Consider the following 72089-nt stretch of genomic DNA (forward strand, 5'->3'; position numbering starts at 1 on the left):
AGACCAGTCTGTAGAAATTTGTATACTTCGTATACTTATGGTACCTCAAAAATTCTGAAAAATTACGACTGCCTGGGAAAAAAGCATATCAACTAGAAGCAAAAAGAATCAACTCAAAATATCTTTCTGAATAAAAATGAAAAATCATCTCGTGAGCAAAAAGTTTGTCTTTTCCAGCAGGATCAAACAACAATCACCAAGACTAGTCATAAAGGTTTTGCTTGGCTCAAACACAAAAAGAAACACAAAAGACACAATCATAACAGAATTATGATGGTGTGGACGCAACACAACAAAAAATAAATAAATTCATTGGGTTGCCTCCCAACAAGCGCTATTGTTTAACGCCCTTAGCTAGGCATTGATAATTCAATGATGCTCACACAAAAGACAAGAATTGAAGCACAATGAGAGCATCATAAAGCACGTGACAAACATATCTAAGTCTAACATACTTCCTATGAATAGGCATTTTATAGGAAAACAAATTGGCAAGACAACCAATAGTTACCAAATGCAAGGAAGAAGAAAGAGACAATAGTAATCTCAACACAATGAGAGGTGGTTTAGTAACATGAAAGTTTCTACCACAATCTTTTCCTCTCTCATAATAATTACATGTGGGGTCATATTCAAATTCAACAATATAGCTATCCCATAGGATATTCTTTTCATGATCCACGTGCATGCAAAGTTGACGCTCTTCAAAAATAGTGGGATTATCATCAAATAAAGTCATGGCTTCTCCAATCCCACTTTCAATATTGTTGCAAATATCATACTCATCATGAGGCTTAAACAAATTTTCAAGATCATAAGAAAGATCATCACCCCAGTCATGATCATTGCAACAAGTAGGGGACATAGCAAAACTAGCGTCCCCAAGCCTAGGGTTTTGCATATTTTTAGCACGATTGACACTAATAGGATTTATAGTGAAACCATTGCAATCATGCTTTTGATTCAAGGAGGCCTCGTGAATCACTTCATAAATTTCTTCATCACGATTTTCAGATTCACGCATCTCAAGCAAAACTCCATAGAGAAAGTCAAGTGCACTCAACTCACTAGCAATTGGTTCAACATAGTTGGACCTCTTGAAAAGATTGGCAAGTGGATGAGGATCCATATCAATAGATTTTCAGCAAGCGAAGATGCAAGCATATTGAAGGCACATAGCACACAAGCAAAGGAAAGCAAGCGAGAGAAAAGGGCGAACGAAAAGGCAAACGAAAAAGGCAAATTGGTGAAGTGGGGGAGAGGAAAACGAGAGGCAACTGGCAAACAAAGTAAATGCAAGAGATGGGTTTGCGACACTTACTTGGATGAGTTCTTGACTTGATCCTGTTGGAATTATGCCCTAGAGGCAAAAATAATATAGTTATTATTATAATTCCTGTATCAAGATAATCGTTTATTATCCATGCTATAATTGTATTGAATGAAGACTTATATACATGTGTGGATACATAGACAGAACACTGTCCCTAGCAAGCCTCTAGTTGGCTAGCCAGTTGATCAAAGATAGTCAGTGTCTTCTGATTATAAACAAGGTGTTGTTGCTTGATAACTGGATCACGTCATTAGGAGAATCACGTGATGGACTAGACCCAAACTAATAGACGTAGCATGTTGATCGTGTCATTTTGTTGCTACTGTTTTCTGCGTGTCAAGTATTTGTTCCTATGACCTTGAGATCATATAACTCACTAACACCGGAGGAATACTTTGTGTGTATCAAACGTCGCAACGTAACTGGGTGACTATAAATATGCTCTACAGGTATCTCCGAAGGTGTTCGTTGAGTTAGTATGGATCGAGACTGGGATTTGTCACTCCGTGTGACAGAGAGGTATCTCGGGGCCCACTCGGTAATACAACATCACACACAAGCCTTGCAAGCAATGTGACTTAGTGTAAGTTGCGGGATCTTGTATTACGGAACGAGTAAAGACACTTGCCGGTAAACGAGATTGAAATAGGTATGCGGATACTGACGATCGAATCTCGGGCAAGTAACATACCGAAGGACGAAGGGAATGACATACGGGATTATATGAATCCTTGGCACTGAGGTTCAAACGATAAGATCTTCATAGAATATGTAGGATCCAATATGGGCATCCAGGTCCCGCTATTGGACATTGACCGAGGAGTCTCTCGGGTCATGTCTACATAGTTCTCGAACCCGCAGGGTCTGCACACTTAAGGTTCGACGTTGTTTTATGCGTATTTGAGTTATATGGTTGGTTACCGAATGTTGTTCGGAGTCCCGGATGAGATCACGGACGTCACGAGGGTTTCCGGAATGGTCCGGAAATGAAGATTGATATATAGGATGACCTCATTTGATTACCGGAAGGTTTTCGGAGTTACCGGGAATGTACCGGGAATGACGAATGGGTTCCGGGAGTTCACCGGGGGGGCAACCCACCCCGGGGAAGCCCATAGGCATTGGGGGTGGCGCACCAGCCCTTAGTGGGCTGGTGGGACAGCCCAAAAGAGCCCTATGCACCATAGGAAGAAAAATCAAAGAGAAAAGAAAAAAAAGAGGAGGTGGGAAAAAGGGGAAGGACTCCTCCTTCCAAACCTAGTTGGACTCGGTTTGGAAGGGGAGGGCTGCCCCCCTTGGCTCGGCCGAAACCCTTAGGGGTCCTTGGACCCCAAGGCAAGGCTCCCCTCTTCCCCCTATATATACGGAGGTATTAGGGCTGATTTGAGACGACTTTTCCACGGCAGCCCGACCACATACCTCCACGGTTTTTCCTCCAGATCGCGTTTCTGCGGAGCTCAGGCGGAGCCCTGCTGAGATAAGATCACCACCAACCTCCGGAGCGCCGTCACGCTGCCGGAGAACTCTTCTACCTCTCCGACTCTCTTGCTGGATCAAGAAGGCCGAGATCATCGTCGAGTTGTACGTGTGCTGAATGCGGAGGTGCCTTCCGTTCGGCACTAGATCGTGGGACTGATCGCGGGACGGTTCGTGGGGCGGATCGAGGGACATGAGGACGTTCCACTACATCAACCGCGTTCACTAACGCTTCTGTTGTACGGTCTACAAGGGTACGTAGATCACACATCCCCTCTCGTAGATGGACATCACCATGATAGGTCTTCGTGCACGTAGGAAATTTTTTGTTTCCCATGCGACGTTCCCCAACAGTGGCATCATGAGCTAGGTTCATGCGTAGATGTCTTCTCGAGTAGAACACAAAAGTTTTTGTGGGCGGTGATGTGCATTTTGCTGCCCTCCTTAGTCTTTTCTTGATTCCGCGGTATTGTTGGATCGAAGCGGCTCGGACCAACATTACTCGTACGCTTACGAGAGACTGGTTTCATCGCTACGAGTAACTCCGTTGCTGAAAGATGACTGGCGGGTGTCAGTTTATCCAACTTTAGTTGAATCGGATTTGACCGAGGAGGTCCTTGGATGAGGTTAAATAGCAACTCATATATCTCCGTTGTGGTGTTTGCGTAAGTAAGATGCGATCCTACTAGATACCCATGGTCACCACGTAAAACATGCAACAACAAAATTAGAGGACGTCTAACTTGTTTTTGCAGGGTATGCTTGTGATGTGATATGGCCAATGATGTGATGTGATATATTGGATGTATGAGATGATCATGTTGTAATAGATAATATCGACTTGCACGTCGATGGTACGGCAACCGGCAGGAGCCATAGGGTTGTCTTTATACTAACGTTTGTGCTTGCAGATGTGTTTACTATTTTGCTAGGATGTAACTTTAGTAGTAATAGCATGAATAGCACGACAACCCCGATGGCGACACGTTGATAGAGATCATGGTGTGGCGCCGGTGACAAGAAGATCGTGTCGGTGCTTGGTGATGGAGATCAAGGAGCACGTGATGATGGCCATATCATGTCACTTATGAATTGCATGTGATGTTAATCCTTTTATGCACCTTATTTTGCCTAGAACGACGGTAGCATTATGAGGTGATCTCTCACTAAAATTTCAAGACGAAATTGTGTTCTCCCCGACTGTGCACCGTTGCTACAGTTCGTCGTTTCGAGACACCACGTGATGATCGGGTGTGATAGACTCAACGTTCACATACAACGGGTGCAAAACAGTTGCGCACGCGGAACACTCGGGTTAAGCTTGACGAGCCTAGCATGTGCAGACATGGCCTCAGAACACATGAGACCGAAAGGTCGATCATGAATCATATAGATGATATGATTAGCATGGGGATGCTTACCACTGAAACTATGCTCAACTCACGTGATGATCGGACTTGAGCTAGTGTAAGTGGATCATGAACCACTCAAATGACTAGAGAGATGTACTTTTTGAGTGGGAGTTTAGCGAGTAATTTGATTAAGTTAAACTCTAATTATCTTGAACATAGTCTAAGTCCACTTTGAATATATTTGTGTTGTAGATCATGGCTCACGCGACAGTCACCCTGAATTTTAATACGTTCCTAGAGAAAGCTAAGTTGAAAGATGATGGAAGCAACTTTGTAGACTGGGCTCGTGATCTTAAGCTAATCTTACAAGCTGGGAAGAAGGATTATGTCCTTAATGCTGCGCTAGGAGATGAACCACCCGCTACGGCTGATCAGGATGTTAAAAACGCTTGGTTAGCACGTAAGGAGGACTACTCAGTAGTTCAATGTGCAGTCTTGTATGGCTTAGAACTGGGACTTCAACGTCGCTTTGAGCGTCATGGAGCATTTGAGATGTTCCAAGAGTTGAAGTTTATCTTTCAGAAGAACGCCCGGATTGAGAGGTATGAGACCTCCGATAAATTCTATGCTTGCAAGATGGAGGAGAACTCGTTTGTCAGTGAACATGTGCTCAAAATGTCTGGGTACTCAAACCGTCTAGCTGAGCTGGGGATTGAACTCCCGCAAGAGGCTATCACTGACAGAATCTTTCAATCATTGCCGCCAAGCTATAAAGGCTTTGTGTTGAACTATAACATGCAAGGGATGAACAAGTCACCCGGCGAGTTGTTTGCGATGCTGAAAGTCGCAGAGTCTGAACTCCGTAAATAACATCAAGTGTTGATGGTGAATAAGACCACCAGTTTCAAGAGAAACGGCAAAGGCAAGAAGGGTAAATTAAATAAGATCGGCAAGCCTGTTGCCAATCTGACAAAGAAACCCAAAGCTGGACCTAAGCCTGAAACAGAGTGTTACTATTGCAAGGGTATGGGTCACTGGAAGCGCAATTGCCCCAAGTATTTGGCTGGTTAGAAGGCGGCCAAAGAAAAATCAGGTATATTTGATATACATGTTATTGATGTGTACTTAACCGGCTCTCGTAGTAGTGCCTGGGTATTCGATACCGGTTTTGTTGCTCATATTTGCAACTCGAAACAGGAACTGCGGAATAGACGAAGGCTGGCGAAAGATGAAGTGACGATGCGCGTAGGAAATGGTTCCAAGGTTGATGCAATCGCCGTCGGCACAGTTTCACTTCAGTTACCATCAGGATTAGTTATGAACTTGAATCATTGTTATTTAGTGCCTGCGTTGAGCATGAACATTATATCTGGATCTTGTTTATTGCGAGACGGTTACTCTTTTAAGTCAGAGAATAATGGTTGTTCTATTTCTATGAGTAACATCTTTTATGGTCATGCACCCAATGTGAGAGGATTGTTCATATTGAATCTTGATAGCGATACACACATACATAACATTGAGACCAAAAGAGTTAGAGTTAACAATGATAGCGCCATATTTTTGTGGCACTCCCGCTTAGGTCATATTGGTGTAAAGCGCATGAAGAAACTCCATGCTGATGGACTTTTGGAGTCACTTGACTTTGATTCACTTGACACGGACGAACCATGCCTCATGGGCAAGATGACTAAAACTCCGTTCTCCGGAACAATGGAGCGTGCAAGTGACTTGTTGGAAATCATACATACCGATGTGTGTGGTCCGATGAGTGTAGAGGCACGCGGCGGATATCGTTATTTTCTCACCTTCAATGACGATTTGAGTAGATATGGTTATGTCTACTTAATGAAGCACAAGTCTGAAACATTTGAAAAGTTCAAGCAATTTCAGAGTGAAGTTGAAAATCATCGTAACAAGAAGATCAAGTTCCTACGGTCTGATCGTGGGGGTGAATATCTGAGTTTCGAGTTTGGTGCTCACTTAAGACAATGTGGAATTGTTTCACAGTTGACACCGCCTGGATCACCATAGCGTAATGGTGTGTCCGAACGTCGTAATCGTACTTTATTAGAGATGGTGCGATCTATGATGTCTCTTACCGATTTGCCGTTATCGTTTTGGGGTTATGCATTAGAAACAGTTGCATTCACTTTAAATAGGGCACCATCAAAATCCGTTGAGACGACACCATACGAACTGTGGTATGGCAAAAGGCCAAAGTTGTCGTTTCTTAAAGTTTGGGGATGTGATGCTTATGTCAGAAAGCTTCAGCCTGAAAAGCTGGAACCCAAAGCGGAAAAGTGCATCTTCATAGGTTACCCAAAAGAGACAGTTGGGTACACCTTCTATCTCAAATCCGAGGGCAAAGTGTTTGTTGCTAAAAATGGAGCTTTTCTCGAGAAGGAGTTTCTCTCGAGAGAATTGAGTGGGAGGAAGATAGAACTTGATGAGGTTGTTGAACCTCTCATCCCTCTGGATGGTGGCGCAGGGCAAGGGGAAACCTCTGTCGTTGCGACGCCGGTTGAGGAGGAAGTTAATGATGATGATCATGAAACTCCGGTTCAAGTTTCTGTCGAACCACGCAGGTCGACGAGACCACGTGCTGCTCCAGAGTGGTACGGTAATCCTGTCTTATCAATCATGTTGTTAGACAACAATGAACCTGCAAATTATGAAGAAGCAATGGTGGGCCCAGATTCCAACAAATGGCTAGAAGCCATGAAGTCCGAGATAGGATCCATGTATGCGAACAAAGTGTGGACTTTGGAAGTACTGTCTAAGGGTCGTAAGGCTATTCAGAACAAATGGATCTTTAAGAGGAAGACGGACGCTGACGGCAATGTGACCGTTTATAAAGCTCGACTTGTGGCAAAGGGTTTTTCACAAGTTCAAGGAGTTGACTACGATGAGACATTCTCACCCGTAGCAATGCTTAAGTCCGTCAGAATCATGTTAGCAATAGCTGCATTTTTCGATTATGAAATCTGGCAGATGGATGTCAAAACGGCGTTCCTTAACGGTTTCCTTAAGGAAGAGTTGTATATGATGCAACCCGAAGGTTTTGTCGATCCTAAGAATGCTAACAAGGTGTGCAAGCTCCAGCGATCCATTTATGGACTGGTGCAAGCATCTCGGAGTTGGAACAAACGCTTTGATGAGGTGATCAAAGCATTTGGGTTTATACAAGTGGTTGGAGAATCTTGTATTTACAAGAAAGTGAGTGGGAGCTCTGTGGCATTTCTAATATTATATGTGGATGACATATTGCTGATTGGAAACAACGTAGAGTTTTTGGAGAGCATAAAGGATTACTTGAATAAAAGTTTCTCTATGAAGGACCTAGGAGAAGTTGCTTACATTCTAGGCATTAAGATCTACAAGGATAGATCAAAACGCCTGATAGGACTTTCACAAAGCACATACCTTGATAAAGTTTTGAAGAGGTTCAAAATGGAACAGTCCAAGAAAGGGTTCTTGCCAGTTTTACAAGGTACGAGATTGAGTAAGACTCAGTGCCCAGCAACTGATGAGGATAGAGAGCATATGCGCACCGTCCCCTATGCTTCAGCCATAGGTTCTATCATGTATGCAATGTTGTGCACTAGACCGGACGTTAGCCTGGCCATAAGTATGGCAGGTAGGTTCCAGAGTAATCCAGGAGTGGATCACTGGACGGCGGTCAAGAATATCCTGAAGTACCTGAAAAGGACTAAGGAGATGTTTCTCGTGTATGGAGGTGACGAAGAGCTCGCCGTAAAAGGTTACGTCGATGCAAGCTTCGACACAGATCCGGACGACTCTAAGTCGCAGACCGGATACGTATTTATTCTTAATGGGGGTGCGGTAAGCTGGTGCAGTTCCAAGCAAAGCATCGTAGCAGATTCTACATGTGAAGCGGAGTACATGGCTGCCTCGGAGGCAGCTAAGGAGGGTGTCTGGATGAAGCAGTTCATGACGGATCTTGGAGTGGTGCCAAGTGCACTGAATCCAATAACCTTGTTCTATGACAACACGGGTGCCATTGCCTTAGCAAAGGAACCACGGTTTCACAAGAAGTCCAGACACATCAAACGACGCTTCAACCTCATCCACGACTACGTCGAAGGGGAGGACGTGAATATATGCAAAGTGCACACGGATCTGAATGTAGCAGACCCGCTGACTAAACCTCTTCCACGGGCAAAGCATGATCAACACCAGAACTGTATGGGTGTTAGATTTATTACAATGTAATTCACATGATGATGTGAGGGCTAGATTATTGACTCTAGTGCAAGTGGGAGACTGTTGGAATTATGCCCTAGAGGCAATAATAATATAGTTATTATTATAATTCCTGTATCAAGATAATCATTTATTATCCATGCTATAATTGTATTGAATGAAGACTTATATACATGTGTGGATACATAGACAAAACACTGTCACTAGCAAGCCTCTAGTTGGCTAGCCAGTTGATCAAAGATAGTTAGTGTCTTCTGATTATAAACAAGGTGTTGTTGCTTGATAACTGGATCACGTCATTAGGAGAATCACGTGATGGACTAGACCCAAACTAATAGACGTAGCATGTTGATCGTGTCATTTTGTTGCTACTGTTTTCTGCGTGTCAAGTATTTATTCCTATGACCATGAGATCATATAACTCACTAACGCTGGAGGAATACTTTGTGTGTATCAAACGTCGCAACGTAACTGGGTGACTATAAATATGCTCTACAGGTATCTCCGAAGGTGTTCGTTGAGTTAGTATGGATCGAGACTGGGATTTGTCACTCCGTGTGACGGAGAGGTATCTCGGGGCCCACTCGGTAATACAACATCACACACAAGCCTTGCAAGCAATGTGACTTAGTGTAAGTTGCGGGATCTTGTATTACGGAACAAGTAAAGAGACTTGCCGGTAAACGAGATTGAAATAGGTATGCGGATACTGACGATCGAATCTCGGGCAAGTAACATACCGAAGGACGAAGGGAATGACATACGGGATTATATGAATCCTTGGCACTGAGGTTCAAACGATAAGATCTTCGTAGAATATGTAGGATCCAATATGGGCATCCGGGTCCCACTATTGGATATTGACCGAGGAGTCTCTCGGGTCATGTCTACATAGTTCTCGAACCCGCAGGGTCTGCACACTTAAGGTTTGACGTTGTTTTATGCGTATTTGAGTTATATGGTTGGTTACCGAATGTTGTTCGGAGTCCCGGATGAGATCACGGACGTCACGAGGGTTTCCGGAATGGTCCGGAAATGAAGATTGATATATAGGATGACCTCATTTGATTACCAGAAGGTTTTCGGAGTTACCGGGAATGTACCGGGAATGACGAATGGGTTCCGGGAGTTCACCGGGGGGGGGGGCAACCCACCCTGGGGAAGCCCATAGGCATTGGGGGTGGCGCACCAGCCCTTAGTGGGCTGGTGGGACAGCCCAAAAGAGCCCTATGCGCCATTGGAAGAAAAATCAAAGAGAAAAAAAAGAGGAGGTGGGAAAAAGGGGAAGGACTCCTCCTTCCAAACCTAGTTGGACTCGGTTTGGAAGGGGAGGACTGCCCCCCTTGGCTCGGCCGAAACCCTTAGGGGTCCTTGGACCCCAAGGCAAGGCTCCCCCTCTTCCCCCTATATATACGGAGGTTTTAGGTCTGATTTGAGACGACTTTTCCACGGCAGCCCGACCACATACCTCCACGTTTTCCCTCTAGATCGCGTTTCTGCGGAGCTCGGGCGGAGCCCTGCTGAGATAAGATCACCACCAACCTCCGGAGCGCCGTCACGTTGCCGGAGAACTCTTCTACCTCTCCGTCTCTCTTGCTGGATCAAGAAGGCCGAGATCATCGTCGAGCTGTACGTGTGCTGAACGCGGAGGTGCCGTCCGTTCGGCACTAGATCGTGGGACTGATCGCGGGACGGTTCGAAGGGCGGATCGAGGGACGTGAGGACGTTCCACTACATCAACCACATTCACTAACGCTTCTCCTGTACGGTCTACAAGGGACGTAGATCACACATCCCCTCTCGTAGATGGATATCACCATGAGCTTGCGTTGGTTTTCCCTTGAAGAGGAAAGGGTGATGCAGCACAGGAGCAGTAAGTATTTCCCTCAGTTTGAGAATCAAGGTATCAATCCAGTAGGAGAATCTCGTCAAGTCCAGAGTACCTGCACAAACACAAAAGAGCTTGCACCCAACGCTATAAAGGGGTTGTCAATCCCTTCAAGATTGATTGCATAGTGAGATCTGAAGGCGGAAAGTGAAACGAAGAAAAGAGTAAGGCTGAAAATATGGTGTGAAGTAGACCCGTGGGCCATAATGTTCACTGGAGGCTTCTCTCAAAATAGCAAATATCATGGTGGGTGAACAAATTACTGTCGAGCAATTGATAGAACCGCGCAAAGTCATGACGATATCTAAGGCAATGATCATACATATAGGCAGCACGTCCGAGACAAGTAGACCGATACTTTCTGCATCTACTACTATTACTCCACACATCGACCGCTATCCAGCATGCATCTAGTGTATTGAGTTCATGACGAATAGAGTAACGCCTTAAGAAAGATGACATGATGTAGATGGATAATCTCAAACCAATGATGAAAACTCCATCTTTTTACCCTTGATGGCAACAACACGATGCGTGCCTCACTACCCCTTCTGTCACTGGGTGAGGTCACCGCATGGTATGAACCCAAAACCAAGCATTTCTCCCATTGCAAGAATCATAGATCTAGTTGGCCAAACAAAACCCACAACTCGAAGAAAATTACAAGGATATGTAATCATGCATAAGAGAGATCAGAAGAAACTCAAATAAGATTCATAGATAATCTTATCATAAATCCACAATTCATCGGATCTCGACAAACACACCGCAAAAGAAGATTACATCGGATAGATCTCCATGAATATCATGGAGAACTTTGTATTGAAGATCCAAGAGAGAGAAGAAGCCATCTAGCTACTAGCTATGGACCCGTAGGTCTATGGTGAACTACTCACACATCATCGGAGAGGTCATGGTGTTGATGAAGAAGCCCTCCGTATTCGAATCCCCCCTCCGGCAGGGCACCAGAACGTGCCCCAGATGGGATCTTGCGGAGACAGAAGCTTGCGGCGGCGGAAAAGTACTTTCGATGATCTCTTGATTTTTTCTGGGATTTTAGGGAATTTATAGGCGAAAGACCTAGGGCATAGGTGGCCAGGGAGCCCACAAGCCTGGGAGGCGCGGGCCCCCTGGCCGCGGCTAGGGGGCTTGTGCGGTCCCTGCACGCCCCCTGCCCTGATTCTCAAGCTTCCCGATCTTTTTCTATTTCGGAAAAATTCTTTTTGACAGTTTCGTTCCGTTTGGACTCCGTTTAAAATCCTCCTATGAAAGGGGTCAAAAACATGGAAAAAACAGGAACTGACACTTGGCACTGAGTTAATAAGTTAGTCCCAAAAAATATATAAAAGGCATACAAAACATCCAAAGCTTGACAAGATAATAACATGAAACCATAAAAAATTATAGATACATTGGAGACGTATCAGTGCTCTGCATTTATGTTTTGCGGTCTCAAAAAGGGCTAGCGAGATACCATCTGTTCATATTGTATCATAATTGTTTTGATTGAAGTGTTGACGTTTGAAACTTATTATTATTGCTCGCTAGTTGATTATGCCATTGATATGAGTACATCATGAGACCTAAATGTTATTGCTTATGTGGTTAGCTTATGATCTTGCTGAAAATCCGAATATGAGTTAAACATAATTACAACAACAAGATCAAACAGAGTTCGTAAAAGTTTTTCTTTTGTCTCTTTCAGTTTGTCAACTGAATTGCTTGAGGACAAGCAAAGCTTTAAGCTTGGGGGAGTTGATACGCCTCCATCGTATCTACTTTTCCAAACTCTTTTGCCCTTGTCTTGGACTCTAATTTGCATGATTTGAATGGAACTAACCCGGACTAACGTTGTTTTCAGCAGAATTGCCATGGTGAGGTTTTTGTGCAAAAATACAAGTTCTCGGAATGACATGGAAACTTACGAGGATTTTTTGTGGAATATATAAAAAATAATGGCGCAAGAATTACCCGAAGACACGGAGCTAGGGGCCCACGAGCCCAAGAGGCGCGGCCCCCTAGGGCGCGCCTGGCAGGCTCGTGGGGCCCACGTGGCTCCGCAGCCTGCAACTCCAACTATATATAGTCTCTTTCGTCCGAGAAAAAAAATCAGAAGAGAGCTTTCGGGAAGAAACGCCGGTGTCACGAGGCGAAACTTGAGCAGAACCAATCTAGAGCTCCGGCAGGGCCGTCCTGCCGGGGAAACTTCCCTCCCGGAGGGGGAAATCGTCGCCATCATCATCACCAACACTCCTCTCATCGTAGGTCTATGGTGAACTACTCACACATCATCGGAGAGGTCATGGTGTTGATGAAGAAGCCCCCGTTACGAATTATCTTATCACACAACTATCTGTTACCGATAATTTCAGTGCTTGCAGAGAATACCTTGCTGAAAGCCACTTGTCATTTCCTTCTTCTCCTCGTTGGGTTCGACACTCTTACTTATCGAAAGAACTACGATAGATCCCCTACACTTGTGGGTCATCAAAAGCCGACAAGAAGAAATCGACCACGACAAGGCCGACTGAAGCTAGCTTCAGTCAGATCACGTCCGTGTTATTTTTGAAAAAAAATGCACAGGACATAATATTTTTTAAGTAAAAAAAAGCAACATTAAACAAAATTAGCGGCAATCTTTGACAAAGTTGGCCTCAAACCAAACAACCCATTGTGTCGAGAATGCCGCCGCAAGTTGCGTATGGGTTTGCTGTGAACTTCCCGTCCCGGTTGAATTGCTAGCCCAGGACGCCATTGTTCTCAACCCCTGGCCGCGCTAGCCGCCGCCGCCCCGCTGACAGCCCTCCGCAGCCCACTCCTCCTCCGCCCGTCCCGACGTCGCCTTCCTCTACTCTTCCCGTTGACATCTTCCCGGCCGTTGGCCTCTTCCCCAGCCGCCGTCGCTGCCGTCGACCTATTGCCGGACTGCAGCCCCATCGGGCGCTCGGGCCGTAGTCTTTGCGGAGGAAACCGGCCGAGCAGTCCACTCCACCAGATCTGGCCAAACGGGCCGTGCGTGACGGACCGGCCCGACTGCCCGCAGGCCAGGCACGACACGGGCCGGGCCCGACACGACTTAAACGGATCGTGCCTGGGCCTGGAGGCTGGGCACGCGGGCCGGCACGGCACGACCCGTTTAACGTTTATATATATATATATATGTATATATATATGTATATATATATATATATATATATATATAGATTAATATTAACCCAAAAAACAGTCCAAAATGTCAAAACCGGCTCAAATAATAGCCGAATAGACCGAAATCGGCCCAAATAACGGCCTAAAAAATTAAAATCCTAGTAGGCCAGCGGGCCTGGCGGGCCGACCCGATTAGAGGGGGTGCCGTGTTTGGTCCTGGTTGCCTGGCACGCGGGCCGGCACGACACGGTCCGTTTAATAATCAGGCCTAGGCATGCCGTGTCGTGCCTGGCACGATTGTGGCGGGCCAGGCCGTGCTGTGCGGGCCGACCCGTTTGGCCAGGTATGCACTCCACCACACCCTCCCCACTCCCAGGCCCGCTTCTGGCCCATATACTGAGCACGAAGTCGGCGACAACCAACCGGACCAGAGCTCCTCGACACACAGCGCCCCCCAAGCCCTAACACCAACACCAACACCAACACCGGCCACGCGGCGGCCGGCTCGCCGTAGCCGTCCCCTTGCGCTCGCCTTCGCCAGCGCGGCAGCGCCGTCCGTTGCTGTCGCACCCGCCACTACCTCTCCCCCCTCTCCCTTCCGCCGCCGCAGCCGCAGACACTCGCGGCCGACACCAAACCGCGCCGCCGGCTGTTCCGCGCTCGTCCCTTGCCGTGCATATGGACGTAGAGCGCGTGGAACTGGAAGGCCGCCGCCTCAAGAAGAAGGGGAAGCATCGTGACAAAGAGGGGAAGGCGAAGGATAAATCGAAGCGTCGCACAGATGAAGAGGCCGTGGTAGGCGTTGAGGAGGAGAAAGAAGGCCACAAGCGCAAGAAAGGGAAGGGCCGCAGTGAGGAGAATGTTCCAGTCGTTTCAGGTAGCATAGAGAACAGTGTTGGTGAGGAGCAGGCCAATAAGTCGGGCTCGATGGCGCTGAAGCCTTGTTCGGAGGGTGCCACCAACAAAGACAGTGTGAAGAAAGACAAGAAGAGAAAGAAGGAGGAGAAGAGGAAAGAGAAAGAAGCTGAGATGACAGAGCAGAAGCAGAGTTTTGATACTACTGATGGTAAGGAGCAAGCTGAAACTTCTGGCTTGATGGCGGTAACGCCCTGTTTGGAGCATGCCCAGGGCGATATGAGCAAGGACAAGGTGAAGAAAGATAAGAAGAAAAAGAAGGAAGAGAAAGAAGCTGAGATGACTGGGCAGCAGAAGCAGACATTTGATACTACTGTTGAAAATTCAGGGGCAGAGTATGCAGAGGGAGACAAGGTTAAGGGAAAACAGTCTAGCAAGTCAAAGAAGAGCAAACACAAGCATGATGATGGTGCGCCTGCTGCAGAGGTTTCTGCTGCTGATCAACTCGTTACAAGAGAATATAAGAAGAGAAAGAAGGAGCATTCAGATGTGCTGGAAGAGAGCAGCCAAACAGAAAATCCTAATGAAGGTGAGAATAGAAAGATTAAGAAGGGAGGAAAGGAAAGGAGTAAAGCCAGTCCAGACTTTAGTGAGAATGCATCTGCTGGGGGAGAGGAAACTGGTGTAGACGGTAATGACGATAAGAAGAAAAAGAAGAGCAAGGGGATTGGAGGAGGGAAAAAAGAGAAAGAAAAGGCAGTTCGGTCAACAAAGGGTAAGCGGGTGAGTTTTGCTGATTCTGCGGAGATGTTTAGAACCAAAGGTGGTGATGGTGAGGGGATTGGAGGAGGAAAAAAGAAAGAAAAGGCAGCTGTGTCAAAGAAGAAAGGTAAGCGGGTGAGCTTTGCTGATTCTGCGGAGGTGTTTAGCATTGAAGGTGGTGATAATGAAGAGGATGGCATCAGTGATGAATCTAGATGTGTGCATGGTCGCTTTACCCCAGAGGAAGACGCCACCCTCATGGAAGCTATGAAGGGTTACACAGAGGTTGCATCTCTTGCTTTAATTTTTTGCATTCATGTGACAATGAGCAGACTTAAACTGAATGGAAGCTATGCCCCTGGCATGTTTTTTTTGTTGACAAAAGGCTGATTCTATTTTATAATTTAGTTGTATGTTTTTTCTTTAACTTAAAATGATTGATTGCAACCATATGTTATTTGAATTTGATCAATCCTACACATGGAACTATTGTCATTTCTTTTAAATCACAGCATATCGATAGAAAATGAAGTTGTTACAGTTACTTATTACTTATAAGTGCATGTTATGTATGGGTTTGTATAAATCACTCCAGCTGAGCATTTAATACGGAAGTTCTTTGTATCGAATCGAAGTATTCTATGATGAACGGAAGTATGCTTGTCCTGTAAATAAAATGTTCGTTCCCTTAGGTGGGAACTGGCTGGGAGAGTTATCAGAAAGTTCCTTATGGTGGTTGGACTTTACAAATAGTCGAATCTAATATGTAAATTTTCATGTACTTATTTTCTCCATTGTCTTTACTGTTAAGAAGTAATCCTTTATTTTTCTGATGTGATTTAGTTGAACTTCATCTTGCTGTGAATTTGTAATTTGAGTTTTATTAATATCAATAGAATAATTAAATTCATGAATATAAATCCTCAAGTATATCTTGAATACTCATTTTTCGCTAATGTATGCTAAATTAGCATCTACAATGGTCTCATTTTGAAGTTAAATTATTTTGGATTTTGCGCATATTGACCAATATTCTATTTGCTTTCTGCCTACCCTTCCTTTATCCATTAATGTTACATTCTTTTTTTTTGTGTGCTCGAGTTTTTTTTTGTTTACCAGTAAATTTGTTCGTGATTGGAAATGCTATGCCCAACATAATTGAGAGAGTTCTCGTGTTTCTTATTTTAGATGAAGGAACTGGGGGAGAAAGGTTTAGAGATGATTGGATCGTGTCGTAAATACCCAGAGCTCAAGGGTTGTTGGGATGATATAGGTAAGCCAAAAAATCTGGAGCTATCTTCTTCAACATTTCCTCCTCATGCTCTTCGTGTGTTAATGTCAGTTAAGCATGTAACCTTTATGAAAAAATTCTAATATCTTTATTAAGACCCACCATCTCATGTTGAATTTCCAAGCAATTAACATCCCATCCCTTTTTCTTACCTGGATTGCAGACAACTTATAATGTTTAATTGCTGATGCACATTCTTTGCAGGGAAATCGTTACCCCATAGACCTCACTGGGCCATATACAGGCGAGCACATACATTACTCTATAGGAGCATCGGATGTAAATGGACACATGAAGAAAAAGAGCAGATTCGGCGGTACGCAAATTCCTTTTGCTGAGACAAAATTATATTTGTTTTCTGCATGACCATATTTGCTCAATTGTCTTTACTATTAAGAAGTAATCATATTGTTATTTAATGTGATTAAGTTGAATTTCATGTTTGCTGCTACTTTGTAGTATGTGTTTACAATTTTTTACTCCTATTGAAGATGTCAATTGGTGACAGTGTCCTGTTCGCCTCCTTCTCCCTTCCTGATGTTTATACCTTTTGCTTGGTGGTTATGCGTCACCAAAGTTTGATAAAACAACATCAACCTGCATGTGCCACTAATTTATATTAGCAAATACCTTTAGGTATTAATTTGTTTATCCCAATGTAACTTGTTACTCTGTGTGATACTTTTTGCAAGTTCTCCTTGTGATCTACATGGTTTGTTGGGTCCATGGTATGAGAAAATAAGCTTCTCCCATCAGATATTGTTTCCAGTGCATGGACTTTGATTTCCATGCATTAATTTTGCGTTGGTGAGGATGGTGGTGTAAACCTTTCAAAGCGTCATCACCATCAGAATGCATCACTGTTATCAAGTAAGCATATGGGATTGCCACTCCCCGTGAATCATACTGTGCACCAGCCAATGTCAGATCATTAGCTAATCCTAAATGAGATTGTGTGGTGGATTACTGTTTGCCCTGCCGTGATTGTGATACTATGATTTAGATTGAAGCACTTTCTTGATATTCGTATTGAAAAATGTTTTGATATGTCCTGTTGCTGTTTCACATGATTAAGATTGGATCACTGCATTATCACGCAGGTTTGTTGAGAAAAATGGCACGGATTGGAAAACACTGGCACAGGAACTTGGAAAGAGTGAGTTCCATGTAAAACATGCTTGGAGAAGAATAAAACCTAAGAAGAAAAAAGGTGCCCGATGCTCCTAAAGTTCTATCATATTTTAGCTAATACATCTGCCTGAACTATAATATTTCAGCACTACTTTAACATGTCTGCTTATTTTAGGATGTTTTTATTCTTCGGGCATGATTTTTCTGACATCATTTTGTCACAACTCAGGCAAATTTGTCATGTTAATGGTAGTAGTTTAACCCAGCTCTGCATTCTAGTTAATATTTGGTGCAGGTATGTCATGTGCAACAACAACAAACCTCACAAATTGGTTTGCTCTAATATTGGAATTACTGACAAAAAAAGAGTTGAAACAACATTTTGAGTTGGGAGTTAATACATCTATACTATCACAAAGTGTGTTTGTAGATGATTATTTATCCAGTTTTAAGTTGTTGACTATCAGTTAAATGCAAAGTTTGGTCATGAGATAAGTAAAGGGATGATTGTATTCTTGGTAATGGAGCTTCCCTATGGAAACCATATGTCCTACCAAGTGAATGTATTATCTTTTTTTCGGGGTGAAAGTGAATACATAATCATCATGTGATAAAAATTATGCATCCTACCCAGTTAATGCAGTATCATCATGCGATAAAATTTAGACCTTCTTGCTAACCTTTTCTATTCTGTGTGCATCATTTGACTGGTTATTTTTCAGGTGCCGATGATGAAGAGGATGTCAGCGGTGGTGAATCTGAACTTGTACATGGACATCGATTTACCGCAGAGGAAGATGCCATCCTCATGGAAGCTATGAGGGATTACGCAGAGGTTGCATCTCTTGCTTTATATTTTTTGCATTCATGTGACAGTGAGCAAACCTAAAATGAATGGAAGCTATGCCCCTGGCCTGGGGGTTTGAGGAAAGCATGATTGAACTTTATTATTTAGATGGATAGTTTTTCTTAAACATAAAATGATTGATGACAACCATATGCTATTTCAATTTAATCCCATCTACATGTGGAACCACTATTGATGGATAGTTTTTCTTAAACATAAACTTGTGGGCCGGTGGATCGTGTTTTAAATCACAGCATATCGATGGAACATAAACTTGTTATTACAGTTATTACTTATAGGTGCATGTGTTATGGGTTTGTATAATGCACTCCGCTGTGCATTTAATATGAAGTTTTTTTTATTCAGTTGAAGTATCGTATGACAGAATTGAAATATGCTTGTCATGTACAAATGAGTTCTTCTTTCCCTTAGCTTGAAAACTTACCAGGAAGTTCCCTACGGTGGATGGACTTTACAAATATAGGCGAATACATATTAATTTTCTGCATTACCATGTTTTCCCCATCGTTCTAAAAATATATTTACTTATATTCTCCACTGTTTTTAGTCTTTACTATTAAGAAGTAATCATGTTAATTTTCCAGTGAGATTTAGTTTAATTTCATCCTGCTGTGAATTATTAGTTTGAGTTCTAATGTCAAGAAAATATTAAATGAATGAATATGGATCCTCAAGTATATCATGAATACTCATTTTGTGCGAATGGATGCTGACTTACATCTACAACGTTCTCATTTTGAAGTTAAATCATTCGGAAAATTTATGCTACATATGCATGCAAGAGTGCTCTCGCATGCGGTGGCATTGCAATGGGGTTTTCCTCTTCGAGAGAGAGTGAATGCATGCAGGAATCTCCCGCCTCATGCTGACATCATCACATTAATTGCTAAATTTGAAATTTCACATCATCACATTTATTTCACCGATTAATGATCCATCTTGACGAGGGCAACTAGATCCCATGCATGTTTCGGCATTTTTTTTTCTGTCCCCGTCAGTTGCTATGCTATGTTAATCGTGGTCTTCGTGTTAGCAGTGAACAATTGCTACAATAATTGTGTATAGTTACAAGGCAATAGTTTTGTATGTTTTTAGACATCACAAGATGTTGCAGAGCTAGAGAGTTACTAACTTACTATTCAAGTGTTAACAATAAGTAAGTAGTGGTATGAACCCGCACAAGTACCATGAAGCAAGTCTTCTACTGGCGTACATTGACGTTCAACAACATCGCAACCAAGTTGATTAATCTGGCAACTAAGTAGCCAGTAACCTGGTAAGTAAGTAACAGCAACCTGGCAAGTACGGATGAAAAAAAGTAGTCAAAATGAAAAGTGGATTGTCAATTGGGTTAACGGTTTGAGGGATAGAACTTCTTCAAAATTGGAACTTGAAGAAATCTTTGCTGATGTCAGCTTAAGTATTATTTTTACATGCATGAAAGAGATAGATGAGGCTGATACCCCGCATGGAAAGGACTTATGCAAAAATTGAATTTGAAGAAATCTTTAATGATGTCAGGCTTATGTTTTGTTGTTACATGCATGCCAGAGATAAGCGAGGGTGATGCCCTGCATGGGAAGACAACCATGCGGCACTGTTCTTAGTTCAGTCCTAATTTATTTTTGGATTTTGCGCATATTGTCATACTAATATTCTATTTTGCCTTCTGCCTTCCCTTCCTTTATCCATTAATGTTTTTTTTTGTGTGTGTGCTTGAGTTTTATGTGTTGATTTTACCTTTTTATTTACCACTAAATTTGCTCCTGATTGCGAATGCCATGCCCAACATATTTGAGACAGTTCTCATTGTGTTTCTTATTTTAGCTGAAACAACTGGGAGAGAAAGGCTTGGAGATGATTGGGTCTTCTAGTAAATACCCAGAGCTCAAGGGTTGTTGGGATGATATAGGTAAGCCAAAAACCCGAAGCAAAGTTCTTGAACATCTTCTCCTCATGTTAAGTCTGTCTTTGTGTGATAGTGTGAGTTAAGCATGTAACCTGCATGAAAAAGTATTTCTTGCGACTTACCATATCACGTTAAATTTCCAAGTAATCATCATTCCATTTATTTTTCTAGCCCGTATTGAAGACAACTTACAATATTTAATTGATGATGCATATTCTTTGCAGCGGAATCGTTACCCCATAGACCTCGCGAGGCCATATACCATCGAGCGCGTATATTACTCTTTAGGGGTGCTGAACGTAAATGGACAGATGACGAAAAAGAGCAGATTCGGCGGTACATAAATTCCTTTGCCTAGACAAAATTATATTTGTTTGCATGACCACATTTACTCGATAGTTTTTACTATTAAGAAGTACTCCCTCGGATCCAAATAAGTGTCGTGGTTTCAGTTCAAATTTGAACTAAAACCATGACATTTATTTTGGATTAGAGGGAGTATCATGTTATTGTTATCTAATGCGGTCAAGTTGAACTTCACGTTTGTTGCCTGTGGCATGTTTACAAATCTCTTCTCTTATTGAAGATGTCCATGGTGATGGTGGTCCAATCACCTCCTTCTTCCTTTGTGATGTTTATGTGAGAAGAATGCATCATCCATTTCCATGAGGCCTTGATATATATAAAAATGATATGTGTGCAGAAAACCCCCTATACAATGGGGGGTGTATTACTTTTTTTTTCGAGAAAGCGCAAATGACATTTGCGTTTTTATCATTGAAAAGGCAGAGTTTGGGTTACATGTCCTCCTAGGAGGCACCAGTTACAAAGCAAAAACGATAGAACTTAGTGGACATCCCAGGTCTGTGGGAGAACTACTCTAAGTCCACGGGCGCCCGCGTTGGCCCAGGCAGTGGCCTCCTCCTTGATGTTGTTGAGCAGCTGCAGCGAGGAAGGCTGGGCCCCTTCAAAGGCGCAAGCTTGCGGTGTTTCCAGATCATCCATGGCACGAGGAGGGTGGCGGCCTTCAAAGGCGCAAGCTTGCGGTGTTTCCAGATCATCCATGGCACGAGGAGGGTGGCGGTGTTTCCAGATCATTCAATGGGGGGGGGGGTATTACATGATATATATAACTCTAACTACCCCCTCCCTCTTTTAGACTCATGTTGAATCAACAACACTGAGTTTGGAGAGATGGTGCTGTGCTTTAGTCTGGGTCTTCGTGAAGATATCCGCTAAGTAGAACTCGGAAGGCACATACTCTAGAGCAAATCATCTGATCCTGCACACGGGAGCGTATGATGGAAGCATCAACACCAATATGCTTCACAGGGTCACGACCAATACTGATAGCACTAGTACCTTTGGACAAAGAAGAGTCAGTGTAGTGAAAAACACCGAAATCTTCAAGCAACCACCGTAGCCAAGTCACTTCTGCTACCAAAAGAGCCATACCCTGTGACTTAGCCTCTGCACTCGAAAGGGAAACTGCAATATGTTTCTTCGTTTTCCAGACAATGCGGGAACCACCAAGAAAAACATAGTAAGCAGAAAGCAGTTGATGACCCAAAGGATCGCTAGCCCAAGTAGTATTCAAATAGTCCTAAAGCTATAATAAACCGGATCGTGGAAAGAAAAGGCGATGCGAGATAGTCACACAAATATATCGTAGAACTCGAAGTAGGTCACGGTAGTGAACTGACTCAAGATGTGCATTAGATGGGAGCTAAGTAAAACTCGGAAGGCACATACTCTAGAGCAATCATTTGATCCTGCACACGGGAGCGTACGAAGGAAGCATCAACACCAATATGCTTCATAGGGCACGACCAATACTGATAGCACTTGTACCTTTGGACAAAAGAAGAGTCAGTGTAGTGACAAACACCAAAATCTTCAAGCAACCACCATAGCCAAGTAACTTCTGCTACCAAAAGAGCCATACCATGTGGCTTAGCCTCTGCACTCGAACGGGAACTACAATATGTTTCTTCGTCTTCCAGACAATGAGGGAACCACCAAGAAAGACATAGTAAGCAGAAATCGGTTGATGATCTGAAGGATCGCTAGCCCAAGTAGTATTCAAATAGTCCTAAAGCTATAACAAACCGGATCGTGGAAAGAAAAGACTATGTGAGATAGTCACACGAAGATCGTAGAACTTGAAGTAGGTGACTGTAGTGAACCGACTCAGGATGTGCATTAGATGGGAGATATCTGGACGAGTGACGGCTAGGTAGAGAGGACTTCCAACAAGGTGACATTAGCGCATCGGATCCAAAAGACGCCCACCTCACCATCAGAAGCTCGGAGGTGGACGTTGAGCTCCATTGGAGCCTGGACAATGTGCTCATCAGCAAGAGCATCACAAGCAAGAAGATCTTGAATGTACTTCCATTGGGATATCAAGAAGCCATTGGAGGTAAAAGAAACCTCAATCGTAAGGAAGTAGCGTAGAGGACCAAGATCAGACATAAGAAACTGCTCACTATGACGAGCCTTCACCAAGGCAATTCACTCAGAGTCATCGTCGATGTCGTCAATATATAGAAGAAGAGCCCGACCACAAGACGAAAGGTGAGCAAAGAGAGCGGGATCACGAGCACTTGGCGAAAAACCACTAACAGTGACCACTAAGGCTAAACCCTTGAATCAGGCAGGAGGGGCTTGCTTAAGGTCATGAAGAGAGCGACGAAGACAACATAGCATGTTGTCACGCATAATACCCATGTGGTGACTGTGTGTAGACCTCCTCACGCAGGGGCGGAGCTGCATCTGCATCTACCCTGTTGCACTGTTGCTAGTTTAGCCTGATGCATTTATGCACATGCTTGATCCAAATGCTAAATTATCAATAAATAACAATTTGACCCTGTTGCCCGTGCAACAGGGTACCTGCATGCAACTCCGCCCCTGTCCTCACGCAACTCGCCATTAAGGAAGGCATTATTGACAACACGCTAAGAGATTTCTGTAAAACCTGCTGTATCAAGAATGTGCCCCTGTCATCAAGTAAGCATATGTGATTGCCACTCTTTATGAATCATAGTGCACACCAACCATTGTGAGATCACTGGCGAATCATGAATGAGATTGTGTGTTGGAGCTCTTTGCCCTGCCGCGATTGTGATACTATGATTTTGTCACGGCCCGGCTGATTGCCACGCAGGTTGTAGGCGTGGGAGGTAGGAGGGCAAGGGAGAACCCCTCGCCGGCCTATTGTTGGAGAAGAGGGTGAGGAGCGGCGCCGTAGCGCAGGAGCAGGGGAGGCGAGGGTTTAGATTATTCTCTGCTTGATTTTTATTGATCCAAGGGCTGGCTATACCTACTATAATTGGGTGTTGGTAACCTTCTTCGGGACTAAACCTTTTCAACTATTATCCAGACTCCTAATCTAAAACGACTATAATTAAACGAGGACATATTTTTAGGCAGGTGCAGGGCTGGCCCTTGCGCCTATAGGGCTGGCCCCACATGACAGATTTAGATTGTGTTGTATCTTGTGAAGCGATCGATATCTCTCTTATAAGTAGTATACTTTCTTGATATTTGTTATTGAAAGATGTTTTGATATGTCCTGTTGTTGCTTCACATAATTAAGACCAGATCACTGCATTGTTGCGTAGGTTTGTGGAAAACAATGGAACGGATTGGAAGACATTGGCACGGGAACTTGGAAAGAGTGAGATCCACGTAAAAGATACTTGGAGAAGAATAAAACCTAAGAACTTGAAAAAAGGTGCCTGTTGCTCCTGAAGTTTTATCGCTAAGTTATCTGTTGGAACTTCAACATGCAAATGCTAATTTATGCCATTTTTATTCTCCGAGCATGAGTTTTCTCACATCATTTTGTTACAACTCATGCATGTTTTTCATATTAGCAGTAGTAGTTTAACCCATCTTTGCATACTAGTGTTAATATTTGGTGCAGGTATGGCTCGTGCACATATTGGTTTATACTAATAAAAAGTTGAAACAACACCATTGTTGAGTTGGGGGCTAATACAGCTATGGCATCACAATGTGTTTGTAGCATCGTTTTTAAGGCGTCGCTTAGGAGTCGCCTAAGCACTGAGGCATCCCAGGATGGTAAGGCATACGCCCTGCCTTAGGCATGAAACGTACGACTGTCAGTGAAGGGTCCACTGCTGTCAGTGGTATCTGCTACCGCCTGTTTCTTGCTGCATCATCCTTGTGGATGCTTCTGGGGCTTGGAGATGACGGCCCCACCACCCCCCAGCACTCCAGCGAGCATCCCTTCATTTGCCTGCTTCCACCGTCGCCTTCCCTTGCCCGATGTACTCTGCTGTTGAGGAAGAAGGGATGCTGCAGTGAGGGAGAATCAGAGAAGTTGATCAGAAGGGAGGAGTTTTAGGGTTGTATGCTGCTGCTGCTACAACGAGGAAAGAGAGCAGGTGTGTGGCAGCTGTTGTGAGGGAGGAGGGAGTGAGGATAGTGGAATTAGGTCACAGGAAGAGTATATAGCTACTAGATGGGCTTTTGGGCCACAGGGAAGTGCATAGGTCGTGGCCCATCTCTCAGTCTTCCTTATTTTTCCTTGCAATATCTATATCTATACCTAATAATAATAAACGTCGGAAAACCCACCACGATATTTTTATAAAAAAGCCTTTGTGATTTTTGTTATTCAACCCGCGCTCCATCATTTATCTGCAACACAAAAGGAAAAAAACGATTCGCTGCAAAAATTATACCCGTACGCATCGCCTCCTCCCGTCGACCCTGGGCCACCCTGGCCTGTGCCCAGGCCGCCGCGCCGACCTCAACCGCCACCGCTGCCGATCTCAACCCACCCGCCTCCGCGGACGTACCTCTCCCCGCTCACTGCCCCCGTTGCGGCGCTCGAGCGCATCGCGTCGACCCTGGTCCACCCTGGCCTGTGCCCTTCAGTTTGTCATCTGATTCCACATTCTCTACCTCATGAGTGAAATAAGATAACAGTCCATTGATCAATTCACGTAGCCTCTTTGTTTTGCTTTGCTTGTCCCGCTCAATTTCTCATCATGGTGGAATTAACAATGGACGGGTTGATTTCTCAATAAAATAGGATAGGACTGACTATATTAGTTAGTTAGCTTATTATTTTAATAAATCAAAATGATTGTGAAAAGAATAAAAGTGTGTGGTATTTTTTTCTCCCGTTGTAACGCACGGGTCCTTTTGCTATATAACAAATAAAGCGGCTATTGCTTCCGTCGGAAAACCCATCACGACATTTTTATTAAAAAAGCCATGTAATTTTTGTTAGTCAACCCGTGCTCCATCATTTATCTGCAATGCAAAAGAAAAAAACGATTCGCTGCAAAAATTATACCCGTACGCATCGCCTCCTCCCGTCGACCCTGGGTCACCCTGGCCTGTGCCCAGGCCGCCGCCACACCACTCGCCGCTGCGGACGACCTCAACCGCCACCGCTGCCGATCTCAACCCACCCGCCTCCGTGGCTGTACCTCTCCCCGCTCACTGCCCCCGTTGCGGCGCTCGAGTGCATCGCGTCGACCCTGGTCCACCCTGGCATGTGCCCAGGCCGCTGCCACACCACTCGCTGCCGCTGCCGACCTCAACCATCACTGTTGTCGATCTCAACCCACCCGCCTCCGCGGTCCTTGCTGCCCCCGTTTCGACGCTCGAGGACAACTTCTGGATCAAATCAACGTGACAGCTACATCGACATGGGATGATGCGTTTGCTCGATGCAGAACGGCGGCGGCGCGCGGATAAGGCTCGTCGGAGCGAAGTACTTGCAGGTGGAGGCGGGCCTCCATGGCTCACACGGGGAACTCCTGGGTTATGGCGCGGCAACGGCGACTCCTTATGACCAGATAGAGGCGCCTAACCCTTGCTCCCCTCATCGTATCTCCTCCTCCGGCAGGAACTCATCATCTGGTGAGATGCCCTCCCCATGCCTCCAACCGTGTGTCAAGCACCGGCAAGAAAATTTGTTTTGTGGGAATTTGTTTGCCGATGAATGAATGTATTGAATGTAAGATTTCATTGTTGTAGAGAGAGAGAATGAAACACCACCTTCCAATGTCATTTGATCCCACATTCTCTACCCCATGAGTGAAATAAGATAACAGTCCATTGATCAATTCATGTAGCCTCTTTGTTTTGCTTTGCTTGTCCCGCTCAATTTCTCATCATGGTGGAATTAACAATGGACGGGTTGATTTCTCAACAAAATAGGATAGGACTGACTACATTAGTTAGTTAGCTTATTATTTTAATAAATCAAAATGATTATTAAAAGATTAAAAGTGTGTGGTATTTTTTTCTCCCGTTGCAACGCACGGGCCCTTTTGCTAGTACATGCTAAACTACATTCAATTTTGCCTTACCGCCTTAGGAACAATGGTTTATAGATGATCATTTATCCAGTTTTAAGTTGTTTACCATCGGTCAAATGCAAAGTTCATTCATGGGATAAGTAGGGAGGACTGTACTGAACATAATTCTGGGTATAGAACTATAGATTGAATGATAAAATTGGTAAAATTGAATGTCCTATACAGTGAATGCATTATCTCACCATTTTGTAAAATTGAATGTAGTATCATCATGTGATAAAATTTATGCATCCTAACCAGTTAATGCAGTATCATCACATGATAAAAAATATGTATCTTACCCAGTTAATGCCGTATGTGATAAAATTTAGACCTTGCTAACCTTGTCAATTATGTGTGCATTCTTTGACTCGTATTTTTTCAGGGCATTGGACTCAGGATGAACACCAGAACTTGTTTGATTTAGTGAACCTTGACTTGCGTCTGAAAGCCCATCAAACTAAAAATCCTGATCATCGGATGGTTCGTAATTTACCATTGTTGTTGATATTGTGTATTTTGGTCCAGCTTTCCTGATTTGAACTGTGCTCACAGCTGTTCATATTGTTGAATCACATGATTGAATCTAATGAGGTGGCTTACTTATCATCTGTGGCAGCTAAGAGATAACATTTCCTGGGAGGCCATCAGTGATAAATTGACCACCCGTAATCACAAGAATTGTTGCCTCAAGTGGTTAGTATTTCTGTTAGCTACCCATACATATGTAACTTTGTTTTCTCATTGAATCTGTTACTAAACGTGATGTACATTGCAATCTTTAATACATGTTCTTTTTCCCATCTCCTATTTATTGTTTCAACACCTGAATTGTTCATTTTGACATTTTCAGTGTTTACTGTCTTGGAAAAGTGTATCATTAGCTTTTAGATTTTTGGGGTAACACGATAGTGTGGGCTTGATCAAATTAAACTACTTCTAATCCTTCGTTCAGCTAAAAAGTGTGCTTTGTATTACATCAGATCCGTTTATCTGAATTTATCTAGCTTAGTAGACCTTGCAACTGGTTTGTTAGCCATTCTACGAATACAATTTTCTTGGAACTATAATAATTAGAGATCATCTAGTGACTTACAGTAGTGGGCAACATTCTAGCCAGGTTGATTTCATCCTCTCGAGAAGACAGGCGTGCATGCCTAGACTGTAAGGTGATACCTGGAGAGAGTGTTGTCCCTTAGCATAAGCTTGTGGTTGTTGACTTCCGCTTTCGGATTTGTGTCCAGCGGGACAAGCGTGCCAAAGTCGCTAGAACGGAGTGGTGGAAGCTCAAGGGGGAGGTAGCTCAGGTGTTTAAGGAGATGGTCATTAAGGAGGGCCCTTGGGAGGAAGGAGGTGATGCAGACAACATGTGAATGAAGATGTCGACTTGCATTCGTAAGGTGGCCTCAGAGGAGTTTGGAGTGTCCAGTAGAAGAGAAGCTAAAGATACCTGGTGGTGGAACGATGATGTCCAGAAGGCAATTAAGGAGAAGCAAGATTGTTTCAGACGCCTATATCTGGATATGAGTGTAGACAACATAGAGAAGTAAAAGATGGCAAAGAAGGCCGCAAAGCGAGCTGTGAGTGAAGCAAGGGGTCGGGCGTATGAGGACCTCTACCAACGGTTAGACACGAAGGAAGGTGAAAGGGACATCTATAAGATAGCCAAGATCCGAGAGAGGAAGACGAGGGATGTTGACCAAATCAAGTGCATCAAGGACGGAGCAGAGCAGAGCAATTCCTGGTGAAGAACGAGGAGATTAAGAATTGATGGCGGGAGTACTTTGACAAGCTGTTCAATGGGGAGAGCTCGAGCTCGACCATTGATCTGGACGACTCCTTTGATGATACTAGCAGGCGCTTTGTGCGGCGAATCCAGGAGTCGTAGGTTAAGGAAGCTTTAAAGAGGATGAAAGGAGGCAAGGCGATGGGCCCTGATTGTATCCCCATTGAGGTGTGGAGAGGCCTAGGGGACATAGCGTTAGTATGGCTAACCAAACATTTCAACCTCATTTTTCGTGCAAACAAGATGCCAGAAGAATAAAGACGGAGTATATTAGTACCAATCTTCAAGAACAGGGGGGATGTTCAGAGTTGTACTAATTACCGTGGAATTAAATTGATGAGCCATACAATGAAGCTATGTGAGAGAGTCATTGAGCACCGCTTAAGAAGAATGACAAGCGTGGCAAAAAATCAGTTTGGTTTCATGCCTGGGAGGTCGGCCATGGAAGCCATTTTCTTGGTACGACAACTTATGGAGAGATATAGGGAGCAAAAGAAGGACTGGCATATGGTGTTCATTGACTTGGAGAAGATACCGCGGAATGTTATGTGGCGGGCCTTGGAGAAACACAGAGTCTTAGCAAAGTACATTACCCTCATCAAGGACATGTGCGATAATGTTGTGACAAGTGTTCGAACAAGTGCTGGCGACACTGATGACTTCTCGATTAAGATAGGACTGCATCAGGGGTCAGCTTTGAGCCCTTATTTTTGTTTTGCCTTGGTGATGGATGAGGTCACAAGGGATATACAAGGAGATATCCCATGGTGTATGCTCTTTGCGGACGATGTGGTGCTAGTTGATGATAGTCAGACGGGGTCAACCGGAAGTTGGAGTTATGGAGACAAACCTTGGAATCGAAAGGTTTTAGACTTAGGAGGACTAAGACCGAGTACATGAGGTGCGCTTTCAGTACTATTAAGCACGAGGAGGAGGGGGATGTTAGCCTTGATGGGCAGGTGGTACCTCAGAAGGACACCTTTCGTTATTTGGGGTCAATGTTGCAGAAGGATGGGGATATCGATGAAGATGTGAACCATTGAATTAAAGCCGGATGGATGAAGTGGCGCCAAGCTTCTGGCATTCTCTGTGACAAGAGGGTGCCAGAAAAGCTAAAAGGCAAGTTCTATAGGACGGCGGTTCGACCCATAATGTTGTATAGCGCTGAGTGTTGGCCGACTAAAAGGCGACATGTGCAACAGCTAGGTGTGGCGAAGATGCACATGTTGAGATGGATGTTTGGCCACACAAGGAAGGACCGAATCCGGAATGATGATATATGAGATAGAGTTGGGGTAGCGCCAATTGAAGAGAAGCTTGTCCAACATCGTCTAAGATAGTTTGAGCATATGCAGCGGAAGCCTCCAGAAGCCCCAGTGCATAGCGGCCGGCTAAAGCATGCTGATAATGTCAAGAGAGGTCGGGGTAGACCGAACTTGACATGGGAAGAGTCCGTAAAGAATCTGAAGGATTGAAGCATCACCAAAGAACTAGCCATGGACAGTGGTGCGTGGAAGCTTGCTATCCATGTGCCAGAACCATGAGTTGGTCGCGAGATCTTATGGGTTTCACCTCTAGTCTACCCCAACTTGTTTGGGACTAGAGGCTTTGTTGCTGCTGTTGTTGTTGTATAATAATTAGAGATGAAGAATCTTAGTTAGCATGCTTGTATTTAGACAATTTAAATCTGTGCATTATTAGCTTATCTATGTTTGGGGATTGGGGTAATGCGATAATGTGTGCTTCATTGCATTTAACTAGTTTTAACACATCCTTCATACACCTAAATCTTGTGCTTCTATATGTGTATATGTATCTTCAGACTGAGTTACGCGCAAGTTATGTTACGGCAGCATGACCATTAATTCATGATGCTCTTTCAGGTACGACACATTAGCATCTCCAATGGTCAAGGAGGGTATCTGGGCTGATGTTGATGATTATCTACTGGTGGAAGCGTAAGATTCTACAGACTGTTATAATGATTGCTTTTTTGCCATTAAAGCACTGCACATTATTTTGCAACAGAGTAAAAAAGAACTGTTTCTAGTGGTAGGGCTTAGCCTGCCTATGGAGATATTGTTTCAACAATTCCTGAAAGTATTGACGTGTGGTTGATGCCAACAATGCTGTGGGTGTACATAGTACCACAAAGGCATGTACTTTAGAAGTAGGAATTTCAGTAATGAGGAAGGATGGAAATCAGGAATTTTTACATTTTTGGTCATGTTGTCTATTGCTTTTTGCCTGGTCTTGTTGTCTATGGTGCTGTTGTTCAGGGCCACAACTCACGATGTAATGAGGAGGGATGAAAATCAGGCATTCTTACATTTTTCCCTCTCTATTCTTGGTTGCTTGCACCAGTTTTAACTTGCATTGTAGGCATTTTTGGTTTTGAATTAACTGACCACTGTTATGGGATATATGAAACGGAAGACGTATGTTTATGATTGGGAGTTTGGGACTAGGGGGTAAAGTAAGAGGTTGCATGCTCGCCCTCAGGTGCATTGCATGCCTCGTTCCTGGCTGTAATGCATGAGGCTCTGAGTGATCAACTCATGGTGAAATTTTCTGGTTTATTTCTTCTTTAGCTGAAAGAGATTGATTTCTCTGGCTCATTTGTGGCAATATAGGATTGACTCAGTGTTGACTCAGTGTTGCTGCAAGGCTGTATGTCGAATATGCCGTGACTCCACCAAAAGTTTGATATTCTTATGCTTGATGATTGTAGGGATGCACGCCTTTGTTATATGAGCACCCAGTTGTGGTCATCTAAGATTTACTCCCTCCGTTCCTTAATATAAGACCTTTTAGAGATTTCACTATAGACTAGATACGGAGCAAAATGAGTGAATCTACATCCTAAAATATGACTACATACATCCGTATGTAGTTCATAGTGAAATCTCTAAAAGGTCTTATATTTAGGAACGGAGGGAGTAGTATGACAATATGGGTCCTGCAAAACAGAAAGTTTTGGAGTTGATTTGTTCTGGCTTGTTTTGCATTAAGAATCATGGTATTGTCCTCAGTTGGGGGTGGGTTTATGTCACCCTGGGGTGTGGGCAGGTAACAAGCATACATGCGAGCTAATATATCGTATCCATCTGCCTTTTCACCAAATTTGCACATAAGCTCTGTATCAACAGAATGGAACACAAGTCCTTTTTCTCTCTCAATCGTCTATTTATTGGCATCGCAGTTGGACTGAAGTTGGTGTATTAAATGCTATGTTTGTTTTTTCAGGCTTAGGCCTCCTATACGTGTTATTTATTTTCGTTACCATGAAACAAAAATATACTCCTGTGCTAATGTTGACAAAAAACAGGCTTCAAAAGGTCGATGCTGTCTGTATTGAAGATGTTGACTGGGACAGCCTACTTGATCACAGGTGAGTGCTGACTGCTGATCTATCTCACAACCTTTGACTATGCCATGTTCTTGATCACAAAGTAGTTTGGTTCAGTTACCCCATTTTATCAACTTTAATGGTCTGAAATACTCTAATGCAGTCTAAATTAAAGGTGGCGTGTTATTGGAGTATAAATAGTACTAGCAAAATAGCCCGTGCGTTGCAACGGAAGAGAAAATAACACACGCTCTGAACACAATATATTTTCACATGGCATCACATTTGTGTTGCCGACGATGGCTTTAGTGCTCACACAATAAAAACGCGTTTGAATATACAGTCACTCGGAATAAGATGAGAAATATGTTGTTTCTCCCCACGAGGTTTTTCAAAGGTGTGCATGCGTTGTTAACAATGTTTTCTTTCCTCTCAATTTGGTTTTAATTTAATGGATGTTTATTGCAATTCGTATTGTCGTCGGAAAGAGAGAAAAAAAAGGACCGTGCACTACAGATTAAGTTTGCTTCAAAAATAATATTTAAGAAGTGTTCAACAGCTAAAAATAACATCCTATTTAGATTCTACACATTTTTTTAATCAAATTTCATATATAACATGTTAAAATCGGAGTTACGGTTTAAAAGATATGGATAATTTTGTTTTAGATAAAATGTGGCTTGATTAACTGAAAAGTTAGGTTTTTCTTTGTTAAAATACGGAGGGCGGGTTGATTACCTGAAACATCAGGGGGTTTTCGAAAAAATGCAAAAAAATGACTCGTTTTCTGACTTAAATCCGGACTGCGGGTTAATTACCTGAAACATCAGGGGGTTTTCTGAAAAATGCAAAAAATGATTCGTTTTTTGATTCAAAAATGGACTGCGTGTTGAATAGTGGAAAAGCGAGGGGTGTTTTGCAAAATGACCGCGAAGGACGACGGAAGCGCTCCGCGCTTTATTATTAGGAGGAAGAGATTTCTTGTGAAGGTATGAATCAAATACCAACTTTTTTCCTTAACAGTCAGAGCGTTTGTTGACAGAGCTGTTAGCTTTATTTATTTAAATGTACTATTAGATTTGAGATTTCTCAAGATGGATAATAGCGAGTGCTAGTGTGCATTTAGGTTATGTACCAAATTTGCTTAAATCCTCCCAATAACCCTGGCATACACTAGTACCTTAGTGCTGGATTACTGGTATAATACTTGATATTTTGTCAGAAACCTTGGGCGTCATGTCAAATTTCAGAAGGGCATGCAGAAACAAATTCTGTTACCCTTGTGGCTGTAATAATGCGGTGTTTCACTCTCTACTCAGGTCTGCGGAGGTTTGTCGTCAAAGGTGGAACCAGATGGTCCGCGGCCTTGGTGGCCACAGGGAGAAGCCTTTCATCGAACAGGTGGAAGTGCTGTCGCGGCGCTACTGCCCGGAAATGATTGAATACCGGAAGTGAGGGAAGTGTATGAATTATCGCCGTCCAACTTGTACTCACTAACAAATCAGTAAGCATGACATGTGTTAAATCTTGGTCGTCAGCGTGTGTTGTGCTTACGCACTAACAAATCAGTAAGCATGACATGTGTTAAATCTTGGTCGTCAACGTGTGTTGTGCTTACGCACTAACAAATCAGTAAGCATGACATGTGTTAAGTCTTGGTCGTCAGCGTGTGTTGTGCTTCCATGGTATGTGGAGTAGCCCGTAGGATGCCAGGCTTGTGGGATTTATGGGATATAGAAATGTCTCAAGGTTACATTGTTCACCACCGAGCAAGCTAGGTTATGATTTTGTTTTCCTCAACATCTTTACTCAGACATGCTTCAGGTTGCCGTTTTCATTTACTTGGAATGCGGAGTTATGACTGTAAATCTGAAAAGCGTTTGACCCAAATCCATGAAAGTTTGTTCGTACCATTTTTACCTTTTAGGCCCCTTTTGGAAACTTGTTTTGTTTTTACAAGTGTAATAGCATACGGAGGTATTATACCGTCCACAAGTATAAAACCGGCAGAAAACAAAACCGATGGATGGAGGTGTGTATTTGTTTTATACGTGTATTCTATAAAAAACGGTATCCCAAGCAGGTCCTTGGTTGTTCTATTTATGATATGGTATTTATCGAACTTAATCTGAGGAGTAATGCTGCACCCCATTCATCCGAATTCAGGTAGCGTAACAGATTTGTTTTGTCGGACAAGTAGGGTTCCCATCCCATTTCAGTATGAGTATGTGTGTAGTCATAGTTGGAGGGCATATCTAGCAGATACCGTACAAACCTGTATCGCAATACGGCTCCCCTAAAATGTACTTACGTTACCGCGCAGCATCAGACAGACCCGATGCTGCAAATCTGTAATTTTTTCTGCTCGGATGAAAATAGCATAAAACTCCCTGAAATTAAAGCGTAGATTACAGTTGGGGTATAAAGGTATAAAGGTTTTTCTTTAGGCCCCCTTTTGCACAAGGGGATCGACACGGTTTTGTGGTACAAGGGGATGGGACCTCCTATGCGCCGCTCGTTGCGGCAACTGCCGAGCGGACGCACAGGGGCTCGCCCCGACTGGGCCAGCCCAAGTTAGCGACAAGTAGGGAATCTGAAGACCATAAAAAAAGTTGGCGACCAACAGTTGAAAAATCTGAAACATTTCAGTAAAAATATCAGAATATATTTTTTAAATTCCGGAATATTTTTTCAGTTTTCAGGACATTTTAAAATTCCGAATCATTTTTTCAAACCCAAAACATTTTTTTGAATTCTGGAACATTTTTTAAAATTCTGGAACATTTTTCAAATTTTGAAACATTTTTCAAATTCGGAGTCAATTTTTCAATTTTCTGGATCATTTTTTCAAATTCCGGATCATTTTTCAAATTTTTGAACCTTTTTTCAAAGTTTGGAACATTTCTTTTGAAAAAATCAAAACATTTTAATAGACATGTCAAAACATTGTTTTAAATTCCGAAACATTTTTTAAAATCAACATTTTTTTGAATTCTAGAACATTTTCTTAATTCCTGAACATTTTTAAATTCTCGAACATTTTCCAAATTTTGGAACATTTTTCAAATTTTGGAACATTTTTCAAATTCTCAAACATTTTTTCAAATTCTGAAACATTTTTTAAATTTTTGGAACATTTTTTTGAAAATCGAGAACATTTTTAAATCAAAAACAGGAAAAAAAAGAAATAAAAAAGAATAAAGGAAAAAAAGGCGGTTCAGGTAATCTTCTAGAAAGTTCCCAAAACTGGAAAAAACCGGCTGGAAACCTCTAGAAGGTTCCCAAAACCGGAGGTGTTGGCATGTAAATGGGTGGGCCTATTACCAAACGCTAGGTGGGTGCCCGTGTGCGAAGCCTTGACACGGCGACGGAGAGAGCGTCAAATAGGGATTTCCCAAGGGGATCGACAGGGTTTTGAGGGGATTATCCATGCGTGGGCCGAAAACCTCTGGATTCCCTCTTAGCCCATTTGGTGGACAAGGTTACACACTTGAAAGGATCGATATGGTTGACTAGAGGGGGGGGGTGAATAGGCAACGACCACTTTTTAATTAATCTTAGCAAGTTAGGGTTAGCAACATAAGGGTTCTCTAAAATGTCAACAAAGAGGTGAACCTATATGATGCTACCAACAAGGATAACTAAGACAAGTAAGAGATAAACAACAACATAAGCATACACAATGTAAAGGTTAGAGATAACCGCAAGTGGAACCAATGAAGACGAGGATGTGTTACCGAAGTTCCTTCCCTTTGACAGGAAGTACGTCTCCGTTGGAGCGGTGTGGAGGCACAATGCTCCCCAATAAGCCACTAGGCCACCGTATTCTCCTCACGCCCTCACACAATGCAAGGTACCGTGATTCCACTATAGGTGCCCTTGAAGGCGGCGACCGAACCTTTACAAACAAGGTTGGGGCAAACTCCACACAAAGCTTGGAGGCTCCCAACAAGACCACGAAGCTTCACCACAATGGAATGTGGTTCCGAGGTGACCTCAATCGTCTAGGGTGCTCAAACACCCAAGAGTAACAAGATCCGCAAGGGATTGGTGGGGTGAATCAATTTTCTCTTGGTGGAAGTGTAGATCTAGGCCTTCTCAACCAATCCCTAGAAAATCAACAAGTTTGATTGGCTAGGGAGAGAGATCGGACACTTTTGAGCTTAGGGAGCAACAATGGAGCTTGGGAGGGTAAAAGGTAGGGTTCTAGAGCAAGAAGAACCCTTTATATAGTGGGGGGGGGAATCCAACCGTTTTCCCACTCACAGCCCGAGCCTAGCGGTACTACCTCTCGCTGCAGCGGTACTACCACTGGGCCCATGGTAGTGCAGATGCACTACCGGGCCAACCACCGCCAAGAAAGTCTTCGCAAAAAGTCCGACGAAGTACAACCGCTTGGAAGGCGGTACTAAGTTCTTGGAGCGGTACTACCGCTGACCAGGGGCGGTACTATCGCCAACACAACGGTACTACCGCGAGCACTAGTGGTACTACCGCTAGGGCTAGCGGTACTACCGCTAGGGACAGCGGTACTACCGCTGGGAGACCTTTTTGCAAGAGGAGATAAACCAGAGGCGGGAACCACTCCAAAGTTGCAGGGAAAGGGAAAGGAGATAAAGAGTGTGCGTGCAAAATTGATTCCACCCAAACCTTTCCACTACGGGTCCCCTCTTAATAGTACGGCGTTCCTATGACTCAAAGAAAGAGAATCGTAGAGGACATCGTGCTTCTGTTCCATGGAGGGGGGCCAAGTCGTCTTGTACCGTTGACATGTGTTATCTAAAATCTTAATGCACACGATTAGTCCTTTACGGTATTGTCATCAATCACCAAAATTACTTAGGCATAAATATGCCCTAACAATCTCCCCCTTTTTGGTGGATTGATGACAATACCGGATTTGCACAGTAGATAGCATGTGAAAATAAAGATAATGGTAGAGATAATTGAAGAGCATATGACTCACAACATATGATAGAAATAAGTCTCACACTACACCAAGTCTCACATCACACAAAGCAAAGATAGCAAATAAGATCAAACCAAGTTCAGAGCAAACACGATAAAGAAAAAAAATGCAAAGCTAAAGCAAAGTGCAAATCCAGCTCCTAGACTCTCCCCCCCTTTGGCACAAGACACCAAAAAGGGGCACACCTAACGACACAGGTGGTCACTCCGCATTCTCATCAGCCCCAGACTCGTCCGTGGCATCCGGATAGTCCTGCTCCTCCTCATTGTCCTTCTCAGACGCCTCCTCCTCTGCATCAGACCCAGTCCACTGATAACCTTGAGCCCGCATCCAATCAGACTCTGGAGTGATGTCGTCCTCTGAGCCGCTTGAGATATCAACATCAAGGGTCCTCAAGACACGCTTGTGCCTCTGACGGTTATCTTTCTAGGCCACATGAGACTGATATTGTCCCTTGGCCTGCATACAGAAGAGAGTCTTCATTTTATCCTTCAGTTTCACTGCCCAATATGGCATAGCAGAAGAGCGAGACTGAGAAGCGAGACCTCCTCGAGCAGCAGTCTTTGTGTCTGTGTCCATGTGCTGAGACGAAGTTGATGGGTTGGCCCATTTGTCCTTGATACGGAGCTTGATAGGATCATGCACAAAAGGATCAGCCTGAATAGGGAATTCATCTATCAGATAGACTTCGTGCCACCTCTTGCGAATATAGGCAAACAAGTAGGGCCCATAGATGGGAACCTTGCGGTTCATGATGCAGTTCGAGAGCTCATTGAACATCACGTGCGCAATATCGAGAGGGGCAGTTTCCTTAGTCCTATCCTCCTCACAGAGCAGAAGCGTCTCAGCTAGATGACCATGCACCTCGTCAAAGTTGCCAATGCGAGGAAATAGAGTGTTGAGGAAGATCCGATGCATGATATCCAGATGCTTGGGGAGCACGCCTTTCTTCACATAAAGTTGTTGCAGCCTGTCCTCGGGGGTGGCAGTAGATGAAGACGGAGCATGAGGACGCATCCCAAGAGGAGTTTCGTCCCCTTGAAAGTCGACTTTGAGAAGCTGCATGAATTCTGACCAGGAACCTGTCATCTTCTGAGTACCGGTCATCCAAGTCATGGTGCGCACGCCATCAGGTGCAAAGTGAACAGTGACATAGAATTGGGCCACAACATCTGGGTCAAAGTCTTGCCTGAAGGTGATGATATCTTTAAGGCCAAGCTTATCAATCAAGGAGAGAGCCTCACCAAAGTAATCCGGGTTCCGCTGAAGGTGAGCAAGGTCAATCCACTGCACTGGGACAAAAATCTTCTTGAATCGCTTGATGATGTCGCGATAGATCATGCAGTGATCCCGTGACCAAACATGCTCGATGTTCTTGATCTGTGCCTTGTCTTCTAGATAGTGATTGCGGTTGCGGAACAGTAGAAAATCCTTAGGGGGCATAGTGCGAACGTTGATCCCCTTGTTCTTGGAAGCCGTCTTCTTGAAAGACCTCTTTTTGGGATTCAGACCGGAAGTGGCGGAGCCCTCTGGAGCCTGTGAAGTGCGATACTGCTTCGGTTGGGTGTCCCGTGGGGTATTCGAGCGACGAGCACCACCCGTGACACACAAGACACACACCGGAAAAGAGCGACAGGAGGAGTCAAGGCAATGGTCAAAACAAGCATAAGAATAAACTCACATTGCCAAACACAACGAAAAATATCCTCCTGGCGGTAGTACCGCTACCCCTGGCGGTAGTACCGCTGGGGTCCTAGCGGTAGTACCGCTACCCCTGGCGGTAGTACCGTTGGGGTCCTAGCGGTAGTACCGCCAGGCTGGCGGTAGTACCGCTAGGGGTTGACTTTCAGATCTGAATATAAAAATACCCATAAGAACGGCTAGATTTGATTCACGAGGTCCATGGCTACTGCATAAAATCACTACAAGAAACACCATAGCCCTAATCACATGTGAACCTCAAGAACATCTAGATAGAGACATGCCTAGTCAAGGGGATTCAAGTTTTAGATCTAATCCAATGAGAAATATGAGAAGAAGTCCTTGCTCTAAAACATGAAGAACTTAGGGCATGTCAAGATAAAAGCAATGAATCATAGAACCTAAACTCCCCTAGGATATCTCCTTCGTTCCATCCAAAAACAAAGCACAAACCATAGCCATGGATCCAAATCACCAAGCTCCTAACCCTGGAACAAGAAAACACCAATCAAGAGAATAAAGTGAGGAGCTTTACCGGTGTCCATGACACTTGATGGAGGAAGGAGGAGTGGAGCAAACCCTCCAACTCAAGGGAGAGAAGGGGCTCTGCAGATAGAGATCCAAACGGGGGGAGTTCGGGGTAGAGGAAGGAAGAGCCACGAGGAAGAAGAAAGAGGGCAGAAAAAAACGGGCTCCCCCTCCTTTATATAGCCCAAGGGGTACGGGCCAGCGGTAGTACCACCGGGGTCCTAGCGGTAGTACCGCTGCCCCTCGCGGTAGTACTGCTGGGGTCCTGGCGGTAGTACCGCTCCCCCTGGCGGTAGTACCGCTCCCCCTTGCGACAACCCTAAAAAGCCCTAGTCAAGTCGTAATAGACTGGGGTCCTGGCGGTAGTACCGCTACCCCTGGCGGTAGTACCGCTGGGGTCCTGGCGGTAGTACCGCTACCCCTCGCGGTAGTACCGCTGGGGTCCTGGAGGTAGTACCGCTACCCCTGGCGGTAGTACCGCTCAAATGTCACAACGAGACATGGGATTTCGTGGAAAAGACGTGGGCAACGACTAGTCAGTGTAATAAAAAGATAGCACCAGCAAGGTATACTGACTAGTCATTTTGTATCTTTTCTTCCATATGAGAGAAAGGTGGGGGCGGTGGCCGAGGCCACCTATGTTTGAGGCAAAGGTATGACACCGCGAAGAATTATCCTTGGGTTCATGACCAACGCTCGTCTTTGAAGCACAAGTGCCATTTAGTAATGGCCAAAGTGAAAGACTTGATCGATTTATGCATAATGGGGGAGGGAAAGTTCATTGAGAGAACAACACTCCCCCTATGTCCATGCCTACACCTAGAACAAGATCTAATGCATAGTGAGGTGCAAAGTGCCCAGTTTCAATCCACATTACTTGAATCAATGATATTTAGCTCATGCCTTAACTCCCAGAACTTTGCTTCATCTAGGGGCTTAGTGAAAATATCTGCAAGTTGCTCTTCAGTGTTGATGAAGTGAACCTCAATATCACCTTGCTTGATATGTTCACGAATGAAATGATGGCGAATATCAATATGCTTGGTCTTGCTATGTTGCACCGGGTTGAGGGAAATCTTGATAGCACTTTGATTGTCACATAGAAGAGGCACTTTGTCACAAGTGACACCGTAATCCTTTAAAGTTTGCCTCATCCATAGCAACTGTGCACAACAACTTGCAGCTGCCACATACTCAGCTTCGGTGGATGATAGTGAGACACAATTCTGCTTCTTTGAAGACCAACTTACCAGTGAGCGACCAAGGAATTGGCATCCTCCATAAGTTGACTTCCTCTCCACACAATCTCCTGCCCAATCTGAGTCAGAATAGCCCACTAGGTTGAAGTTAGCTCCTTTGGGATACCATAGACCAAAGTTTGGGGTATGAGCCAAATATCAAAAGATTCGCTTAACAGCCATATAATGACTTTCTTTTGGTGCGGATTGAAACCATGCACATATCCCTACACTCAACATAATATCTGGTCTAGATGCACAAAGGTAAAGGAGGCATCCAATCATGGAGCGATATACCTTTTGATCCACTGCTTTACCATTGGGATCACTGTCAAGCTTGCATCTTGTTGGCATGGGGAACTTGACCGGCTTGACATCTTCGAGCTCGAACCTTTTGAGCATGTCTTGAGTGTACTTGGCTTGTTTGATGAAGGTCCCTTCTAAGCTTTGTTTAATCTCGAATCCGAGGAAGAACTTCAACTCACCCATCATAGACATCTCAAATTTCTCGGTCATTAGTGCAGCAAATTCTTCATTGAAAGAAATGTTTGGAGAACCAAAAGTGATATCATCAACATATAGTTGGCATATGAACAAATCCCCTTTAACCCTCTTGGTAAAAATAGTGGGATCTATCTTCCCAATTTCAAACCCACGAACAACTCAGTAAGATACTCATACCACACACGTGGGGCTTGTTTAAGGCCATAGAGTGCCTTATTAAGTTTGTACACATGATTGGGGAGCTTGGGATGTTCGAATCCCGGGGGTTGTTTGAAATAGACCAACTCATTTAAAGGACCATTAAGAAAAGCACTTTTTTACATCCATTTGCTGTAATTTGAAATTATGATGAGAAGCAAATGCAAGCAGCATGCGAATAGATTCTAGACGAGCAACAGGGGAAAAGGTTTCACCGTAGTCGATACCCTTGACTTGGGAGTAGCCTTGAGCCACCAATCTTGCCTTGTTTCGAATCACAATCCCATTGGCATCTTGCTTGTTTTTGAAAATCCATTTGGTCCCGATGACATTATGTTCCTCCTTTGGTCTTGGCACTAAATCCCAGACTTGATTATGCTCGAAGTTGTTGAGTTCTTCATGCATGGCCATAAGCCAATCCTCATCATCGAGTGCTTCGTGTACCTGTTGAGGTTCACAATACGAAACAAACGCGTGATGCTCACAATAATTCGAAATCTGTTGACGGGTGGATACTCCCCTTTTTAAACTGCCAAGTACATTCTTCATAAGATGTGACTTGACTCTCAGCTTGTTCGCAATCTTGGTTGCTCGACGCTCCAAGAGTTCTTCATTGAATAACCGGGGAGCATCAACTTGATTACTTTGCTTGCCCTTGCGTCTTGAACCTCCCTTGGCACCAGTAGTCCTTTTTGGCGCTGCAGAAGGGAATTGCGAGACAGTATCGTGATCAACTTGATTTTTGACTTGAGCAGGTTCACTTGTTTGTCCTTGTTCTTGTGGTTGCTCTTGATCTTGATCTTGTGCTTCTATTTGGTCTGGATCTTGTAGTTGCACTTGATCTTGATCTTGAGCAGGTTCGGAACCTTGGGTAAGTGCTTGTACATCATGGGACACATCACCATCTTTGGGAAATTGATCTTGATCTTGAGCTTGTTCAACTTGTTGATGATCTTCTCTTTGTTCATCGGAAGCGTGTGGGGCTTGTGAGGGTGATGGCTCCACTTGAGTAGAGCATTGTCCTTCTTCTTCGGCCACAAGGGGTTCCTCAATGGGGAGTATTTGACCAATCCCCATTCTTCTTATGGCTTGTGGAGGAATTTCATCACCTACATCACAAAGACCACTTTGCTCCACTTGGGAGCCATTATTTTCATCAAACTCCACGTTACACGTCTCCTCAATGAGTCCAGTGGACTTGTTGAGGACACGGTAAGCATGAGAGTTTGTAGCATAACCAACAAAGATGCCCTCTTGTGCTCTAGAATCAAATTTAGCTAAACGTGCACCTTTCTTGAGAATGAAACACTTACAACCGAATACCCGGAAGTACTTGAGATTGGGTTTGTTTCCGGTGAGAATCTCATATGGAGTCTTGTTCAAGCCTTTGCGGATATAGAGCCGATTGGACGCGTGACATGCTGTGTTGATGGCCTCAGCCCAAAAGTTATATGGAGATTTGAATTCCGCCATCATTGTTCTTGCAACATCCATCAAAGTCCGGTTCTTCCTTTCTACCACACCATTTTGTTGAGGGGTATATGGTGCTGAATATTGATGTTTTATTCCCTCATCACCTAGAAACTCATCCAAGGTGTAGTTCTTGAACTCGGTGCCGTTGCACTTCTAATCATCAAAATCTTTGCTTCATGTCGACGTTGAGCTTCATTAGCAAAGTTGATGACAGTTTGTTGAGTCTCACTCTTCCTCTTGAAGAAATATACCCAGGTGTATCTTGAGTAGTCATCAACAATCACCAAGCAGTACTTTCTGCCTCCAAGACTATCAAATGATGGAGGACCGAAAAGATCCATATGGAGGAGCTCCAATGGCCTCTTAGTGTAAATGAGAGTCGTTGGACGATGAGCAGTTTCATGAATCTTTCCTTCAATGCAGACACTGCAAGAACGATCTCTAGCAAAACTCACATTTGTTAGTCCACGAATATGGTCCCGTTTGAGAAGACTTTGCAAAGATCTCATAATGACATGAGCTAGTCGGCGATGCCAAAGCCAGCCCACATCAACTTTAGCCATTAGACAAGTCGCAGTCTTAGTGGGTCGCTTTAAAAAGTTCACCACATAGAGAACATTTTCGACATATCCAACATAGGCTACTTTAAGAGTCTTGCTCCACAAGAGGACCACAGTATCAAGATTAAAGAATGTGGAAAAATCCATAATTGCAAGTTGACGAACCGAAAGTAAATTGTAGGCAAGAGACTCAACAAGCATGACCTTCTCAATAGATAACTCTTGAGAGATGACCACCTTACCAAATCCCAATACCTTTGACGAGGATGCATCGGCGAATTGGACATGGGTGGGCATAGATGGAGAAGGATGCACATCCACCACTAAGTCCTTGCTTCCGGTCATATGATTTGTTGCTCCACTATCGAGCAACCATGACACCCCACCGGAAGCAAACTCCTGCAATAGATCAAGGCTTGGTTTTAGGTACCCATTTTTGAATGGGTCCTTTAATGTTAGAGACAAGGGTCTTAGGAACCCAAATAGCCCATTCAATGGACTCATAGTAAGAACCAACAAATCTGGCATAAACGTGCCCATCACCAGCACGACATAAAACATAGGAAGGATTGAGTTTGTCGGCTGTGTTGGTAGGAATGGTTTTGCCCTTCTTGACGTTACCATCGTCCACCTTGTTCCTGTTCACCTCCTGAGTCCCTTCGCCCTCTTTGACAAAGATGTCCATGAGGGTAGGGGATCGTTTGTTCCTGTTCCTCCTTTTTCTTTTTGACTTGGATGTAAGTCCAAGTCCCTCCTTTCCTACCACACCCTTCCGATTGCTCAAGAGGTCGTTAAGGCTCTTCTCGCCTTGTATGCATGACACAAGGCCCTTCTCAAGTCTCTCCTTTAACTTGGCATTTTCCTCCACAAGATGTACATGCTCACAACAAGGGTTAGTTGTACAAGCATTATTAATTAACACAAAGGGAGGACAAGTAGTGATTTCCTTGGTAAGCTTTGCTTGGAGTTGATCATGAGACTCTTTAAGAGAGAAATGAACACCTTTCAAGAACTAGTGAGCCTTGTCAAGTGTGTCAAACTCCACTTTGATTCTGTCATGGCCAACCCGAAGAGCATCCTTTTCAGACTTAAGCATACGAGTAAGAACAGTAGCATGATCTAGTTTCTTTTGCATTTTAGCACAGTCATCGTTGTATGACTCCTCAAGAGCCAAACGAAGAGTGCGCTCCTTTTTTAGTGCAATAGATAGTTCAGCAAGCTCATCGGCATAGTCACGACTATCCCTGAAGCTCGGAGATGGTCTCCTCATGAGACCCGATGAGGTCATTAGCCTCACTCAGTTGTTCCAAGAGAGCAACAAAGTGCTTCTTGGGTTCTCCCTTGATAGTGCACAGAAATTTGTCAAGATCATGCTCATTAAGTTCCCCAACATCACTATCATCAAGACAATTCAACAATGAGGGAGCAGTAGCTGAAAGTGCAGTCATGCCCTTAATTGAGTTTTGGTGTTAATGACAACACATACATAGGAAACTAATCTTATTTGTTGAGTGTATCTCAGGATGGAAAGTACCTTTAGTAGATTGAGAATTATGTGCCAAGGTGGTCTGAGAAGATCGGGACTTATATGTCAAGAAGGCTCGGGATTGAGAAAAGATGATGTAGCCTATCCTTTAAATTTACTATTCTTGAGTATAGGGATCCCGCACTATTAAGAGGGGATCACAGGTTTTGCGATGAACTTGCTCATACTACATCTCTATTTTTCTGCTCATACCACACCTCCACTACTCTACTCTTATCTCAAAACAGAACCAATGCCTCGGACATCCGGCCTCCTCCAGACGTCCGAGGGCCGGACGTGCGACCTCCTTCGGAAATCCGGAACCTTGCACCGGAGAAACTTGAGCCATATAACTCGGACTTCCGGCTCCCTCCGGACGTCCGAGGGCCGGACGTCCGACCAACTTCGGAAATCCGGAACTTTGCACCACAGAAACTTGAGCTATATAACTCGGACTTCCGGCTCCCTCCGTACGTCCGAGGGCCGGACGTCCGACCTCCTTCGGAAATCCGGAATCTTGCACCACAGAAGTTTGAGTCGAATAACTCGGACTTCCGGCTTCCTCCGGACGTCTGGTCCCTGTTCAACTACACAGTGGTTCCAAATATATATACATCCCTCGGACGACCGACCAGTGTCGAACGTCCGACTCCTTGTGGACCTCCGGACATCCGAGAACTGCCGGATGTCCGACCACTATCATACTTAAGTGACTCCAACAACTCTTTTACTCTCCCCACTATATATACCCCCTCCCACTTCGTGAGAGGGTGTTCAACATAGCTAGAACACTTACAAGAACACCTTTCTCCTCACTCACTCTTGCCTACACCCAATCTTAGATCCCAAGAGCATTTGTGAGCCCCTTTGAGTGTTGTTCCAATCAAAAGATAGATCGTCTCCTTCTCCTCCTGTCACCATAGTGATTTGTGATTTGAGCAAGTTTTGAGCAATCCCCGTGATCTTGTTACTCTTGGAGGTTGGAGACTCCTAGGCGGTAGGAGTCTTCGGAGAGGAATCAAACCATTGTGATTACCCCCTGAAAGTTTGTGAAGGTTTGGAAGCCACCTCAAGGCTTACTACTAGTGGTTGAGAAACGCCTTCGTGGAGTTATCTCAAAGGGAGAATAGGGTGAGCCTTCATGGCGTTGGTGTGCCTTCGTGGTAACATCCGCCCCTCTAACGGTGACGTAGCTTCCCTCCAAGGAAGCGAACATCGGGATACATCCTCGTCTCTCTTGGAGTTTCGGTTATCCCTAACCCTAACTCTCTACTTGTGTTAATCCTTATTACGTACTTGCATTTGATTATTGTTTACCGGTTGCCTTACTTCACCCTAAATAGCTTATTCCTTGTCATTGCAATTATTAGGCTCACGCTCATATTCCGCACCTTTGCCTAAAATTGCTAAGTAATTATTAAAAGTTGGAACTGTACCTATTCACCTCCCCTCTAGGTCCATCTTGATCCTTTTCGATTGGTATCAGAGCCTCGTGCTCTATTCTTGTGGCTTAACCGCCCTAGAGCGAGATTTACGGGATTCCCATTACTGTAGCTCCAGTGGAGAGGGACAGGACTTCCACGGAAGTCAGGTCCTTCACCTCTAAGGACCTGGAACGGGCCCTTGCCAAGCAAAAATAGGAGCATGATGCTTCTCTTGAGGCCTTGGTCCAACTAAGACTGACATCATTAACCATGGGGACAACCACCTCCCCGAGGGCCTCAGGGCAAAATGTGCACGGTTCTTCATTTGGCCAACAACCTCCAGGCAATAACCAAACCAGTGTTCCATGGCTTTATGCTAGATCTCAAGTTGATAAACCTAAGTACAATCCTGGAGGAAAACCTCCTTTGCTTGATGACAATTCTGATTTTGCTTTATGGAGAGTTGGTATGCAGGATCATCTTAGGTACGCCAATGATGAGATGTTGGACATCCTCGAGCATGGCTACAATCCTGTAGATCCAAGGTGCCTCACTCCGAGAGAAACTTATGACAAGCATCTCAACGACACTGCGATCATGTGCATAAGAAAAGGAATGAATGACAATCAACGGAGACCTTACATTCACATCACAAGCGCCAAGGAACTGTGGGATAGCATTATAAGGACCAAGACCGGTACCTCCACTCTTCGGCTTGCTCAATATGAAATTGCCAAGGGGCAATTGCAGAATTTCTGTATGGAAAAAGGTGAATCTCCCAAGCAACTGCTAGAATGGCTCATGACTCTCGCCGCAGACATTGAGTCATGTGACTGTGACAAGACGCAAGATGGTTTCAACCTGACCAAGAGATTTCTCGTGGACAAGTTACTTCACGCTCTTGCTCCGTACCACCATCAAATGGTATGGGACATGAGGCAGCACCATGGGTTCAAAGAAATGACTCCAGATGACATCATATCCACTTTACAATTATTTGAAGAGTCAAAGGCAAATGCAACAAAGCACCTTGCCATGCATGGCACTTCGACATCAAAGATCAATCTTGCTTTGAAAGCCAAGCATGAATGTGACGAAGAAGAAAGTGAAGAAGAAGAGGGTGATGATGACTGCGAAGATGGTGATGATGTTGACTCTGATGAAAGCCCATCTTATGAGGACATTGCTCTCTTTGTAAAGAAGTTCAGTGCAGGAAAATTTAAGGGAAGATTCCCAAAGAAGAAAGTAAGGAAATGCTATCACCGTGAGGAAACCAACCACTTCTCAAATGACTGACCCTATGAGAAGAGAGAAGATAAACCGAGGTTTCCGAAGACCTTTGTAAAGAAGAAATTGCCAAACCCTATGAACTCCAAGCTCAATATAAGAGATGGAAGAGCAATGGTTGCACAAGAAGAATCAGATCCAGAAGACGTTGGTGGGGTTGCCGGAGTAGCTCAGGATACACAAAACACCTTGAGGCTAGTCAACAAAAGTGGCGATGTTGTTCACTACAACTATATGAAAGACTACAAGGGCAACACTCACAAGTGTTTGATGGCAAAGACTGCCATAGAAGATGAGGAAGACCAAAGCTCCCATGATAAGGTTAAGGGAACTCCACGGTTAAACTCCTTCATTCTAGCTTCTACCTCACCTGATGAGTACCTTGATGCGGAAGATCACTATGAGGATAATGACTTAGATCATCCTATGTTTGCCAAAATAAACAAATTTATGTGCTCTCTTAAAGGAAACAAGCTCACTATGTTTCGCATACTTATGGAAATGGTGAGTAAGCACACCAATACCATCAAGGAACTCGAAACCCTCGTCACTGAGGAGAAGGAAAGAAATGAAATCCTTGAGCAGAAAGTCATGTATGAGGAAGCACAAAATGATGCATTATGCTCAAAAGTTGGTGAAAACCTTGATAAACATGCTAACGATCTTGCCTCCTTGAAAAAGGCTGAATCTGTGTGCAAAGAGTTATTAAATGATAAAAACCGACTTGTGAACTCTCATGCTTCTCTTTCTAAGGACTGTGAGCGCCTATCCTTGTCTCTCAAGGACAAGGAAGAGAAACTCACTGTTCTTACAAAGAGCTTTGAGGCACTCAAGGTTACTTATCTTGACACTCTAGCTAAGGCATACTCCTCACCCATTATTAATGTTGATACCTGCACTACTAACTCTAGTAGTGAACTGTCATCTATCCTTGAGGAAAACTGTTCTCTAAAGGCACAGCTAGATAGAGGTCTCATGACATGTGCACAAGGACAAAAGACTCTCAATGAGATCTTAAGTCAACACAATGAAGTCTTTGCCAAGGAAGGGCTTGGGTTCAATCCAAGCACCACCAAGAAAAGTGCATCTCCTCTCAAGTGTACCACTCCGCTTAAAGAAATATTTGTACGAGAGGGACACAAGGAGAAAGGTAAGGTTGTGAGTGGGTCGGCCACTAGGGGTTTTCCCACTCTCAACAAGACAACTGAATTCATGCCTCCATCCTATGTCTTCGCAAATCAAAGGAAAGAGAGGTTTATGCTAAATTCGTTGGTCCCCGTAATTCATTCCGGTTTTATGCTATTTGGGTCCATAAGAATCTTGTAACTAATGTGAGAGGCCCCATGACGAAATGGGCACCTCAAACCAAGTCTTAATTCGTGTACAGGCTGTTTTCTCCGGAGGAGTCAAATGGGTGATCGACAGTGGATGCACCAATCATATGACCGGAGATAGTAACTTGCTCTATGACTTCATGCAAGCCATTCGACCATACATGAGCATTGTATTTGGTGGAGGGTCGAAAGGGCAGGTAATTGGGTTGGGCAAGGTGGCAATCACTAATGACATGTCTCTTGCAAATGTCATGCTTGTCCAATCTCTTCAATATCATTTGCTTTCAGTTCGCCAATTCGCTTCCGTTGGTTATGACACACTATTTGGACTAACTGATGTGAAAGTCTTTAAGAGAGACACTCTCGAAGTGGCCTTTGTTGGAGAGTTGGATGGCAACCTTTACACGGTTGATTTCTCAAAAGAGAGCACTATCCATACAACTTGTCTGATGGCCAAGGCTGACATGGGATGGTTGTGGCATCGCCGGCTCGCCCATGTCGGCATGAGAAATCTTCAAAATCTCTTAAACGGCAATCACATCCTTGGACTAACAAATGTATATTTTAAGAAAGATCATGTGTGCAGTGCATGCATAGCTGGGAAGCAACATCAATCAAAACATCCACCCAAGAATATTGTATCCACTTCAAGGCCGTTAGAGCTCCTTCATGTGGATCTGTTTGGGCCTCCTTCATGGGCAAGTCTTGGTGGGAAAAAGTATGGCCTAGTCATTGTTGATGATTACTCAAGATACACATGGGTATTCTTTCTCAAGTCCAAGGACGAGACGAAGATCACCTTCATTGATTTTGCCAAACAAGTCCAGCGGAAGTTTGACAAGGACATCAAGGCAATAAGAAGTGATAATGGCTCCGAGTTCAAGAATTACACCCTAGAAGAATTTCTTAGTGATGAGGGAATTGAACATCAGTAATCCGCACCTTACACCCCTCAGCAAAATGGTGTAGCAGAGAGGAAGAACCCGACACTTGTGGAAATGGCAAGGTCCATGTTAGACGAATACAAGTCACCACATAGTTTTTGGGCTGAGGCTGTCAACACAGCATGTCATGCATCAAACCGGCTCTTCCTTCGATCGATATTGGAGAAGATTCCATATGAGCTCCTAACGAGGAACAAGCCCAATGTTAAGTACTTTCGTGTATTTGGATGCAAGTGTTTCATCCTCAACAAACGAGAACGGTTAGGAAAATTTCAATCCAAAACAACTGAAGGGATTTTTGTTGGCTATGGATCAAACTCTCACGCCTACAGAGTCTACAACAAATCCACTGGATGTGTTATAGAAACCTGTGACGTCACGTTTGATGAATTTAACCGCTCCCATGGGGAGCAAGTTGATCTAAGTGATGCAGGTGAAGAAGATTCCTCGCAAGATATCTTGAACATGGGTGTAGGTGCACTTCTTCCCATGGAACAAAGACCCCATGATGATGATGAAGATGATGAGAGTATTTCTCATCCTCAAGACAGTTCACTGCCCGTACCTCCACAAGATACTAGCACACATATCATGCGAGTTGTTGAGGATCAAGTGGGAGAACATGTCTCTCACCCTGATCACACTCAAGAACAAGTTGATCTTCAAGAGCTAGACCAAAGTATGGATATGGTTGATGATGAACCTCAACAGGTGCAACGCAAAGAGGAATATCTTCCACCGCACATTAATGATCCATATGTTGAGGACGTTGATGATGGAAACGAAGTCGAACCTCGTGAAACCCTGACCTCCATCATGCCACGTGTGGCCGGTCGTGTTTATATTGATCAAATCCTCACCGGTGTGTCGGAAGGTAGAGTGACTCGTAAACAATTAACAAACTTCTGTGCTCACTTTTCGTTTGTCTCTAGTACTGTGCCACACAGGGTTCAGGATGCATTGTGTGACAATGACTGGCTCCTTGCTATGCAAGAAGAGTTAAACAGTTTTCAACGCAACGAAGTATGGTCATGTGACAGCCCGATGCCGACATTCCAGAAGATTCCCCTTCTATTCCGTTTTCGTCGTGTGTCTATTTTCTTTTGTCGCATCATCATCGCATCATGCGCATCATTTGCATTGCACCGGCATCTCGTTGCCGCCAGTGTTCAAAACTTGCATCCGTTGTTAGTTGCCGGTTCCCGTCGTTGTCCGTTCTGAGCCCGATCACACACGCATGCGCCCGCGGCATCGTCGAAACCCTGTTTTTTAAAGTGTGCGTAAAACTTTCTCTGATCGGGGTGAAAATTGGCGTGCGTTCGTAATTAGTTATCGCTAGACCGCCTGTCGAATTTCGTTGTGATCGGAGACCGTCTGGTACCCAAACGGTCGCCCGTAGCGGCACCGTATTCGGTCTACCGTCGGACGTTTGTCGGTGTTTTAAAATTCGTTGTCGCGCCGCCCGTTCTCCCTCTCATCTCCGGTAAACCACCCTACACGGCCACGTACCCATTCCCGCATGCGGAAACGTCCGAATCCGACCGCACGGTTGGATCCGGAACGCGATTTCGGTTAACCGAGCCCCCCATTTGTCTATATATAGCCCCCATGCCATTAATTAGACAGCCACTCCCCCTCTGCCTCAAAAACCGTGCCCTCACCGAACCCTAGCCGCAACCTCTCTCCCCACCAGCGCCGCCGGCCCGCTCCAGCCCGCGCGAGCCCCTCCGGTCCCATCTGGCCGCCGCCGCCGTTCCGCCGAGCTCCCTGCAGCCCTCCTCCACCCGCGCCTTCCCCGTCGCCGCGCCGCCACCGAGCCGCAGCCCCGCCTCTCCCCTTGCCGCCGGGAGCCGTGCCCGCCACCGGCCAGCAGCCGCCGCCGCCGTGGCCTATTTCGCCGGACAGCCTGAGCGCCAGCCCGGATCCGCCATCTCCAGCGAGCCGAGATCCTGTCGGGGTCCTCGTCGCCGCGCCCGGATCCGACCGGGGATCGCCAGATCGGGGCATCTCCGGCCTCCTTCCATTGTTCCCGCGCCGATCCGAGCCGCCGTCTCCTCGTCAGCCGTCGGCGCCGCCTTCTGCGCGAGGAGGACGACCACGAGCCGCCAGAGCCCCAAGCGCTCCCGCATCGCCCCTGTGCCGCGACGCCTGCGTCGCCTTCGGCCTGCTCCCGAGTTGGGCCAGATCCGAGCCGGCCCACTGCCACCTCGCCGTCCTGGGCCACGGCCCAGCTAGGTGAGCGCCCCACCACCCTATTTCTCGCCCATGTGCGTCTTATAGCGTCACGTGCCCGGTAGTTTCGGTCCACTTAGTTTTTTTTAGGCTTTACGATTTTTTAATTCCAGAGATATATACGTATATTAAAATGCCCGTAGTTTATAAACCGTAAGTCGGATCGAGGCGTATCTTATATGGTTTTGGGGTAGTTTCGCGAGTAGAACACGATTTCACAACTAGCATATTTGTTTGACGTCGTTTGGCGTGCCGTATGCATAGATTAGTGTGCTGTCCAAATAGAATATAGCCCGTATTATTTTTCCGCGCGTGTTCGGATTGCCCGTAGACCGTAGATTAAATGTCCATGTTTCAGGGACCATTTTTTCCATGTATTTTAGAGCGGTCATTGATATTTTTTGGTGTAGGATTTGCCGGTAGTTTATTTTCCCGTATATAGGTAATTATCTCGCATTAATGTGTGGCATTATTTTGTGTTGCAACCCCACGTATTTTATATGTTTTCGGGGTAGAAAAATCCATTGGATTTTTCTGTGCAATTAGTTTTAGCTTTTGAGGAAGTTAGTTCGCGAGATATTTTGCCATGTTGCCCTCTTGTTTTTTTCGTAGGATTTATTCCTTGCGTCGTTTGACGGAGTTGTCAACTAAAGAGTTGATCTTGGGTGTTTAGACTAGCCCCTGGTATTTTTAGTTGCAATAGAAATGCATGTTTAGGTATTGTTTGCTAGCTCTCAAGTTGCTAGAAATAGTGCTGATTTGGAGGAGCTGAAATATTTCTAAGTCTGGAATCTGTTATATTTTGTTGCTATCTTGTCTTGCTTGCATCTTGTGATCTGTAGCTCTTTTGAGGTTGGTCCAATGGAGTTAGTTGTACCCCTTGTGTTTCTCTAGCTTGCTGTAAATTTTCATGCCATTTGGAGTCTTATAGCTATATGTTTTGCTGCTGTCAATATTGCTTCAGATCGAAAACTGCACTTTCATGAGGTGTAATTTTCACTAAGTCTGAAATAGTGAGTGGGATGCCTTTTTGTGACTTCTTTCCCTAGTGATCCATGATGCCATGCTAGTTTTTGTTAGTTGTTTGTAGTAGTGCTTCTTGCCCTCCTTCGTGCCATGTCTTGCTTGAGTTTATCGGAGTTGTGTAGCTCGTAGTTGTGGGGCGTAGAAAGTGCTATGTGGCTGATTTTGGCAGATTGTAGTCTTTTCTTGTTTTGCTCGTAGGTTTTGAATCGTAGCTCCGATTTGATCGTGTCCTATATGAAACTTGCTTAGAATCTCGTGTAGTTTCATTTTCTCTTGCTGGTTATAAGTTTTGAAGTGCTCGTGACCATCGTTGCACACATTTTGTATTCATGCCATCATATCTTGCGGTGCTTGTATCTTTTGAACCGTAGCTCCGTTGGAGATGTTCTTTATGTGTAGGTTGCTTGAAATGACGCGTAGAATCACGTGAACCTATTTGCTTTGCTGTTTAACAACCAATTAAATGCATTAGTTCAGATCTGGACAGAATTGTAAATTAACTTGTGAGGTCGTTTCGGAGGTGCTATATGACATTTCCGACCTCATTTAAAATGTCTAGATAGGTAGTTTAATTTCCGCTTCACCTCTTACATGTTTGAAAACATTAATATTGCCGTGTAAATAACTGGGAGTGAACTAAATAATTCATATGTGGAGTTTCGTCAATATGCAACTCGTTGCATATTGGACTTCACTTAATATGTAGTATTTGATTGTGTGAATTGTCTTGCCGTGTCTTGCATGTATTCAGCTGCTCATGCATCACATGTGTTGTGCATCGTGTGGGGAATTCCGTGTGTTGATTTGTGTTTCCGGTTTGCTTCGTTTCGTTAGAGTTCCGCAGCGTGCCGGATTGTGAGGACCCGTTCGACTACGTCGGTTCGTCTGCTTCATGGAGTCATTCTTCTTCCAAGCGGGATCTCAGGCAAGATGATCATTTTCCCAGATACCATTACTATCATTGCCATGCTAGTTTTACCGTTGCTATCGTTTATGTCTCGTTGCCTACCACATGTTAAATATCAGCCTCTCAACAATGCCATGAATACCTTCAACCTGTTCGACCTAGCAAACCACTAACTGGCTATGTTACTGCTTGCTTAATCCTGTTGTTAGCGTTGCTAGTTGCAGGTGCAGTTGCTTCCATGTGATAACATGGGTTCCTTGTTATATCACCATATTTAAATGCTATTTAATTTAATGCACCTATATACTTGGTAAAAGGTGGAAGGCTCGGCCTTTTCTAGCCTCGTCTTTTGTTCCACCTGTGCCCCCTTAGTTTCGGCTACCGGTGTTATGTTCCATAACTGAGCGCTCCTAACACGACCGGGTTGTTATGGGGACCCCCTTGATAATTCGTTTTAGATTAAAGCTGGTCTGGCAAGGCCCAACTTTGGTACTACATTTGCCTAATCACCTAATAAAATTGCATAGGGACTTCCCGGGCCCCGAGAATAATTTAATCAACCCCCGGGCCAGTGCTCCTCATGAGTGTTGGTCCAAAACAGAGCAGCTTATTAACGCTACCCGGGGCAACCCGACGTTTGGTGTGGTAACCATCGCTCATCCGTCGTGTCCTGAGAACGAGGTACGCGACTCCTATCGGGATCGTCGACATGTTGGGCGGCCTTGCTGGATTAGTTTTACCTTTGACGAGATATCTTCTGCATCGGGATTCCGGTGATGCTTTGGATAATCTCAGAGTTGAGGTTTTGCACTAGGGAATCCGACGAGATCGCAAGCTTCGTGATTGAGGATTTCTATGCGGCTTGTGGTAATTTGTGATGGAGTAGTTGGAGCACCCCTGCAGGGTTAAATCTTTTCGGAAAGCCGTGCCCGCGGTTATGTGGCAACGTGGAAACTTTGTTTAACACTGGTTCTAGATAACTTGAGATTAACTTAATTAAAATATGCCAACTGTGTGCGTAACCGTGACTGTCTCTTTCGTGAGTTCCTTCTCCGATCGAGGACACGGTGGGGTTATGTCTGACGTAGGTAGGTGTACAGGATCATTCATTTGATCATCAGTAGTTACGTCCGCTATGCGTAGATCTTCCCCCTCTCATTTCTTGTACTCGTAAGTTTAGCCACCAAATATATGCTTAGTCGCTGCTGCAACCTCACCACTTAACCACGCCTCACCCATTAAGCTTTGCTAGTATTGATACCTTTGGAAATGAGATTGCTGAGTCCCCTGTGGCTCACAGATTACTACAAATCCAGTTGCAGGTTCAGGTAAAGGTTACTTGACGCGAGCGCGTTGATTGTTCATTTGGAGTTGCTTCTTCTTCTTCTTCTTCATCGGTAGGATGGGTTCCAGGCCGGCAGCCTGGGATAGCAAGGATGGACGTCGTTCTTCTTTTGTCGTTTGTTTTCGTCCGTAGTCGGACCCTGCTCTTACTCTTGATGTTTATGTAATGTACTGATGTGACTCTGATGTAGCTTGTGGCGAGTGTAAGCCAAGTCTGTATATATATCTCTTCTTTTCAGTACATGTACTTGTGACGATATCCATTCTTGCGACACGACGAGATGCGCTTCTATCCCTGACGAGGCCTTCATGCCAAATTGAGGATAGGGTCGCATCTTGGCGTGACAGGTCATTGGTACAACGACCAACTGAGGGACACAATGTCATTGGAACTAAATGGATCTTCAAGAACAAGGAAGATGAGAATGGGACTGTCCTCCACAACAAGGCAAGGTTAGTAGCACAGGGGTACTCCCAAGTTGAAGGTTTGGACTTTGGTGAGACTTCCGCCCCTGTTGCTCGTCTTGAATCCATTCACATTCTATTGGCCTATGCTGCTTTCAATGGTTTTACTTTGCATCAAATGGATGCGAAAAGTGCTTTTCTTAACGGTCCTCTACAAGAAGAGGTAAATGTATCACAACCACCTGGGTTTGTTGACCCCCACCACAAAGACCATGTGTACAAACTTCACAAGGCTCTGTATGGCCTCAAACAAGCACCCTGTGCTTGGTACGATCATCTTAAGAAGTTCTTACTCGATGATGGCTTTGTGGTATGGGTGATCAATCCCACTCTTTTTACTAAGAGGGAAAATGGTGATTTGATCCTATGCCAAATCTATGTAGATGACATCATTTTTGGTTCTCCTAACATCCATTTATGCAAGAAGTTTGCGGCCTCCATGACCAAGACCCTTGAGATGTCACTCAACACGGACTTGAAGTTCTTTCTTGGGTTTCAAATACAACAATTTCAAGAAGGAATTTTCTTGTCTCAAACTAAGTACCTCAAGGACATTCTTGAAAAAATTGATATGACAAATGCTAAACCAATGAAGACACCCATGGCCACAGATGTCGTTCTAAATGAAGACACCAACGGTATTCCTTTTGACCCATCTACTTACCGCTCTATGATTGGTTCGTTACTTTATCTTTGCGCATCTAGACCGGACATCATGTTAAGTGTAGGCATATGTGCTAGATTTCAAGCTTCCCCTAGGGAAAGCCATCATACGGCGGTTAAGCATATTCTTAGATACCTTGTTCACACCCCAAAGTTAGGCCTATGGTACCCTAAGGATGCAAAGTTCGATCTTATTGGGTACTCCGATGCGGATTAGGCCGGTGACAAAGTGGGACGGAAATCCACTTCCGGTGCATGTCAGTTTCTTGGATGCTCCTTGGTAAGTTGATCCTCGAAAAAGCAGAATTGTGTTTCTCTCTCCACGGCCGAGGCCGAATATATTGCAGCCGCAAGCTGTGCAACCCAACTGCTATGGATGAGGCAAACCCTAAAGGATTATGGTATCACGTATCGACATGTGCCTCTTCTCTGTGATAATGAAAGTGCCATAAAGATCTCCGAGAACCCCATTGATCACCCTCGCACAAAACATATTGATATTAGGTATCATTTCTTGAGAGACCATGTGCAAAAGGGTGACATTGATATTGGCCATGTGGGTACCAACATGCAGCTCGCTGACATTTTCACCAAGCCACTTAGCGTAGCAAGATTCTGTCAACTTAGGCGTGAACTTGGTATCTTGGAGCTTGATAACATAACTTGAAATCCTGTACACATGCACACACTCACATTATGTTCTTGTCTTGATGTCGGCATGCATTTAGGGGGAGTCACTAGGACTTACGTCATAATTTTGTGTTTTATGCATAAATCAACTACTTTCCACAAGTAGTATATATAATTCTTGTAGGCAACTGTGTTCGGTGTCCCTTTTGATAAACTATGTCCGATCACCTCATCATCCAAATCCCAGAATTTGCCTCGGCCTACTCCTCTCTCGGTCGTCCGACGAGTCTTGGACGTCCGACGGCTAAACACACTCCGGACGTCTGGCCCGTGTCGGTCGTCCGACGGCTAAATACTCTCCGGACGTCTGACACATCGGGAGCTCTATAAATAGAAGGGTGCGGGCTGGGCCTTGCCCTAGCCCCCACACGCCTCCTTTTCTCCCAGCCGCCACCACAGCCGCCGCCGCCAGCGCCAGAGGAGCTCACCCGCGCCGCCACCGGGGGCCCTGCTCCGGGGGCTGATCTCCTCCGCGGGATCTGATCTCCTCCGCGGGATCCGTCTTCCCTTCCTCTCCTCTCTCGATTTGCATGCCTTGTTCATCATGCCCAAGATTAAGCACACCGCCCGGAAGAACTCTGCTGGCTCATCCGCTCGTGCCCCTACTGGCACGGGGTCGGATGATTCCGATGGGCAACGCCGTCCCTTCAAACGGATCGCCCGACGTCCTCCTCAACAGCTCCACTCCTCGTCTGATGGATCTGACTTCGAGGATGAGCTTGCAGCTGAGGACCGTGCTGCACAGCCCGCCGTTCGGAAGACTATGCCGAAGCCTGGGACTCGCAGGCCCTCCTATATGCCACCGCCTCCTCCTGAACAGCCCGAAGGTGAAGCTCGTCGCATCTCTCTTGAACCTCCTCCTACTTTAGGTCGTGAAGTCAAGGACTTCACCAGGTTCCTAAGTCTTCCTACTTCACTTTCCGCCGCGACGTTGACCAATTTTCTGTTGTACGTGACTCTATGGACTCACGTTTCCGCACAAACGTCCAAGCGAACAGCTTTACTACTGTCATTGTTCCTAAGGGTCTCTCTGTCCATCACTATATTGATCTTGAGCATATTCGCACGCACCCGGCGAAATACCCGGGTGCCATTGAGCTCATTGAGTCATCGGGGCTCGCTGCCCCCTTTGCTTTTAGGTACGATTTCAACGGTGCTGCTATTCATCAATTCTATGCCACATGTTTCTTTGGCTCAAACAACACTGTTAGTTGGATGACTTCTGATGTTCAGTTCACAGCCTCTTATGATGAGTTTGTTGCCGCACTCGGTTTCCCCGACTCCGGCTTCAAAATCCATAAGAATGATCCTAACCATGCACATAAGCCAATTGAGGCGTGTGGGTTTCTCCTCAAACCACTTCGTGAACTTGATGCACACGAACGGATGAAGGATCTTAACCAAGTATCCATCTGGCGCTCTCCCTACTTTATCATTTTTCAGTGTCTTATCCGCACCATCTATCCCAAGATGGGTGATAGGGGATCCTGCAACGGCTATTGTATTGACATCATGTCACATTTACACGAGTCCCCCAAGCGCAAAATTAATGCGCCTCACTTTCTATGGCATGAGATTCGGTTTGCTAGTTTTCAATACAAGCGAGCCTTCCCTCATGCCCCCTTCATCCAGGCTTTTATTCACCGTGTTGCTGAATTCACTGTTGCTCCCACTCACATGCATCACAAGTGGGTCATTCCCGCTCACATGGCGGATAACTATGCTCCCAAGAAAACCCCACCATCCACCTCCACTCGCCGCACTACTGCCCGGACAGCAACCCCTTCATCCAGCTCAGCTCCTCTCGGTCGCTTTGCCAAATTCATTGGCAAGGCACATTCTGCTATGATGAAGGCCTTCTCTTTCCAGTGCGGTCAAACTCATGATGTGGTTTCTCGCCTCGTCTCCTCCAAGAATGCCCTCAAGGCTCGTCTGAGAGACTCGGGCGCTCTTGATGTGAGTGACGATGAGGCCCTTCCTGCTGCTCCTCCTTCTGACTTTGGCTTCCCATCTGGTCCTGAGTGGGCTGATTTTCTTGATGAGGCTGGTGGCAGTGGCTTGCCTGACGATGAGGATGATGATGATGATGATGATGCTACTGATGATCTCTGAGCATGGTTGATGCTGTTGGTGCCTCCCTTTTTGGTACTTGGTGCCAAAGGGGGAGTAATGTATCCCTAGTTTTACTCTTTGGAGATTTAGACTCAACTTGCATGTTTGTGTAATGTAATGGATAAACGACTGTGATGCACTATTTATGGCTATGATATGTCGTGATTGCTATGGATTGCTATGATATCATCCTATGCTATTATGTTTGCTCCATTACTTCATATGATGATCTATTATCTTTACTAAGTCACATGATATTTTCGATACACACATTAAAGGGGAGCTCCGATATTTTACCATACACATACTAAGGGGGAGCTCCGTACTAAACCTCTCCAAAGCTAAAATGTATGTTAAATATTTTGAGAGATATGTATATGTTGTCATCAACTACCAAAAAGGGGGAGATTGAAAGTGTACTCATGCCCTTAATCGAGTTTTGGTGTTAATGACAACACATACATAGGAAACTAATCTTATTTGTTGAGTGTATCTCAGGATGGCAAGTACCTTTAGTAGATTGAGAATTATGTGCCAAGGTGGTCTGGGAAGATCGGGACTTATATGTCAAGAAGGCTCGGGATTGAGAAAAGATGAACTAGCCTATCCTTTAAATTTACTATTCTTGAGTATAGGGATCCCACACTATTAAGAGGGGATCACAGGTTTTGCGATGAACTTGCTCATACTACATCTCTATTTTTCTGCTCATACCACATCTCCACTACTCTACTCTTATCTCAAAACAGAACCAATGCCTCGGACATCCGGCCTCCTCTGGACGTCCGAGGGCCGGACGTCCGACCTCCTTCGTAAATCCTGAACCTTGCACCAGAGAAACTTGAGCCATATAACTCGGAATTCCGGCTCCCTCCGGACGTCCGAGGGCCGTACGTCCGACCAACTTCGGAAATCCGGAACTTTGCACCACAGAAACTTGAGCCATATAACTCGGACTTCCGGCTCCCTCCGGACGTCCGAGGGCCGGACGTCCGACCTCCTTCGGAAATCCGGGATCTTGCACCAGAGAAGTTTGAGTCGAATAACTCGGACTTCCGGCTTCCTCCGGACGTCCGGTCCCTGTTCAACTACACAGTGGTTCCAGATATATATACATCCCTCGGACGACCGACCCCTGTCGGACGTCCAGACATCCGAGAACTGCCGGATGTCCGACCACTGTCAGACTTAAGTGACTCCAACAACTGTTTTATTCTCCCCACTATATATACCCCCTCCCACTTCGTGAGAGGGTGTTCAACACAGCTAGAACACTTACAAGAACACCTTTCTCCTCACTCACTCTTGCCGACACCCAATCTTAGATCCCAAGAGCATTTGTGAGCCCCTTTGAGTGTTGTTCCAATCAGAAGATAGATCGTCTCCTTCTCCTCCTATCCACCAAAGTGATTTGTGATTTGAGCAAGTTTTGAGCAATCCCCGTGATCTTGTTACTCTTGGAGGTTGGAGACTCCTAGGCGGTAGGAGTCTTCGGAGAGGAATCAAACCATTGTGATTACCCCCTGAAAGTTTGTGAAGGTTTGGAAGCCACCTCAAGGCTTACCACTAGTGGTTGAGAAACGCCTTCGTGGAGTTATCTCAAAGGGAGAATAGGGTGAGCCTTCGTGGCGTTGGTGTGCCTTCGTGGTAACATCCGCCCCTCTAACGGTGACGTAGCTTCCTTCCAAGGAAGTGAACATCGGGATACATCTCGTCTCTCTTGGAGTTTCGGTTATCCCTAACCCTAACTCTCTACTTGTGTTAATCCTTATTACGTACTTGCATTTGATTATTGTTTACCGGTTGCCTTCTTCACTCTAAATAGCTTACTCCTTGTGATTGCAATTATTAGGCTCACGCTCATATTCCGCACCTTTGCCTAAAATTGCTAAGTAATTATTAAAATTTGGAACTGTACCTATTCACCCCCCTCTAGGTCCATCTCGATCCTTTTCAGTAGCGATGTTGGTCTTAATGATGGGGGTTATGATAACCCACAAGTATAGGGGATCAATTGTAGCCTTTCTCGATAAGTAAGAGTGTCGAACCCAACGAGGAGCTAAAGGAAGGACAAATATTCCCTCAAGTTCTATCGACCACCGATACAACTCTACGCACACTTTACGCTCACTTTACCTAGAACAAGTATGAAACTAGAAGTACTTTGTAGGAGTGATAGGATAGGCTTGCAAGAAAGTAAAGAACACGTAAATAAAACTAGGGGCTGGTTAGATAAAGAAACAACTACGAGTGTCTAACGAGTGTGGAAAAGTGGTGGTAGGAGTTGTGGAATTGTCCCTAAGCAATTGACTACGTTACTACATCGATAGCAAGTGTCATGTGGGAGAGGCCTCTGCTAGCATGTCATCCCTTACTTGGAATTCTATGCACTTATGATTGGAACTATTAGCAAGCATCCGCAACTACTAACGTTCATTAAGGTAAAACCCAACCATAGCAATAACATATATTGGCCCCCCTTCAATCCCATATGCATCAATTTCTATGCTAGGTTTGAAGCTCCTGTCACTCTAGCCTGCCAATACATGGTCCTATCAACATAAAACTAACCCTATGGTGTGATCCACGCGCGCGATCATATGATGGGCACCAAAGGATAGCAACATAACCACAAGCAAATTAAACCAACCATAGCAATTCATCAATCACTGATAGGACAACGATAATCTACTCAGACATCATAGGATATCAACACATCATTGGATAATAATATGTAGCATAAAGCACCATGTTCAAGTAATGGGTACAACGGGTTGCGGGAGAGTGAACCGCTGAATATAGATGGGGAAGATGATGGAGATGTTGGTGAAGATGACAGAGGTGTTGGTGTAGATCGCCGTCACACGATGATGTCCCGGGCGGCGTTCCGGCGCCGCCGGGTGAGAGGGGGAGAGATCCCCCTCCTTCTTCTTCTTACTTGACCTCCTCCCTAGATGGGAGAAGGGTTTCCCCTCTGGTCCATGGTCTCCATGGCGGCGGAGGGGCGAGAGCCCCTCCGAGATTGGATCTCTCTCTCTGTGTCCTTCTGTTTCTGCGCTCCCAGATCCTGTGTTTCACCGTTTCTTAAATTCCCGGAGGTCCGTAACTCCGATTGGGCTGAAATTTTAACAAGATTTTCTTCCGGATATTATATTTCTTGCCGCGAAAGAAGGGCTCCAACGGCCTTGAGGAGTCGCCACAAGCCTGCCAGCCGCCACCGTACCTCCTAGTGGTGGCTACAGGGCTTGTGGGCCCTCCGTGCATCGCCTCGCGTTGATTCTTCTTCCCAAAAATCATAAATATTCCAAAAAAATCCCCGCAAGTTTTTATTATGTTTGGACTTCGTTTGGTATGGATATTCCGCGAAACAAAAAAACATGCAACAAACATGAACTGGCACTGGGCACTGGATCAATATGTTAGTCCCAAAAATAGTACAAAAAGTTGCCAAAAGTATATGAAAGTTGTAGAATATTGGCATGAAACAATCAAAAATTATAGATACGACGGAGACGTATCAGCAGCCCCAAGCTTAATTCTTGCTCGTCCTCGAGTAGGTAAATGATAAAAAGGATAATTTTTGATGTGGAATGCTACCTAGCATAATCTTGATCATATAATCTAATCATGGCATGAATACTAAAACACGAGTGATTCGAAGCAATAGTCTATCATTTGACATAAAGACAATAATATTTCAAGCATACTAACAAAGCAATCATGTCTTCTCAAAATATCATGGCCAAAGAAATTTATCCCTACAAAATCATATAGTCTGGCTATGCTCCATCTTCCCCGCACAACGTATTTAAATCATGCACAACCCCGGTTTTAGCCAAGCAATTGTTTCATACTTTAGTGTTCTCAAACTTTTTCAACTTTCACGCAATACATGAGCGTGAGCCATGGACATAGCACTATAGGTGGAATAGAATATGGTGGTCGTGGAGAAGACAAAAAAAGGAGGAGATAGTCTCACATCAACTAGGCGTATCAACGGGCTATGGAGATGCCCATCAATAGATATCAATGTGAGTGAGTAGGGATTGCCACGCAACGGATGCACTAGAGCTTATAAGTGTATGAAAGCTCACAAAAGAAACTAGTGGGTGTGCACCCAACTTGCTTGCTCACGAAGACCTAGGGCAATTTTGAGGAAGCCCATCATTGGAATATACAAGCCAAGTTATATAATGAAAATTTCCCACTAGTATATGGAAGTGACAACATAGGAGACTCTCTGTCATGAAGATCATAGTGCTATTTGAAGCACAAGTGTGGAAAGAGGATAGTAGCAATTGTCCCTTCTCTCTTTTCTCTCATTTTTTTGTGGGCTCTTTGGCCTCTTTTTTATTTTTATTTTTTTATTTTGGTGGGCATCTTTGGCCTCTTTTTTATAAATGGGCTTCGCTGGCCTCTTTTATTTCCTCACATGGGACAATGCTCTATTAATGATGATCATCACACTTACAACTCAATATTTAGAGCAATGATGACTCTATATGAAATGCCTTCGGTAGTGTACCGTGACAATGATCTACCATAGCAATGGCATCAAAAAATGGACAAGCCATGGAAACATCATGCTAGCTATCTTACGATCATGCAATGGCAATATGGAAGTGGTGGCACATGTCATGAGACGGAACGGTGGTAGTTGCATGGCAATATATCTCGGAATGGCTATGAAAATGCCATAATAGGTAGGTATGGTGGCTGTTTTGAGGAACGCTATATCGTGGGTGTAATGCACCGGCGAAAGTTGCGCGGTACTAGAGAGGTTAGCAATGGTGGAAGGGTGAGAGTGTGTATAATCCATGGACTCAACATTAGTCATAAAGAACTCACATACTTATTGCAAAAGTCTATTAGTCATCGAAACAAGGTACTACACGCATGCTCCTAGGGGAAAGGTTGGTAGGAGTTAACCATCGTGCGATCCCGACCTCCACATAAAGGATGACAATCAATAAATAAATCATGCTCCGACTTCATCACATAACGGTTCACCATACGTGCATGCTACGAGAATCACAGACCTTAACACAAGTATCTCTACGAATACACAATTACTCACTAACATGACTCTAATATCACATATTCATGTCGCAAAACTATTGCAGGGAATCAAACATATCATATTCAGTGATCTACAAGTTTTATGTAGGATTTTATGACTAACCATGTGAATGGCCAACTCCTGTTAACTCTCTAAATAGGTATAAGTGAAGCATGATAGTTTAATTCTTTCTACAAAAGATATGCCCCGCTCTAACAAATATAAGTGAAGCAAAAGAGCATTCTACAAATGGTGGTTTTCTATGTGTAGGGAAACAGGCAATCCAAACTTCAAAAGATATAAGTGAAGCACAAGAAGCATTCTATAGAGCCAACCAAGGACTATATCATACCAGCATGGTGCATAAAAGAAAAAGGAAAAATAAACACAAAAGACGCTCCAAGCATTTGCACATATCATGTGACGAATTAAAATATAGCTCCGAGTAAAATTACCGATAGATTGTAGACGAAAGAGGGGAGGCCTTCCGGGGCATCCCCAAGCTTAGACGCTTGAGTCTTCCTTGAATATTACCTTGGGGTGCCTCGGGCATCCCCAAGCTTAGGCTCTTGCCTCTCCTTATTCCTTCATCCATCATGCTCTTACCCAAAACTTGAAAACTTCAATCACACAAAACTCAACAAAACTTCATGAGATCCGTTAGTATAATAAAATAAATCACCACTTCAAGTACTATTGTGAACTCATTCTAAATTCATATTAGCATTATATCTATTGTAATCCAACTTCACCATAGTTCATACCCCCCGATACTACCCATAGATTCATCAAAATAAGAGAACAATGCATAGAAACAGAATCTGTCAAAACAGAACAGTCTGTAGCAATCTGTATATTCCGTATAACTCTCATATCTCAAAAAATCTGAAAAATTACGAACGTCTGGAAAATTTGCATATCAATCAGCAGCAAAAAGAATCAACTCAAAATCTCTTCCAGAATAAAATTAAAATTAATTTTGTGAGCAGAAAGTTTGTGTCTTTTCTCAGCGTGATCAAACAACTATCACCCAAACTAATCGTAAAGGCTTTACTTGGCACATTATTTTTAAAAACACAAATAAATTGTACAAGGGGATAATTATTTTTGTGAGAAACTTCCATGAAAAATTCTACATTGTTTCCATGAGTATGAACACAGGTGTTCAAGGTCGATCCTCACTTGCACAATGCATCACCTTTCAATCACTTCTCTTTTTGAAAAAGTTTTAAGTCCCCCTGTATATTTTTTTTGTTTTTAAACTAAATAAAAACACTCAATAGGAATAAATGACTCTCTAAAACTTTTGGGTTGTCTCCCAGGCAGCGCTTTCTTTAAAGCCATTAAGCTAGGCATAAAGTGCTCAAGTAATGGATCCACCCGGATCCCAATGTATATCAAAGCCAATTTTAATTAGCAATGATTTGAAATTTAGTAGTGAGCACAAGGTAACATATATCATGCAATGACGAAGTCTAACTCTCTTCCTATGCATTGGCATGTCATAAAAGAACAATTCATGCACACCAAGTAAAGGCCAATACATAGCATAAGCAGTTTCTTGCAATTTTATCGTATTGGAAACATAGAGAGGTGGAGATGTAGTTCCTCTCTCATAATGACTGCATGTAGGAGCAGCAAGCACATGCATATTATATTCATCAAAATCATCATGTTTAACATAAGGGACTATAGCTAGCTTATCTTCATAAGCATCATTCATATTGGCAACATGGCCACAAGCATAGCATGCATCAAGTTCATCAAAAAGGGATATTTCAAACGAATCCAAGGGATCATAGCATTCATCCTTCGGTAAGAACAAAGGGAAATTAAATAATGTATGAGTAGAAGAGTTACTCTCATTAGAAGGTGGACACGGGTAGCTAGTCCGTTCTTCCTCCTTTTGTTCTTCGCTCTCCTCGTCATCTTTTTCATCTAATGATCTCACAATTTCAGCATTTTCTTCTTCCATAGTTTCCTGCAAAATAATAGTCTCTTCTTGGGCAGCATAGGATTTCTCCTTAAATTGTTCAATATGGGCATTATATTCATAGTTAGTATAACAATAACGAAGCATAGCCAAATTTTCAGATCGGTAAGGAGCATCATCATTATCATCATACCTTTTAAACAAAGCCTCAATTTCATAAGCACCCATAAAAGCAACAAACTCTTCTATTTGATCCACATCATAGTAATCATATATACCATTAGCATAAGAAGCCAAGGTTCTATGATCATTAAACTCACAAGAAAAGGGAAGGTGTGGAGCCTTCATCCTAGAGCAACAAGTAACACCATGTCTTTTGCATTGTTCCCAACCATTCCATTTCAACAAATGGATTTGATCCCATAAAAGTTTCCCTTTTTGAGTCAAGCGATAATCCCTAAAGTATTCATGTTGATCCAACGTGTATCCCATTATATAATTGAATGGGGCTTTCTCAGGATTATTAAAGAAGTATATAATATTTTCCACGTAATGAGCATCGAGGGTTTTAGGAGGTTCCCCATCTCCATGAGTAGCAAGTACACCTATTTTTTTGGTATTTCGTGTTCCATATCCATAACTAAAGATAAAGAACAGCTTAGAACAGCAAATAAATCTACTTAGTGATAAAGCAAACAAGCACACACACACGAGAATATTCACCCCACGCTATTGCACCCCGGCAACGGCGCCAGAAAAAGGTCTTGATAACCCACAAGTATAGGGGATCAATTGTAGCATTTCTCGATAAGTAAGAGTGTTGAACCCAACGAGGAGCTAAAGGCAGGACAAATATTCCCTCAAGTTCTATCGACCACCGATACAACTCTACGCACACTTTACATTCGCTTTACCTAGAACAAGTATGAAACTAGAAGTACTTTACGTTCCAGAAGATTCCCTTTCCTCCCCGTTTTCGTCTTGTGGCTTATTTTATTTGTCGCATCATCATCGCATCATGCGCATCATCAGCATTGCATCGGCGTCTCCGTTGCCGCCAGTTTTCAAAACTTGCATCCGTTAGTAGTTGCTGGTTCTCGTCGTTGTCCGTTCTGAGCCCGACCGCACACGCATGCGCCCGCGGCACCGTCGAAACCCTGTTTTAAAAGTGTGTTCAAACTTTCTCTGATCGAGGTGAAACTTGGCACGCGGTCGTGATTAGTTATAGCTAGGCCGCCTGTCGAATTTCGTCGCGATCGGACTCCGTCTGGTACCCGAACGGTCGTCCGTAGCGGCACCGTATTCGGTCTACCGTCGGACGTCTGTCGGTGTTTTAAAATCCGTTGCCGTGCCGCCCGTTTTCCCTCTCGTCTCCGGATATCCACTCTACACGGCCACGTAACCGTTCCCGCGTTCGGAATCGTCCGAATCCGACCCCGCGGTTGGATCCGGAACGCGATTCCGGTTAACCTAGGCCCCCCTTTCCTATTTAAACACACCTCCCCTTCCATTTCAGGCAGCCCCCTCTCTCCTGCCTCGAAATCTGTGCCTCCCCCCGAAACCCTAGCCAGCCTCTCTCCTCCCTCCATCCGCCGGGCCCGCGAAGCCCATCTGGGGCCCGCTCGAGCCCGCATCGCGTCGCCGCCCGCAGTGCTCCGCGCCGCCCGTGACTGAGAGATCCCTCGACGCCGGAGCCTCCCCTCGCCTCTCCCTCGTCGCGAGCCCCCTGCCTTCCTCCCTCGCGGGCAGCCGGATCCCCGCCGCCTGCGCCGGAGCCCCTCTGCCCCGCCTCCTCGCGACCCCCCTCGAGTCCCTGCGTCGTGCCCGCCTCCGGCAGCCGCCGCCGGCATCCCGAGCTCGCCCGTGTGCCGTGTGCCCTGCTCCCGCACCGGATCTCGCCCCCCCCCCCCCCCCCCCCCGCGCCAGATCCGTTCTCCAGCCGCTCCGGGGGCCGTCGTCGGCTGCTCGTTGCCTCCCTGCCGACGTTGCCTCGTCGCCTGGAGCACGGCGGCGGTCGAGCCGGCCCCTGTCCCCGCGATCCGATCGGGGTCGGGAGGAACGACGAGGCGCAACCGCCTCAGCGCCCTGGGCTGGCCTCCCGGGCGGCCCAGCTGCTCTGCCTCGCCCAAGCCGAGCTGGCCCAACACGCCGTGGCCCAGTAGCCACCGCATCGGCCCAGCTCCGCCCCCGCAGCCAGGCCGGCCTCCTCCTCCTTCGGCCCATCTGCGCCAACCTTCCTCATCAGGCCGGTCCGAGCCGGCCCAAAGGTGAGGCTATACCCCGCCCCAGCGCATTTTATTTATGTTGCGCATGCGGTTAGGCCCATTTAGATTAGGGTTGTTCTTCGGAGTAGATAAATTCCAGAAAATAGGCATATCTTAGAACGTCCGTAGTTTTTAAACCGTAAGTCGGAACGATTATATATGGTTTTGTGGTAGTTTCGCGCGTAGAATACGAATTTGAGACATGCATAATTGTTTGACGTCGTTTGGCGTGCCGGATGCCTAGAATAACGTGCTGTTTTAATAGGATACGTCCCGTATTTATTTTTCGCGCAAGTCCGGTTAGTTCGAATGTCGTAGAATAAATGCCTATGTTTTAGGGACTATTTATCCATGTATTTTAGAGCTGTCATTTGTATTTTTGCATGTATGTATTGCCTGTAGTTTATTTTCCCGTGTATAGGTTATTTTCCCGCATTTATGTGTGGCTTTAATTTGTGTTGCAACCCCACATGTTTTATATGTTTCCGGGGTAGAAAAATCCCATGGATTTTTCTGTGCAATTAGTTTTAGCATTAGAGCAAGTTAGTTCGCGAGATATTTTGCTAAGTTGCCCTTTTGTTTAATTCGTAGGATTTATTCCGTGCGTCGTTTGACGGAGTTGTCAACTAGAGAGTTGATCTTGGATGTTTTGTTTAGCCCCTGGTATTTTTGGTTGCAATAGAAATGCATGTTTAGGTGTGTTTTGATTGCCCTCAAGTTGCTAGAAATAGTGCTGTTTTGGACGTGCTGAAATATTTCTAAGTCTGGAATCTGTTATATTTTGTTGTTGTCTTGTCTTGCTTGCATCTTGTGATCTGTAGCTCTTTTGAGGTTGGTCCAATGTAGTTAGTTGTACCCCTTGTGTTTCTCTAGCTTGCTGTAAATTTTCATCCCTTTTGGAGTCCTGTAGCTATAGGTTTTGCTGCTGTCAATATTGCTTCAGATCGAAAACTGCACTTTCATGAGGTGTAATTTTCACTAAGTCTGAAATAGTATGCGGGAAGCCATTTTGTGACTTCTTTCCCTAGTGTTCCTTGCTGCCATGCTAGTTGTTGTTAGCTGTTCGTAGTAGTGCTTCTTGACCTCTTCCGTGCCATGCTTTGCTTGGGCATATCGGAGTTGTGTAGCCGTAGTTGTGGGGCGTAGAAAATGCTATGTGGCTGATTTTGGCAGATTGTAGTTATTTCTTGTTTTGCTCGTAGTTGTTGAACCGTAGCTCCGATTTGATCGTGTCCTACATGAAACTTGCTTAGAATCTCGTGTAGTTTCATTTTCTCTTGCTGGTTGCATGTGTTGAAGTGCTCGTAGCCGCCGTTGCACACATATTGCATTCATGCCATCATATCTTGCGATGCTTGTAACTTTTGATCCGTAGCTCCGTTGGAGATGTTCCTTATGTGTAGATTGCTTGCCTTGACGCGTAGAATCACGTGAACCGATTTGTTTTGATATTTAACAACTAATTAAATGCATTAGTTCAGATCTGGACAGAATTGTAAATTAACATGTGAGGTCGTCTCAGAGATGCTATATGTCATTTGCAACCTCATTTAAAATGTCTAGATAGGTAGTTTAGTTTCCACTTCACCTCTTGCATGTTTGACAACATTAAAATTGCCGTGTAAATAACCAAGAGTGAACTAAATAATTCAAATGCGGAGTTTCGTCAATATGCAACTCGTTGCATATTGGACTTCACTTAATGTGTAGAGTTTGATTGTGTGAATTGTCATGCCATGACTTGCATATATTCAGCTGCTCATGCATCATATGTGTTGTGCATCATGTGGTGAATTTCGTGTGTTGATTTGTGTTTCCGGTTTCCCCCGTCTCGATAGAGTTCTGCAAGCGTGTCGGATGTGAGGACCCGTTCGACTACGTCGGTTCGTCTGCTTCACGGAGGCATTCTTCTTCCAAGCGGGATCTTAGGCAAGATGATCATTTCCCCAGATACCATTACTATCATTGCCATGCTAGTTTTATCGCTTCTATCGATTATGTCTCGTTGCCTACCACCTGTTAAATATCAGCCTCTCAACAATGCCATGAAACCTTCAACCTGTTCAACCTAGCAAACCACTGATTGGCTATGTTACTGCTTGCTTAACCCTATTGTTAGTGTTGCTAGTTGCAGGTGCAGTTGCTTCCATGTGATAACATGGGTTCCTTGTTATATCATCATATTAAATGCTATTTAATTTAATGCACCTATATACTTGGTAAAAGGTGGAAGGCTCGGCCTTTCTAGCCTGGTGTTTTGTTCCACCTTTGCCCCCTTTAGTTACCGGCTACCGGTGTTATGTTCCATAATTGAGCGCTCCTAACACGATCGGGGTTGTTATGGGGACACCCTTGATAATTCGTTTTAGATTAAAGCTGGTCTGGCAAGGCCCAACATTGGTACTACATTTGCCTAATCACCTAATAAAATTGCATAGGGACCCGCTGGCACCCGCGGACTAATTTAATCAACCCCCGGGCCAGTGCTCCTCATGAGTGTTGGTCCAAAATAGAGCACCGTGCGGGGCCACCGCGAGGAAACTCGAGGTTTGGCACTCGTACGCTTCGCTTATCCGTCGTGTCCTGAGAACGAGGTACGCGACTCCTATCGGGATCGTCGACACGTCGGGCGGCCTTGCTGGATTAGTTTTACCTTTGACGAAATATCTTGTGCATCGAGATTCCGGTGATGCTTTGGGTAATCTCAGAGTTGAGGTTTTCCACTAGGGAATCCGACGAGATCACGAGCTTCGTGATTGAGGATTTCTATGCGGCTCATGGTAATTTGTGATGGACTAGTTGGAGCACCCCTGCAGGGTTAAATCTTTCAGAAAGCCGTGCCCGCGGTTGTGTGGCAAAGTGGAAGCTTTGTTTAACACTGGTTCTAGATAACTTGAAGTTAACTTAATTAAAATATGCCAACTGTGTGCGTAACCGTGACTGTCTCTTTCGTGAGTTCCTTCTCCGATCGAGGACACGGTGGGGTAATGTCTGACGTAGGTAGGTGTTCAGGATCATTCATTTGATCATCAGTAGTTCACGTCCGCTACGCGTAGATTTCCTCCCTCTTATTTCTTGTACTCGTAAGTTAGCCACCATATATATGCTTAGCCGCTGCTGCAACCTCACCACTTAACCATATCTCACCCATTAAGCTTTGCTAGTCTTGATACCTTTGGAAATGAGATTGCTGAGTCCCTTGTGGCTCACAGATTACTACAACACCAGTTGCAGGTACAGGTAAAGGTTACTTGACGCGAGCGCGTTGACTGTTCATTTGGAGTTGATTCTTCTTCTTCTTCTTCATCGATCTAGGATGGGTTCCAGGCCGGCAGCCTGGGGTAGCAAGGATGGACGTCGTTCTTCTTTTCTCGTTTGTTTTCGTCCATAGTCGGACCCTGCTCTTACTCTTGATGTTTATGTAATGTACTGATGTGACTCTGATGTAGCTTGTGGCGAGTGTAAGCCAATTCTATTATATCTCTCTTCTTTTCAGTACATGTACTTGTAACGATATCCATTCTTGCGACACGACGAGATGCGCTTCTATCCCTGACGAGTCCCTCGTGCCAAATTGATGATAGGGTCGCATCTTGGGCGTGACACATGTGCTCATGATAAGCATACTTCGTGTCTTCATGGAAGCTCTCCTCTTCCTCATCCTCTTCTTCTTCTTCAAAAGCCGTTTTTGCCTTTAATGCAAGGTTGGGTGAAGCTGCCTTTGAGCAAACTCGAGCAAGTGCATTGTCAGCTGTCTCGTTCTTGATTGACATTGCAATGAATTCATCCAGCACCTCACTGGAAGACAAGGAGTGGAAATCTGGTGGTTGGCGAATGACAGATGACATGGCTTTATTGAAAGGCATGATGGCCTTGATAAACTTGCGCTTGACCCATGTATCATCCACATCCTTGCTCCCATGGTCCTTGAGAGCCACAGCAATAGCAGTCACCCTTCGATAGAGATCACGAGGGTCCTCATCTTCCT

The 72089-nt window shown here is 44.6% G+C and overlaps 1 protein-coding gene across 4 annotated transcripts; it reads left to right on the top strand.

Annotated features, from left to right (window-relative positions):
- The first annotated feature begins 13852 nt into the window (after positions 1 to 13852).
- LOC123408686 (RNA polymerase I termination factor) lies at positions 13853 to 33483 on the top strand. 4 transcript variants are annotated; one of them, XM_045101745.1, is made up of 14 exons: positions 13853 to 15325; positions 16229 to 16313; positions 16536 to 16647; positions 17432 to 17541; positions 18185 to 18297; positions 20158 to 20242; positions 20464 to 20575; positions 23866 to 23978; positions 26972 to 27069; positions 27206 to 27282; positions 30256 to 30330; positions 31701 to 31763; positions 32619 to 32710; positions 33041 to 33116. In XM_045101745.1, the coding sequence occupies exons 1-13, from the start codon at positions 14102 to 14104 to the stop codon at positions 32686 to 32688; spliced, it is 2337 nt and encodes a 778-aa protein (XP_044957680.1). In that variant the 5' UTR covers positions 13853 to 14101; the 3' UTR covers positions 32689 to 32710; positions 33041 to 33116. The 4 variants fall into 4 exon arrangements, with proteins under 4 accessions (XP_044957680.1, XP_044957679.1, XP_044957682.1 ...); XM_045101744.1 differs by lacking the exon at positions 32619 to 32710 and having other exon boundaries at positions 33041 to 33483; XM_045101747.1 differs by lacking the exons at positions 17432 to 17541; positions 18185 to 18297; positions 20158 to 20242; positions 20464 to 20575; positions 32619 to 32710 and having other exon boundaries at positions 33041 to 33483.
- The last annotated feature ends 38606 nt before the right edge of the window (positions 33484 to 72089 follow it).

This window comes from Hordeum vulgare, chromosome 7H (assembly GCF_904849725.1).
Source record: "Hordeum vulgare subsp. vulgare chromosome 7H, MorexV3_pseudomolecules_assembly, whole genome shotgun sequence".
Taxonomy (NCBI): domain Eukaryota; kingdom Viridiplantae; phylum Streptophyta; class Magnoliopsida; order Poales; family Poaceae; genus Hordeum; species Hordeum vulgare.

What these genes read in the sequence shown, in the direction of transcription:
- LOC123408686 (XM_045101744.1), top strand. Translation starts at nt 14,102, where the DNA reads ATGGACGTAGAGCGCGTGGAACTGGAAGGCCGCCGCCTCAAGAAGAAG. An exon ending in GAAAAAGAGCAGATTCGGCG is followed by an intron (nt 20,576 to 23,865) that starts GTACATAAATTC and finishes ATTGTTGCGTAG; the next exon opens with GTTTGTGGAAAACAATGGAA. An exon ending in AAGAATTGTTGCCTCAAGTG is followed by an intron (nt 27,283 to 30,255) that starts GTTAGTATTTCT and finishes ATGCTCTTTCAG; the next exon opens with GTACGACACATTAGCATCTC.